We start from the raw sequence: 72,089 nt of genomic DNA, 5'->3' as shown, positions 1-72,089 counted from the left end.
TCATTGGATAAGCTCGTGTAGCACCTGCCAACAATTCAATGTGAGACCCACTCTGAAGCCTGCACCAGGTAAGTTCCCTGTGGACCCGGTAGCAGGTAAGGAAATCATCATAGACTACACAGACATGACTGAGAGAGTGAATGGGTTCAGATATCTTTTGGTGTGTGTGGATGCGTTCACCGGTTGGCCAGAGGCCTGGCCAACAAAAAAGGAAGTCAGCAAAACAGTGGTGAAGTGTCTGATTAATCACTACATCCCCAGGTACGGGTTTCCTGCGAAAATCAGGTCAGATAACGGCACACACTTCAAAAATGAAGAACTTAGAGAGGTTGAAAAGTTCCTGGGACTGAGACATTCCTTTGGAACAGTGTACCACCCCCAATCTCAAGGGAAGGTGGAAAGGATGAACCAGACAATCAAAACCAAAATGGCTAAAATCTGTACACAGACCAAAATGAATTGGGTCACAGCATTACCTTTAGCTTTGATGTCAGAAGAAGCTCAGTGAGCCAGAGACATGGGTTGATGCCCCATGAACTGCAGACTGGAAGACCTTTTCCAGGCCCAAAAACCAGGTTACATTTTTTGACTGAATGTGAACAATCTGTCTCACCGTGATTACTATAGATCTCTCCACAGCTTGGTTGCAGCATTCTCAAAACAGGTGGCCGCCCAACCATCCGAGGTTCAAGCCACCACCTCAGACGCGGGGTGGATCCTTCTGAAAGTCATCAAACGGAAGTGGTCAAAGCCCAGGTGGACGGGTCCATTCCAGGTCACAGAGAGAACCTCACATGCGGTGAGGGTCAAGGGCAAAGGAGACACGTGGTATCATTGGAGCCAGTGTGCAGCAGCAGAGGCACCACAGAGATCGCTGCCAGAGCAGAACCTGAGGGACAACACCAGCACACCAGAAGACCTTTCTCACCCAATTCAAGGGGCAGAATAATTCCCTAGGGTGCGAAAGCGTTCATTTACACCTAAAGGTTAGTCTACACCTTAGGTGCACCGTCAGATCAGTGGTCCCACCAATAGGGACAGAATAATCCCCTGGTGAGACCACTTAGCTCCAGGTCAGTCTACACCTGTGAGTGAAGACCAGGACATCACACAGAAGAGGCGGGTGTGATTGAGCTTTCCTCTCTTTCACTGGTGGTCGTAGCTGCTCTCCCACTGAAGAACTGAACTGAACACTCTGAACTTAAAAAAAAAAAAGAGGTATTTTGTGTTTCACCATATTGTTAATCCTTATCTTCCTTTGCAGGTACCTTTGAAAAGAATGGGAGGTAAAAATCTAGGACCCAGGCCCCTTAAAGGTTGGGTCACGGGAGGTATAGGTGTTTTATCATTTTTCATTGTCACATTGATTCTAGGTTTGTATTGTGAACTTCCATTCCAGACATGCTCTGACAGCCGCCAAACTGAGCAAATGTTCAAACGTGCACCAATAAGGGAAAAGCGGACCGGTGCCTGGCTAAATACGAGGGGATAGAGCTCAATTATGTTTGTGGGGCCACCACCACCTTTTCGTTTGACCTGTGTCTGGTAGTGAATTGCGGGAATGGCGAAACCGGGTGGGAAGGTTATGCCATTTATTTATGCATGGACGAAAGATGGTCTAAGCACTGTAAACAATGGGGGGACTCCTGGCCCATACCCCTATCATGTGGCTCTTGGAGAGGGGTGACTAGTTGGACGGGCTCGGGATGGACTCCTGATAAAAAGGCAGTACCCGGTAATTTGACAATTATCAGCATCCAGCGCGGCACGCCAGGTGGAGCCATTACCAACGGACGTAACCCCCTTATGCTCTCCATGAACGTTAACTGCACTCAACCCTCTGTAGAGTATTTTACTCTTGCAGTATGGCAGTCAGGAACAGACACATGGGGACCAATAAAAATTAATTTTCGAACACCGTCTGTGCTCCAGGACAACACAATTACCGTCCCACCGACAGTCAGGCCAAAAAATAAACCCCAGGTGATGGAACTTGATTACTCCAAATTGAAACCTATAGAGGTAATCCAAATGGCCACATGATATACTGAAGATAACCTTTGGCTTCAGTGGATAACACAAACAGCAAAAGAACAAAGTAGAGCTGAGTGTGTGGCCTGTGCCTCGGCCCGACCACATCTTACCACAGATCCCGCCCCTCTGTATCCAGAGGACACGTGGGGTTACAATTGTATGATACAACTAACTAAGGAGGCCACACCAGCTAACTGCGCCACACTAGCCAGCATTTTTCTTCCCATTCCCAATAACACCAAAACAGGTCCATTTACCCCTCAAAAAGGGAATGGTACTTATACTTGTTTTAATTTTACTGCTCAGAACCCTAAAATCAATGTGGGACAGATCCCCTTAGATTGGTGTAATAGGACCACTTCAGGCGCGGGCATTGGACTTTGGGCAAGATCAGGACTCTACTATTATTGCAGAGACCATAGACTGCTCACTAATATCCCACAAGAGACTGTAGGATTGTGTGACATGGTTAGGCTACAGGCACCACTGGTCCTGATAGGACCTAATATAACATCTGCCACTACAACTCAGGATAAGACCAGGGCGTTAACACGTAGAAGAAGAAGGCACGTCATGAAAAGGAGCGCAGGAACCTTTGACCTAAGTCAAGGCTCCCCCACTTACATTGATGCCATAGGAGTACCTCGGGGAGTGCCAAATGAATATAAAATCGCGGATCAAATCTCAGCAGGTTTTGAAAATATCCCAATAATTGCAGCCTTTTTTCCGGTGACCCCAAATAAAAACGTAGACCACATCAACTACATCCATTACAATGTTTTACGTCTAGCTAATTTAACAAGGGATGCAGTAGAAGGCCTGTCCGAACAATTGGCACCAACCTCCCTCATGGCTGTGCAAAACCGAATGGCATTAGATATGTTGTTAGCAGAAAAAGGGGGCGTCTGTTCGATGTTTGGGGATATGTGTTGCACTTTTATTCCCAACAACACTGCACCTGATGGTTCCGTCTCAAAAGCTTTAGAAGGGTTAAAAACACTTTCTGCGACCATGCATGAGCACTCAGGAATAGACAATCCGTTAGAAGACTGGATGAAGACGGGCATGTTTGGACACTGGAAAGGGTTGATTATGTCATTGTTTATTTCCATTGCTGTTTTTGTAGCTATTATGGTTACCTGTGGATGTTGCTGTGTACCATGTATAAGATCTTTGATTGTTCGCTTTATTACTACAACCATTGAAGGGAAAACCGCACCTCCTCCTTCCCATATGATGCCTTTGCTTGCGGTGGATGCTAACAAGGAGGAGGACGAAGAGTAACCCGTAAGAGTAAGTTACAGGGCGTCTGATATGTATTACTGTCTAGGGAGCAGAAGGATGGTAGAATATTATATTGGCATATTTGGACAGACTATGGAATAAAGCACGGATAGACACCCTCCAGTTAGAGGGGTCAATACTCCCTGTCAAGACTTAGAAGGTTGTAAGCATCCTTGGGACTACAAAGGCCGGACAGGCAATAGTCCCTGGGCACATGGCATGGCATTGGAGGCAGGGTCAAAAAGCATAATGACAAACATTTCCTTCTGCTCCACAGGTTGTAATGACTGTTCAAATCTTTTATGCAGTATCTCCAATTAGTGGTGAAGTCTTAGGAGACTTCAAAAGGGGGAAATTGTAGAGATATATTATGTGTGTGCATCATTATTATTATGTTCATAACCAGTGTGGGAAATAAAATGTATAACCTGTGTTAGTATAGGACATTGTGGCCTGCAGAATTGTTATTGCACAAACTTGGCCTTGAGTGTGATGAAGCAGAAAAATACTGAGAGCTGAAGGAGTGTGTGAAAAGTAGAGACTGACTTACTCCCTGCTTATATCAGTAGATACGAGTGCAGGTGCTGGAACAATAATTGTCTAAATATGGTAAGCCGAAAAAAATGTGTACGTGACTACATGTGAGAAAATATTGTAATCAAGGGCGCTGCCAGTTTTCATGTGTGTTTTAATAAACGCAATGTACCCAATGAGAAGCTCTGAAGTCGTCTTGGTGTGTGGCCTGATCACATGAGAGCTTCCCCTGGTCCAGGTATTTTAATTACATACAGCTGTCTCCGTGTGATTGATTTAAAATATGTTGTGAATTCTTCCAGGTTATGGTGAATAAACGAACGCGCAGAAGGCCTCTTTAAAGAGGTTCTTCAACACTTGGCAATAAAGCTGATTCTGATTCTGATTATGTTGCACAGCTGCTAAAACACACACAAGCAAAGAAATTCTGAAGTGAACATCAGTATTTGCAATGTAAATCCAGACATGGAAATACAAGGTCAGAGTGAGCCTGTGTTGGCGTCTCAAAATGATAAATGGCCTGCACTTGTATAGCGCTTTATCAAGTCCCAAGAGACCCCAAAGCGATTCACTCATTCGTCCACACATACACACTATGACAGTGGTAGACTACATTGTAAATCTGAACATGTCTGATAGTCTGGCATCTGACATCCTTCCCGGGAGACATCAGAGGTTGCATTTAGAGTTTAAATACGTTACGGTTTAATCAATAAGTCTAATAAACAATTTTCTACAAAAATATATTTTGCGAACAAAATAATGACATTTAAGTGAATTTGAGCATTGTCTAGGAAAGTAGGTCCTTTTAATAGCAAGTAACAATTAAATATAAATATGTTCACTTTTTAGATCTACATTTTAATAATATCAAGATATGTATTACATGTTATATTAAAACAATTTACAGGATATAATGTAGCACACTGTTAGTTTTAGGGATAGAAATACGTATTTCCAGTACTGTTGAAATGTCTACATTCAAGGCACATTCAACAGCTATCTGGAAGTCATTCTTTTTGTGGATGCACAAATGAGTTGACGGTACGAATCGTGCTTCCGGGACATATCGGGTTGTGACAGGGAGTTAGCATTTTTAGAAGCTACTTAGCTAGCGTCATTTCTGACTGTGTGCAAGCACACAGTTAGCTAAACAAGAAAACAAATGTCACTAGTCTCCCACAGCTTGACTGCATGGGGACCCAAATCCTCGAAATAATGTCCACTTTTCCGTTTATATGTATCTGAAAATTACAAATAATTTCCTTTTGGAAAATCTTATTTATTTAATCTCTAGAGATTAAATAAATAAAACTGTTAACTCACCTCAATCTTTCTATTTTTCCACAGCAATTTTGTTGCCTCTGTTTGCACTCTTTGCTCTTCACCTTGTTACTCCTCCCCTTGTACGCTCCTCATTAGACAGAGCCAATGAAGGCGGTGGAAATAAGATCGTGTTAAGGGATGGCCAATGAGAGCGAAAGACTGGTTTTATATTGGCAGGTTCTGTAGTTTTAGAAGTTGTCAGAGAACATACAAAGGTTTTTAGTCAGTGATGGAACGTATTTTGAATGTATAGTTTGAATGTAGTTTCTATAAACTAAATCAAATTAGTGTGGTGGGCTGTGAGATACCATTAAAGGTAGAAATAGGTAAGAATTAATTATTTGAAGCATGCCATGGACAACATAAGGTCAGCCACAATTGGCCCATATATGGCATGTACATATCTGGGCCATATAAACCAAACCACTATCATGTGCCATGGTATAATCGATGCCTTCATGGCCAGACCTGGCCCAGTTCTGGTTGAAATACCAGTTGCCATGCTAGCAACCAGCCAGCAATGACAGCTTGAAGCCAGATCTGGCCCAGACCTGTCTGCTTCTTGGAATCGAAAGGAGCCTGGCCTGCAGATGGAGGACTGGAAGAGTGTCCAGGAGTGTGATATGGACCTAAAGGTTGTAAGAAGGTATGTTGAGCAAGGGTCCCTACCCGAAGCACAAATCAGGAAATTCTTGTCAGTTACTATACGCAAAATATTAAAACAGTGGGACGAACTTGAAGTCTGGGTTATGCGTCCCGTTGGAGGACAGTGGACTCTAAAACAAATGAAACCTTTTTCCAAGTTTTGTGGCCAACAGACGAGCGGAGTGATATGTGGGAGAAGTACCATTGAGCTTCTGCCGGTACTGGAGCAGAGAAGACTGTCCAGAATGTGTTAGTTTTTCTACTGGATCAGTATGGAGAATGAGGTCCATCACTTACAGTCGGGATGTGTTGTCTGTAGCCTGCAAAATAGAGTTGAACCTAAGGCCCAGCTGCACCCCATAATGGTGTCCTATCCTTTTGAGGTCATCAGTCTAGATTTTCTTTCTATCTGGGAGACCTACAGATAGACCAAATATAAGGAAATAGTTTTTCATTTTTTCTGTGTTAACCTTCAAGAGGAACCAATGCGATGGAAGGTAGTTTTTCGATATGGTCTGAGAATAAATGGATGCTGCTTTAAAGATGTTCACAAATGTCTTTTTGTTAATGGCTAATGTTTTTAAATCATGATTTCCAGGAAGGTTTGCGGTTGTTACAAGTCCAAAATGCAGCTCATTGGGCTCAGTGGGACTAGCGGGAATGTATTTTACTTCTAACTTTGATTGCTTTAATTATACCACTTTGAGGCCTGGTTGAATGATAATAATAGGATGTGCTAATTAACTACAACTTGACTTACTCTATCCAGTAGTTGCATATAATTCCATTTATTAGAAGACCATCATGCAAAGCTGTCTTCTGCGTATGAGCTTACCAAGCAGCACATCACCAGGGCTTCTTCTCACAGCAAGAAGGCTTATGACAGGAACCCACAGGCACTGCCTTTGGCACCTGGGGAAAGGGTGTGGGTGAGATACAGAAATAGGAAGAAGCAGGGTAAGCTTCAAGTTGGAACCCAGGTTGGAAGGAACATAAATTAATGTGACCATATTGGCTACAAAAGTATTTACTTAGAGGGGCTGATGACAAATGGATGCCACAGTTTGCCAGATGTGTATTTGGAAAGTTTTTTTGAAAACCTTGGCTCATATTACTTCCACTTCAGAATTTTAAGTTGCTCTATCACATAAAATCCAAATAAATTTCAGTAAAATTTGCACTAGAAACTTGACCAAATGTAAAAGCGTACAAGTGGTATGAAAACTTTTCCTGTTACTGTAAATGCACGCTAGCCTTGCCTGTTGCATGCACAACGACAAACCAGCCAATGTGTTGAAGCTGTGTGGACAGATAGCAGCATGTTTAATTCTTTTTCTAATCTTCCTTCATTCTCTAAGTCTGTGCCATTGTTTGGCTGCAGACTATAGGTATAGCTGTGTCTGTAAAACAATTTGCGAAGAGAACAATGTCCTTAGTGAATTATGAACAGGACCTTTTGTATGACCATAAGTTTAAATGTTCTTAGCTCTTTAGCTTCTTGTGGTGTTTTTTTATTCCCTTACTTCTATTTGACATTGAAAGCTTAGCTAACAAAGTTTTGCCTGATTTTTCTGGATAGCTGTCTCCAATTAGACTACAAAGGTGAGTGTACACCATAGACAACTATACCTAATAGTAAAAAAATATACAATGTTTAAAAGAAAGACAGGAGAAACACTGTGTATTTAGTTTGTACTTTCCAATACGGTTATAAATACAGGTCCTTCTCAAAATATTAGCATGTTGTGATAAAGTTCATTATTTTCCATAATGTCATGATGAAAATTTAACATTCATATATTTTAGATTCATTGCACACTAACTGAAATATTTCAGGTCTTTTATTGTCTTAATACGGATGATTGTGGCATACAGCTCATGAAAACCCAAAATTCCTATCTCACAAAATTAGCATATTTCATCCGACCAATAAAAGAAACGTGTTTTTAATACAAAAAACGTCAACCTTCAAATAATCATGTACAGTTATGCACTCAATACTTGGTCGGGAATCCTTTTGCAGAAATGACTGCTTCAATGCGGCGTGGCATGGAGGCAATCAGCCTGTGGCACTGCTGAGGTCTTATGGAGGCCCAGGATGCTTCGATAGCAGCCTTTAGCTCATCCAGAGTGTTGGGTCTTGAGTCTCTCAACGTTCTCTTCACAATATCCCACAGATTCTCTATGGGGTTCAGGTCAGGAGAGTTGGCAGGCCAATTGAGCACAGTGATACCATGGTCAGTAAACCATTTACCAGTGGTTTTGGCACTGTGAGCAGGTGCCAGGTCGTGCTGAAAAATGAAATCTTCATCTCCATAAAGCTTTTCAGCAGATGGAAGCATGAAGTGCTCCAAAATCTCCTGATAGATAGCTGCATTGACCCTGCCCTTGATAAAACACAGTGGACCAACACCAGCAGCTGACACGGCACCCCAGACCATCACTGACTGTGGGTACTTGACACTGGACTTCTGGCATTTTGGCATATCCTTCTCCCCAGTCTTCCTCCAGACTCTGGTACCTTGATTTCCGAATGACATGCAGAATTTGCTTTCATCCGAAAAAAGTACTTTGGACCATTGAGCAACAGTCCAGTGCTGCTTCTCTGTATCCCAGGTCAGGCGCTTCTGCCGCTGTTTCTGGTTCAAAAGTGGCTTGACCTGGGGAATGCGGCACCTGTAGCCCATTTCCTGCACATGCCTGTGCACGGTGGCTCTGGATGTTTCTACTCCAGACTCAGTCCACTGTTTCCGCAGGTCCCCCAAGGTCTGGAATCGGCCCTTCTCCACAATCTTCCTCAGGGTCCGGTCACCTCTTCTCGTTGTGCACCGTTTTCTGCCACACTTTTTCCTTCCCACAGACTTCCCACCGAGGTGCCTTGATACAGCACTCTGGGAACAGCCTATTCGTTCAGAAATTTCTTTCTGTGTCTTACCCTCTTGCTTGAGGGTGTCAATAGTGGCCTTCTGGACAGCAGTCAGGTCGGCAGTCTTACCCATGATTGGGGTTTTGAGTGATGAACCAGGCTGGGAGTTTTAAAGGCCTCAGGAACCTTTTGCAGGTGTTTAGATTTAACTCGTTGATTCAGATGATTAGGTTCATAGCTCGTTTAGAGACCCTTTTAATGATATGCTAATTTTGTGAGATAGGAATTTTGGGTTTTCATGAGCTGTATGCCAAAATCATCCGTATTAAGACAATAAAAGACCTGAAATATTTCAGTTAGTGTGCAATGAATCTAAAATACATGAATGTTAAATTTTCATCATGACATTATGGAAAATAATGAACTTTATCACAATATGCTAATATTTTGAGAAGGACCTGTACTAAGTGTGTCATGATGGGAACTTAATTTATTTATTTTTTTAATTATAGCTACTTAAAATCAAAGCAACTCCCAGATGTGTACAAGAAGACTGTGACTGTGAAAACTGGTGTAAGCACACACTACTGGTTATATACTGTAAGTGCAGACAAGCAGCAGTCTAAAGGTACTATAGTGGATTTATGGCTACAATTTCTGTGGATAATGTCACAAACACTTTAGGGTATAAAAGGTTTAGAATTTGGCAAAAACTTAAACTGGAATGATTTCTGAAATAAGATGAAATGTTTTTATTGTCATAGTATTATAGAAAGTGAATTTCACTATCCTGACTACGCTGCTGCGGCTACCATTGTTTTTGTCATATTATTACATCACACTAGGTCTTTAAAAGCTTATTACCCCTTCAGTTCATAGTGCTTAGAGGTGTGTGATTACCTCTGTAGGTGGATCAGGGGCGCAATACTGCTGTGTCATCTTTAACAAAACCCATTTTGTAACAAGATCGCAAATAAAATTGCAATCCAAAAAGTGCTTCTGACTGGTGACAGCTTTGTGGAGTAATAGTTGGACACACAGGCTTTGTACACCATAACTATTCACTGTGACACCCTTACCTTTGCAGCTGTTGATTCTACTTCTGTGACAGTTCAAATGTCTATGGTCTCAATAGAGTGCTTATTAGGAAAATGCATATATACAGTTAGTATAGCCGAAAAAGATAAAAAGCCTCTGCTTTTTTTATGCTGAAGGGTACATTGCCCTGTCCTGTCTAATGCTGTCCTTCGCTCAGTCTTTATTCCTTCTGTGTTAAAGTAAAGGAGACACAGGGTGTTGTAGGGGCCAGGTGTTACTGCGTGTGGATTCTCAGTGTCACTGAGAAGAGCCAGAGGACAAAGACAGTATTGAAGAGGCAGGCATGGAGCAGGGAGCACAGGATACTCTTACAGACTGGCCCGTGTTTGTGCCAAATACTCCCTTCATACACACAACAGACACTGTGTTCAGTTTCTCCCCACTCCCAGCTTTGTCCTGTTTCCCTCTTTTTCTACATCTCCCGTTCCTTCTGCCTCCTCTTCTCTTTTTTTAATTTTGTTTCAAGCAGGTTGGCTTGCATTAGAGTTGGTAACTAGAGTGTAGATCAGAGGCCTAGATAGCAAATGCTTAAGCATTTGAGACTATTTTCCCAACTTGCAAAACACAAAGACACTCTCGTGGAAGGAAAGTGGATGGAACTCAAACAGGCTGACATGAGCCAATAAGGAAAAATTCAATTTTTGGAAGCAAGTTTTGGCTTAAACATTCATAAAAGGTGTCGATTTTGTATCATGTATCTAAAGTTCAAATTTGATAATAGAAACATTAGCAACATGCACTTGAATGCTCAAATTAATACAGAGGTAAAATGATAACCTGCATCCATTAAAGGACATTTGCACAAAAGCCATGAAAGCAGGAAGAAGCTTTATGCTGTCATGGTAACACATTCTTTGCAATCACTTAACAGTTGTGCTCTTAATTGCTTGCATTTTCTTAATAATCCATGTTAAATGACCATTTTGTCACTCCACCATTCAGGGTGACATGGCTTCTTGTTTGCCGCTTTATGTGTCCACTTTCTTTATCACAAGTCACAAGTGTAAGGCATGTGTCTCCAACACATTTATAGAATGGCCATGAGTATCATTTTAATAGTGGGACTGTAGTGGCTTTTCTGAGCCTCTTTTGTTTTCCAGAGCTCAGTGATGAGACAACCAAAAGCATTATTTATTTTTAAAAAAATTAGAAAATAATAATTTATTCTGAATCTACTTTAATCCACACAAGGTGAATTTTACACACACAGGTCTGAATACTTACTTCCACTTCCACCAGTAATTGGTTAAATGTCCCTTTGCATGTTGCAGGGAACCCACGTACTTATTTTTATCCATCAACAAGCTTCTAGCATTATTCCGACTGCATATTGGACAAATTCTCTTTGTAGAATTAATAGTTTATTCAAATTTGTTCCTTGACACAAACCCAGTTTTAGACATAGTCCACAAATAATCAGTAGGGTTGAGGTTTGAGCTATTCCACAAGCTTAATCCTAGCCTGTTTTAGGTTTGTTTCGGGTCAGTGTCTATTATGTCCACGTGTTAACTGACTAGTTATTGGTTAGGTTAGGAGTTAAAGGATTTGGTGGAAGTCCCCCTTCTTATTATTCCAACTCCCTCGGGGAATACCCTTTTACCAGTGGCAGCAAAACAGACTCACAGCATGATGCTGCCACTAAAGGGCAGAAAAAGTTGCATGCACTTGTTTCTGCAGACATAGGCACAAACTCCGTGCAGATTTAAAACGGACATCCGCTGAACATGTCTGCGCAAAGCTAAATTTTTACGACCACGCACCCAGTGTCACACAATAAACTGCTTGGCAGGAAAAAGTATCCACATTGAACTATTAAATATGTGACACACTGCTCCGAGCAGCCGGTCATGAGTACGCGCCGTATTATGGCTACTCTCTGCGCCGCACTGACAGGTGTATTCCTCTCCTTCGTCCCTAGTCTGGTTTAATGGGCTTTAAAGGCACTTTCTTTTCTTTTTGTTTTTCCAAAGTTACACAGTTACAAAGTTCACCATTTTGAACAGGTTGAACGATTTTAGAGCTTCCAGTGCCACTATTAAAGGATTCAGGTGAGCTTATGTATATATTTCTGTTTGTATGTATAATTTTGCCCCTATGTGGATTGAAGAAAACCCACAATAAACTTTAGCTTTTGATCCTAATTCTTGTTTTCAAAAGTGACTGAACTTGTGTCATCCATCCACAGTGGAAAAAAGATAAATATTTCTCTGATTTTCATGCCACTCAATGATTGATGGAAATCTTTTTACCAGAGCTGTAGCATGACAGATATTAGTCTCACCTGCAGATGCTCTAATTGCCTTCTCCTTTGTGATGAACTGTTGGTGAGTCCGTCACCAGGTATGAATTGGTGGTTACATCTAATATACAATATTTATTGGAAATCAGTCAATGAAAGTTGTGGAAGAAAGCAGGACATGATGCAGGCCTCTTGTGCTGCTTTACTGTTTATCCAATACATTATGGGCCACTGCCGAAAGAGGCTTTGCACAAGTGAAGATACATATGTGTGCATGAAAGAAAGATGACACAAATGTGATAATAAAAAATCTCATTCTGCAGTTCCTGAATAAGCAAAACACACAAACTATGACCTTGGTAAAGTGTGCTGTCATTACAAATTAAGCATAGCATATTAGTATATGGCTTTAAAAGACGGTGTTTAATTAGCCTGCCTGTCTGTCTGCAACACCTCTAAGTCTCACAGGCCCCTAACGAAAGCCCCCCCGCCACTAGTTGGCTTACTTCAGTTTTCTGTTTCTCTTTTGAAGCACAGGAACAGGAACTCCGGAAGAGAGATGGAATGATGCTTTCAGGTTGAAACATAAGATGCGTCAGTGTAGAAAGACATGCTTTTAAGCCCCATAATCTTTGATGATGTTACAGGAAGTAACATGATCAAACTTACCTCAGGATAAGATCTGATTTCAGCATGGTCCAACATGTTGGTTGTTGTTACAACCTTCCTGGATTCCATCTATTTTCTGTCACTGTCCCGTTTACTAGAGACTCACCACAATTTGAAATATGGTTAATATCTCAGGGTTCATTTCTAGTTTTGAATTTTCCTCTTGATAAAGGACGTCAATCCAAAGGAGGATATTCCAAAACAAACAAATCAGCCACTAATATAATATTGCAGTCTATTTTAGTTATGGTATAAGTACATAGGCACAACTGTTAAAATTTTATCTAGCAATATCTCAGCACATATGTTTGCACATAAACAGATTACTTCCAAGGAAAGTATGAAAACGAAATTTAGGGCCACATGATTTTAATAAAACCATAGTTCTAATATTGTTGTTGAATACTGCAATCCTATTGACTATGATTACCCACATTTTCCCACTCTTCTCTTTCGTTTCCATAAGGATGTTTCCACCAAATGAGACATGGCCAAATGCATTACTTGCATATGAAGTGTTAATGTTCGGCACCTGAAATATCTTACCAAATATTGCATGCAACTAGTTCTTCGCACATGAGTTAAGGCACAAAGTACAATGTGATGATGTAATAATGATAATGATTCACCATGTTAGGCAGCTCTATAATATAGCATTATATGTGAGTCTTTGCAGTAAACCTATAGCTGTACCTAAAACCCCCCCGTATTTTTTTACATTTATTATCAGATATGTCTCTCTGGAGTCATCATAAACACATATCTGGGTTTCGACGGGTCAAACCCATGGACCCAAGGACCCATTGCATTCTTTTTTTATTTTTTTGAAGAACTCTCAACTGAGAAAAATACAAATATATCATCAATTTTAAACATCATATTTTTAACTGTTTGTTTTTTTTACTTATAAATGTACTTTATTTTACTCTTGTTTTTTCTATATATTTTTTTTAGATTTTATGACTGTATGAAATGCAGTTATCTGATTGGAGATCCTTTGATGTAATGTAATTTACACAAGAAAAGCCCATAATCTGATTACTTTTATTTTAATCAGAAAACCCAAGAAATACTTCTACTGCTGGTAAAGCACAAAATCATATTGGTCATTGCAGTTGTAATATTCTTCAGTTACCAGCCAAGTGAAGTAAACATTTTCTCTAAAGACACTCAATGGGGCAGTTGTAAGCACTGTTGCCATACAGCAAGAAGGTCCTTAGTTCAAATCATGGTCATGTTCAGGTGTGGCCAAAATTTGAACTTAAATCATTGACTCATATCCTTTCCTGCATGCACAGGGGGTTTTCTCCCTGTGCATGCATGGCTTCTCTTTTAGGTACTCTGGCTTGTTCCAGCAGTCCAAATATATACATGTTCGGGAAACTGGTCTGTCTAAATTGTTGGTTTGCATGGTTGTCTGTCCTGTTTGTCTCAGTCCAGGGTGTCCAGGTTTTGCACTGCCTCTTGCCCAGCAACTCCTGGAGATGGCCACCAGCTCCCTGCAAGGCTGCATGGATTAAGTGACATCATTTTTGACACTGATCTGACCCACATACAGAAAGAACTCAAGTAGACATAATCTCACGGTGAAAAGAAGTTTATTATTTCCTAAAATCCTACAAGGAAGTGACAGGAGTCTGGTCTCTCCAACTGTGCGGGGAAAAGAGCAGGTAAGAAACAAAGACGGCAATATATATATATCATAAATAATGATTATTGCTCTTAATTGAGGGTGAACGGGATCCGCCAGCGGAGACGGCGTTAAGGAAACTGAAGTAGAGTTCACAGCACTCGTACTCTCCGTGGGAAGTGAGCGGAGGGTGAAGCTGGAGTTACGTTGGTGGGTGGAGCTGAAGTTACGTTGGAGGGTGGACAGTTCTGCAGGAGGAGTACGCTTGTCGTAGAGTAGCATAGGTCCAGTGAAAGATTGAAGATTGCTCGGTCCTGGAGGGTACGCAGAATCCAGACAGGTAATCCAAAAGCTCCAAGCGCTAGAGGAACAATTCGAGGGTCGTCGCACACACAGGTTACAGATACCTAAGGCGAAACACATGTGTCAGAAAAGACCGAAAACAGACCGATCAAAAATCAGAAAGCTGGCTTGAGCTGGTTACCACATAGGCTCAACACTCAGGCGACGAGTAGCAGGCAGCCACGGCTTAAGTAGCGTACACAGCAATCAGAAGATGGAAAGCACCTGTCCACGTTCCTCCTGTAGCTTCGACACCCTCTGCTGGACGAATAAGGTTAGCAGAAAGCAAAAAACAGACAGGCTCCCAGATCCCGACATTAAGTGGGTATAGATAATAGGAGTACTTTTAATTGAGGTTTTAGTAGAGTGTTTTGGATTGTTTTTATACTAATTGTCCAGTGATGAACGATCAGGGCTTTCAATTTATCCAAAGTAGGATCCTAAGCAGAAAATTATATATATATATATATATTATATATATATATATATATATATATATATATATATATATATATATAATTATTTAATTCTTTTTCATAAAGTCTTTGTGTAGCATAAGCTTGCTTAAGTGATTTTTGATGCTGAGCATTGCAGCAGTTTGTTATTAGAAAATACAGGGGTTGGACAATGAAACTGAAACACCTGGTTTTAGACCACAATAATTTATTAGTATGGTGTAGGGCCTCCTTTTGCAGCCAATACAGCGTCAATTTATCTTGGGAATGACATCTACAAGTCCTGCACAGTGGTCAGATGGATTTTAAGCCATTCTTCTTGGAGGATAGTGGCCAGGTCACTACGTGATACTGGTGGAGGAAAATGTTTCCTGACTCGCTCCTCCAAAACACCCCAAAGTGGCTCAATAATATTTAGATCTGGAGACTGTGCAGGCCATGGGAGATGTCCAACTTCACTTTCATGTTCATCAAACCAATCTTTCACCAGTCTTGCTGTGTGTATTGGTGCATTGTCATCCTGATACACGGCACCGCCTTCAGGATACAATGTTTGAACCATTGGATGCACATGGTCCTCAAGAATGATTCGGTAGTCCTTGGCAGTGACGCGCCCATCTAGCACAAGTATTGGGCCAAGGGAATGCCATGATATGGCAGCCCAAACCATCATCGATCCACCCCCATGCTTCACTCTGGGCATGCAACAGTCTGGGTGGTACGCTTCTTTGGGGCTTCTCCACACCGTAACTCTCCCGGATGTGGGGAAAACAGTAAAGGTGGACTCATCAGAGAACAATACATGTTTCACATTGTCCACAGCCCAAGATTTGCGCTCCTTGCACCATTGAAACCGACGTTTAGCATTGGCATGAGTGACCAAAGGTTTGGCTATAGCAGCCCGGCCGTGTATATTGACCCTGTGGAGCTCCTGACGGACAGTTCTGGTGGAAACAGGAGAGTTGAGGTGCACATTTAATTCTGTCGTGATTTGGGCAGCCGTGGTTTTATGTTTTTTGGATACAATCCGGGTTAGCACCCGAACATCCCTTTCAGACAGCTTCCTCTTCCATCCACAGTTAATCCTGTTGGATGTGGTTGGTCCTTCTTGGTGGTATGCTGACATTACCCTGGATACCGTGGCTCTTGATACATCACAAAGACTTGCTGTCTTGGTCACAGATGCGCCAGCAAGACGTGCACCAACAATTTCTCCTCTTTTGAACTCTGGTATGTCACCCATAATGTTGTGTGCATTTCAATATTTTGAGCAAAACTGTGCTCTTACCCTGCTAATTGAACCTTCACACTCTGCTCTTACTGGTGCAATGTGCAATCAATGAAGACTGGCTACCAGGCTGGTCCATTTTAGCCATGAAACCTCCCACACTAAAATGACAGGTGTTTCAGTTTCATTGTCCAACCCCATTAATTTGCCCATATTTTAGTTCAACTTGTGTTCTTGTTGGAATTCCCTGACCTAGCAAGTCAACAGCATGACTAGTAATAATATTTATATAATATTTGATTTGCTGCCAATGCGTATTATTTTCCCTGGTTCACAGAGTTGTAGACAAACTAGAGATTTACATAGTGACATATACATGTAGCTCTGGTCTGGGAAATTTTGCCACTCTAAGGCTGACAGTAGGTGGATATGAAATTTTCAGGGGATTAATATTGGTACCTTTTTTAAGACAACTGTGCAATATTAAGATGGATGCTGGTAAAATAAAGTTGTATTTTCCTCAACCTAAGATCTGTTGCCATTGTAGGTTAGCAACAAAAACGTTCTTCTTGTAATAAAATATTTGGGTAGAATCCCTGCTGTGATGGACCCAAGACTCCACCTAGTTGAATCTTGGCACCTCTGTTATATTTTTTAGGCTTTTTCCCTGAATTGTCTTGTTGTTGGTTTACAAGATAACTGTACATTACAAATGTTAGGAATCTCTAGGCTTTTACACAAATTCAAAATTTCTTTCCTTTTTTTTCTTTCAGGGATTTCTCCTTGTATAAGGCTGATCACTGAATTTTGGGTTTTCATTATCCAAAAGCAATAATCGTCAAAATTTTAGTAAAGGCTTGAAACATTTCACTCTAATGAATTTATATAATAAATTAGTATTAGTGTCTTAAATGAGTGACAAAAATTATAAAAAATGTTCCCAATTGTCTAATTTTAGTAGCTGTATCTATAGTATTAGGCTGTACTGGAATGGTGTCACAATATTTTGGCCTGTAATGAACTTTAACCACTGACTTCATTCTAACAATGCAGTAGACAAGCCCTGTTAAGAAGTTAGAATCAGTCTGAAAAAGTTTTTTATGAATTTATAAAACCCAAAGGCATTTTTGCACAGATAAGCATATGTCTGCAAAGAATTAGAACATCAAGAGAAGAACATTCCTGTGGAAATCTGAGAATTTGAGGGTCACTAATATTATAGCATACATGTGTATCCTTATGCTTAATCAGAAGTTATTTTTTTATTAATTCTGTCCAATATGGACACAAGATTTGGCCTGTTTGGCTCAAAAGTTTCTAATGTGAGATGCAATGTGTGCAGCATGAATGGGTAAATAATTAATGCTTGGAGCAAATATTGCAGACATGGAGTTTAGGCACATTAAGCCAGTTTGGGGGGAAAATGACTGAAACAAGACAGACAAAGTGTGAAGAGATTTCTGTGTATGTGGGCATGCACAGACTTTATGAATGCACAATGAGATGTATTGATATGTCCTTCTTCCTTTATTCTTATGGTTAATGCATGCATTGTGTGTGTGGAATTGAGTGTCAATGTGCATGTGTGTCTAAGATAATTAACCATCCACAGAAGCGTGTCATTCCGCCATTGTGTGTCAGGGCGAACTGCAGGGGGGCTGAGGAGGATCGGAAATGCTGATTTAGTCTCACAATTGGCTCCTTTTGTTTCCTTGCTTTTACTTTTGATTAGAACCAGCATCCTCCACTGTTGTTATGTGGCTGAGTTTTTAACTCTCTCCCAAATGTTACTTTACCTCATGCCAGGAGAGCTAGGTGACATGCATCTAGCTCTCCATGCAAACACATACAACCTATGCTTGCCTAATCCCCCACCCATTAACTCTACCACCAGCAGAACACTTACAGTTGAAGCAAGGTGGCCTTTTCCAGAGGAATTCTATGGCGTTTATTTTTTTTTTTCCATGTAGATATTCCATGCTGCTTTGTGCCCCCGGATTTCACGCTGCAACATTAACACGAGCTGACACAGTGGATTAAAGGCAGACAGCTGGAATGCCCGGACCCTTTGTGCAGCGTGGACCTCAGCCAAAAGCCTTTGCTCTAAAGCCAAGAGAGACCTGGGAAAGAGAGGCTTCCTTGGAAATAAACATGAAACTGGGCAAGAGGGTGGAATGTACCTGATGAAGTAAATCCTTTTCAGCTTAGTCTGGCCTGGGCTGTTCGAGCTCAGTCAGGTGTATTTGAGAGAGGTCACCCACTATGGATAAAGGGCAAAAACGAAGAAGTTAAGAGAAGAGCAGGTAACAAGGCAATTTCAAAATCTTAAAGGTTTCTCACAAATTATTGAAAAGCCTTCTTTCTGAGAATTTAATTTTAGGTAGCCAGTTTTCCTGCATCTATTATTAAAATAAAACACCTGTTTTACACCTGTTTATTTGCTTGTTAATAAAAATTGTCAATTAGCCAATCACAAAGCAGCGCTCAAAGCATTTAGACATCTAGACGTGGTGGAGACAACTTGCTGAAGTTCAGACGGAGCATCAGAACAGTGAAGAAAGTGGACTAAGTGTCTTTGAACATGGCCTGGTTGTTTGTGTTTCATAGATAGCCTAAATATTTCAGAAACTACTGATCTGCTGGAATTTTCACACACAACCATCTCTCACGCTTGCAAAAAATGGACCAAAACAGAGAAAATATCCAGTGAGCAACAGTTGTTTCAACACATATGCCTTGTTGATGACACAGGAATGGACAGACTGGTTTGAGATCACTGACAGGCAACAGCAGATCATCCACAACTTTTTTCAACCAAGGTATGCAGAATACCACCTCTGAAAACACAACACTTTAACCTTGGACCAGTTGACCTACAGCACTCCTGCCAGCTAAAAACAGGATACTGAGGCTACAGTTTGTTCAGCCTCAACAAAACTGGACAATAACAAAGTGGATAATGTTTCCTCATCAGATGAATCTATGGCAAGATTAGAATTTGATTTGAAAATAAAAGCATGGCTCCATCCTGCCTTGTGTCAAAGGTTAAGGTCGGTGGTGGGGGTGTAATGATGTGGGTGGATACTTTCTTGGCACACTTTGGACCTTTTAATACCAACTGATCATTGTTTAAATGCCACACCCTACCTGAGTATTGTCGGTGATGTGCAGTGAGAGCTGACGTCAGAATATTTATAAAGGTCAGGTGTATCTGAGAGAGGTCACTCTAGAGGTCATACAGAAAATATTATTGTTTGCTCATATTAATAAACACACTGGGGCAGACTGGTAATCTGTCCATCATGGAGAAATACAAAATGGCCATGCAGCCCAGGGCTTGGCTCATAAACTAAAAAGAGCGACAGCAGCCAGGGAACAACCCCTTGAAGAGGACAGATGGAGCGAGCAAGTGCAATCTTAGTGGAAGAACGATTGGAATTATAGCAATGCAATCTAGGCTGAGAAATTCAGCGTAAAAAAAAAAAAACTGACCTCACTGAATGTAATGGAATTATTTATTACAGTAAATGCTTCTGCCACTTAATTGGTATGTTTTGATTACGTAGAATTGGTAGTTAATGTATATATCATGGAGAAAATATGCAATGAGTGGGAGCTTTTGTCCAAGAAAACCTAACCTTCAGTATCTATCAGTCAGTGTTGCTGTGGGTTTTTGACTGTGCTCTTTAGAGGGCAAAAGAAGAAACGTCATTCAACATCCCGTCTGGGCTGACTTGATGGTAATAAGAGGGTTAACAGTGAGCCAAAATTCCAGTTTCCTTTTTTTTAAGGAAGGTATTAAAATATGTGAACATTATAAAATACAGTTTACGTGAACAAAGACAAGCAACAATAAAACTGATGCTAGGCAATGGGATAATCCATATCCTCATTTCCGAATGAGGTCATGCCTATTTTTTATGAACTTACGACAAATTATGATAAATGAAGCTAGTTTAAGTTGGAGCTGTGAACTCAGTTTGTTTAGGCGGTGAACTATGAACATCAATCAATTCATTTTAACCCGGCTGAACTGAATTTAGAACTAGTTCTTGTTAAGGATGAACTGACACAACATTAACAGTGGAAAAGGTAGAAATGACAACATTTATTGGCTGGATTTATTGCACAGGTGGCATCCTATCATAGTACAACATTGGAATTCACTGAGCTCCTAATAGGGACCTTGCAGTCTGCATGCCTAGGTGCTAGATTTTTTACATATGGACATGGAAATGATTGGAACACTGGATTTAGTGATTTAAAGGGGCAAGTGAATAGTTTTGAATAACTTCATTTCAGGCTTTGAGCAAAGTCGGCGGTAGAGGTCCTATTTGGGAGAAAGTAAATGCTGCTTTATAGGCCCCAGTAGGCACTGCTTGCTAGCAAACCTGCTTTTAAACTGAACTTAAAAAACTGATTTGGCATTAAAATTGGTTCTACAGGCTAAATATCATCTGTTTATTTAGCAATATGTAGTTTTCTGCACAAAGTTACGGAAATTGGGGAATGGTGCATTTATTGGTTTGAAAATACCGGATTTTTCAGTTTCTTTGTTGGCTAGTCAGAGCCAATCAAAGCCAAAGCTGTCCAACCACAGCTGATTTATCAGTGTATTTTTATTCTAAATTGTGGGGACTAATAATTTATAAATGATTATATGATTCTGAAAGATATTTAACCATGTAAACCACTGACATTGCCAGTCTGCCATCTAACATGTGGTGTTAAACCATAGTGAGATATCTCCATAGTAGGGCAAACATGGCTAACCTCATAAACGTCAGTAAATATTTTTACAGTATGTGGCATTAAGGACAGAATAAATTTAGATAAGTAGAAGGAAACAAGGACATTTTGAAAAATGAATGACCAAGAGATGGCTATTGCTAAAATATGGTAAATATCAAAACCTTCTTTAAACATCTAACATTTCAAATGAAAAACCTACTGTTGGCTTCCTGATTTATGTTAGTTGGGCACTTTGTTTCAAACATGTCAGAACAAAAATTGACAAAATAAAATGAAACAATATTGTTGTGATTTACGTATTTAAAAAGGAGTGGGATGTACAAATTTATTTAACACCTCTCCAAAACTTAGCAATAATAATTTATTCAGTGTTGGGAGTATGATTATTGATTGAATAATCTTGATCAATAATTATAATTACAAATCATAATCTGACAAAATCAATTTCTTAACCATAAATCCTCATTTACGAATCGAGACCAGAGAGGTTTCTGGTGTTGTAATTGTGGCTCAACGCCTCTGACAATTACAACCGTTAAATACTCCGTAATAGTTAATAACTATTGCCGGAGATGTCACTGTTTAATCGACCGTTTCTGCCGAAACGTGTGGAACTTTAACCTTATTTTGACTGACACATCACTTTTTGCACACAATGAAACACCGAACGCTCTCTCTTTATCTATGTGAATATTTATTAATTGTCACCTACTCAACATGCAAAATTCTACACACACAGGGGTAAACACATCTGAATAAGGAAAATCAACAAACGGTAGTGGGTATGTATTGAGTCAACCAGCAGTTTATGGCACAACAGAGGAAAGGAGAGGATATGAAAGGGGGGTGTGGTGATGACTGGTGGGGGGTTGGAGCGCAGCTTAGAGTGTCTTTTATGATCTTCTGATCATAAAACTTCCCCCTTTACTCCTGAACACAAAGGATTAATAACTTTTGGCGGCAAGCTAGCACAGTGAGATTGAAGACAAAGGTAAAATGGAGAATTTTACCATGAGGTCGTTTTAACAGTCCAGTTTTGCAACGCACCCGTGTTCAGATCGGAAACACAGACAGCTCTGGGGGACACGGCGGGTCCCGATATTACATAACACATCAAAGTTTCAACAAGCAAGGTTAAATGCACATATTATTCAGAACACATGAGATCCTAACCAGCGATTCTGATCGCTTCTACAACCTCTGACCCTGCCCAGGCCTTCTAATAAAAAAGAAAAAAAAGAAATGGGTTTTACTTGTGTCGTCTTCTTCCTGAGCGAGGGAATTCGAGCGAGGAAACGTGGGGTTGAGTTAATTGTGCGTCCACAATTAACTTCAGGGGAACGGTCAGTCTTTGTCCTTCGGTCTTCTTGACAAAAAGGAAAAATATGATCTGACCATCAAAGTCGACTTGAAAATGAAACACGGTAGCGGTTCGTCTCTCCGAAACTCCGTGTCTCCAGTTACGTGTTAACTCACGTCTTCGATCGGCAAAAGTGAAACCTGCGGCCTTCTTAGTCCACAGACTTCAGTTATGAATAGTTCGTTGTCCAACGAGAGAGAATGAATGAAACTCTTCACAGAGTTCTTCTCTTAAAGTGACGCTCTTCAATCACCAGGTCGTTTCCAGCGGAAGGCGACTTTTCAAACATGAGCGCCTCCTATATAGCATCCTGTGACGTCAGACTGGGGACGCCCAGTCATATCAGTCGCAATGCTCGATGGGATATGTAGGAGCGGGCTGTCCTGGGTACAAAATGGCCGATGCCATTGGAGGGGCACAGTGACGTCCAACAACGTGCAGATAATCCAATACTCAGCAAACAAATGGTCCAACATCAGTTTCCTTGTATAAATAATTTAACAATTACAAAATAGGGTTACACTCATATATTACCATTACAAAAATGCTAGATATTTCTTTTGGTTGGTAGGATCCATCCATCCATTCATCCGTCCGTCTGTCCCTCCGTCCGTCCATCAGTCCATCTTTCCTACCATATCTTTTTTCAGTATTACTAATATAATTCAAATGTTGTTAATCAACTCTAGAAAGTACTGAGCCAACACAACGGAAATATTTAAATCCATTAAATTATTCTATTACGGCATGGTATGCCATATGGTATTCCATATGTGTTCCATGTGTGTGTAAGAGCACGGGGCAAGCCACACATTGTTTGAAAACAGGCAAAAACATGAAAATCACTTCTTAAGATCATATGTTGTTAGGCTTTAAATTAAATTAATAACATTAGGATTTTATGAAACATCTTTACTCAGAGACATATGATCAAAAAGACAAAAATAAAAGATTATGTTTTTCAGCTAAAGCGTTTATTTCCCCTTCATAAAGTTGTTAATAACAATCTTTATTTTAGCCTGAATAATTCATCCAAATACTGTATGTGTTTTGAGAATGAGAAACAAGAGGAGAGAAACACGGAGAGTGCCACTGGGTTGTTGAGGGTATCCATGGCAACAGAGCAGTCTAGTCACACCTCATTACTGCGAGCCGAGTGTTTGTATTGACCAGCAAGTTCCGGAATGCATTCTCCCCATGCTAATAGTCCCCAAATGCCACTGGCTCACTGGGCTCAGCAGTGTCACCCAACTTGCTCAGACAAACACACACACACACACACACACACACACACACACACACACACACACACAAACCTTGCAACACACAGTTGCTATACGGACGCACAGACACAAACAGACAAGAACAGAGTGCAGACAACTGGCAGTTTTATGGCTTCAAATATTTGCCCCTGGAGATCTGTCTGAATAGATAGCATAATTAATCTGCTGGCTGGCACAACTGGCTATGTGGCTGTTTGTGTGTCAATATGCCCTAACTCAATTGTGCACGTTCTGTGCTTTTCCTCAGCATACACACATTATGTCTTTCACATAATTTCATGATTTTCCATGTGGTCTTTAGCTCAGAATACATCAGGTTTCAAAATAGTATAAAAAAAGGTTCAGTGAGTTATGCGAGTCTTGTTGAAAAAATAACCTAGGGTTGGAAACCACTGCTGGATGACCATGACCTTTGATTCCACTGGTGGCCTTGATTGAGAACATCATATTTACAAGCTCTGGACCACCTTGCAAAATCATATTCAGTAATTTAGGAAGGATAGATTTTACTATTACAGGTACTTCAAAACTCAGCTGCAAGAATGTTAAAAAGAACCATAAAGAGAACACTCATCACACACATTTTTTAATTTTCACATTGGCTTTCTGTTTGAGGCTGTATAAAGCTGTTAGTCTTAGTCCATCTTATTAGTCAAAGATGAATTTATTTTAAGACAGCCTCCAAAATGTGCACATCTCCTAGTAACATGTTTTTTAATATTTCAGTAAAACATATGGTCAGGCCCCCCAAATTTCCCTTATGGTCCTCATCTCAGGAATACACTGAGAGGGCTCCAAACGTCAAGAATGCGGCACACAATGAACACAATGTGCTCATCAATCACCTGGGTGGGTAGAAGGTGCTCGGCTGGAGGGCACAGAAGGCTGCACGGTGGTGCAGTTGGTAGCACTGTTGCCTTGCAGCAAGAAGGTCCTGGGTTCGATTCCCGGCCTGGGGTCTTTCTGCATGGAGTTTGCATGTTCTCCCCGTGCATGCGTGGGTTCTCACCGGGTACTCTGGCTTCCTCCCACAGTCCAAAGACATGCCTGTTAGGTTAATTGGTCACTCTAAATTGACCTTAGGTGTATGAATGAGTGTGTGTGCATGGTTGTTTGTGTGTTGCCCTGCGATGGACTGGCGATCTGTCCTAGGTGTACCCTGCCTCTCGCCCATAGACTGCTGGAGATAGGCACCAGCTCCCCCGCGACCCACTATGGAATAAGCAGTAGAAAATGACAGACTGACTGACTGACATTGGCTTTCTGTTTGAGGCTGTTAGTCTTAGTCCATCTTATTAGTCAAATATGAATTTATTTTAAGACAGCCTCCAAAATATGCACATCTCCTAGTAACATGTTTTTTAATATTTCAGTAAAACATATGGTCAGGCCCCCCAAATTTCCCTTATGGTTCTCATCTCAGGAATACACTGAGAGGGCTCCAAACGTCAAGAATGCGGCACACAATGAACACAATGTGCTCATCGATCACCTGGGTGGGTAGAAGGTGCTCGGCTGGAGGGCACAGAAGGCTGGAAAGGATGGGTTTGATCATTAAGGGTACAATCAACATGGAGGTGAGATAGTAGTTTAAGGCAAACTGCAGGTGAACTGAAAACAGATTCTATTTCAAATGAACCCTGGGGTTGGGAGACAGTTTCTTGAAGCAAGATTTGAATGGGAAGTCTATGGAAGAGAGAGAAACCTATTGACTGGGTGAATATTGGGGTGTAGGGTTGCTTTTGATTCAGCATTTTTTTATTTTGTTCAGCGGTTCTTTGAAAGGAGGCTTTGGTTTGATTTCGTATGCAGATACAATGGTTAAATTGGGGATAAACTGTTGGAAGAACTGTTTCAGGCATAAAAGATGGAAGAAAGGGTGGCGGATATCCAACTGCTGTTAAGATGTGCGGTTTGTGGTAGGACCAAAGTGCAGAGAAGGTTCCAGGAGCCAGCAGAATGAAGGTTTGAAGAATTTGAATTATCCTTATTCACTAGACTTGACAGGAAAACAGGAGTATGACATGCTCCAACCAGACTAGAGTACACAATTCCAGACATCAGGGTATGGTACAGTTATGAACCAGACACGACCGAAAGACATGGAAGACAACACACAAGGAACCAGCGGGGAACAAAGGCAACTAAGGACCTCATAAACAGGCTGAACAGCAGGGGGAACCAATGAACAGAGGGACAGAATAATCACAGGGAACAAGAAACAGGTGTGGGTCAGACTACAGAGAGTGAAATCAATTAACAAGACAAAAAACACAGAACTAAGGATAAACTAAGGACCAGACCAGGAGAAATAAACAAAAACACAAACTCAAAACACAGACACTGGCTGGTTATGACAACTGCGGCTTCGAAGAGAGATTGCCAAGTGATGGCGGAGATGTGTGACTTATGGCCATGCACTGTCCAAGGTAAATAAAGACTCCAGGTAGGGGCATTTGACGAACAGATGCAGCGCAGTGACTGTTTGAGGGTAATATCTGGATGTGAATTGTGGTTTGACTCCAATGGCTGAGCAGAAATCCTAGACTTGTGAGATGCATCTTGGATCACGATCTTAGACTATTTTAAGAGGGATGCCAGGGAAACCAAAGGGTGTGCGAGATTATTAGTCTGGCACTGACTAAGAATGAGATGCGTTTATTTAAGGAGACAAGATGGCAAGCTTTAGAAAAGTGTTCAATAACAGTTAAGATCACAGTCTTACCCTTGGATGGGGGGAAAGAAGGTGGAACAATGGTTTCAGGTGAATCCTTATTGTCAAGAGAAAACAGTCTGGAGAGGACGTCAGGTTTGATATTGCGGGATCCGGGCCTAAATTATGGTAATGTGGAATCTTGTGAAGAAAGGATCATCGAGATTTCTGGGAATTAAATGTTGTGGCTGAAAATACAATTTAATGTATTTTATTAAGATATAAAATAGAGTTTAGCTTATCAATAAATCAAGTCCACCTGTTTTCAATTTAAATATTAATACAGCTGCTCTGTGAGGTTCTAATTTTTTTTAAGAGAACATTGGTGAACAAACAGTATCAATAAAAGCAAGGCACAAATGCAAACAGATCAGAAAGAAAGTTGTGGAGAAGCTCAAAGCAGCAATTGGTTTTTAAACAATACCCTAAAGTTTGAATATCTCATAGAGCTCCATTTAAGCCAGTATTATAGTAGTAGTATTATATACCCGGTGGTAAAGTATTATAACAATTAAAGAAGAAACGGGAGAGCAGGAAGAACTTAAAAGAGGCTATGTTGCTAAGCAGTTGGTAGTACAGAGATATCAATGCTATGTACAGTACCTATCCTGGGTATCCTGTATCCTCGCCTACGGTCCTTGCTTCCTCATCTGCAAATGGTTCAAAACACTGCTGCACGTCTCTTAACTGGTACTCCAAAAACAAAACACACACCATGTTCTCGCTTTACCCCAGTGGTTGCCTTTTCATTTGAAAGTTAATTTGAAAATTCTTACTTACATTTTTAAATATCTGAATTACCTTGCCCCACTGTACCTCTCTTCATCCCTACTTACCGTTTTGCCTCTCAGGTCGGTCGAACAGCAGCTCCTGCAGGTACCATGGTCTAGGAGGAAGCTCAGAGGGGGCCGGGGCTTCTCTATTGCTGCTCAATTGTAACATATTAAAGCAGCTCCTTCATGAGTTTAAAACTCATCTTTAAACCCATTTTTATTCTTTGGCTTTCAACATTTGCAAGTCTTAGTTTTGACCTAGTTTGTTTTGGTTTGTTTTATTGTGTTTAATAATTTTTCATTCTTATGCCATATTTTAAAATGCCTTTTCTTTTAATGTATATCTATAGTTTGTAGTTACGTGCAGCACTTTGTTTCAGCTGTGTTTTTAAAACGCTTTATAAATAAAGTTGGTATGGTATGGTATGGTACAGTGTCACTAAGAGGACACACTTGAATAGTCAATACATTGCATATCCCTCCCTCTTTATTTTAAATGTCCCCATTAACAAAATTAAATCATTTTACTAGCTCTGTATTTCACTTAATGTCTCATTTGAATGAACCATGCTATAATTACTTTTTTTTAAATGAACATGTCATGGCTATAACATTTTATGAACTATGGGGAGAGGGTATACTACCTAACGCTGGACAGAACCCTTAGACATTATTTGGCCCTAATGTGATGGATTAGCCTATAAACTATAATGTCATCTTGTGTTTCTTCAGGGGGGACCACAACCTGCGGAAAAGTTAGTCACATTTGCCCTGATCTTCAAAGATCCCAAATAGGGGGCGCTAAACTCCTTGCGCAAAAAAAAAACTGCACATGCAATAAGTGGGCGTGTTGAATGCGATTTTCAAAGATTTGTCGTGCAATAGGTAACAGGTGCAAAACAGGTGTAGACTGTCCTTTTTAATTGAGGAAATTGCATGTGCTACTGGGTGGCTGCTACTGCTGCGTTGCTTGAAACATACAGGGGTTGTTGTGCTGCATCATTGTGAATAATACGGTTGCTGATTTTTTCCCTTCTATTCTGTTCTGCTGTTTCTGTTTCTGTTTCTGGACTGTTACAGTGAGTTAACTTTTGTCGTTGCTATTCACAGCAGCAGGTTTGTCATCGCAACCTCTGCCCTGACTAGATGCTTTCCCTCTCTGTTCATTTGCACAGGGTGCCTCTGAGTGCATAATTGTGCATGCAAAAGGCTGAGTTTGAAGTTGTTCTGTAAGCAGACGCTTTATGTTTGTTGTCCGAACAGACCTAGTGAGGCAAAGACTACATCCTGCTTCACCTTTTATCAAAATATTGGTTTACAGGTGGGAGGTGACAGAGCAAGAGGGCAGAGCTGTGTCCAGAGTAGCGCATGCCCGCTGCACACAGGGACAGCTGTGTCTGGGCTGACAACACCATAAATGGTAAACGTTTTATCAATTCCCCAAAGACCCCAAAGCGCTTTACACTACAATCAGTCATCCACGCATTCATACAAACTGATAGTGGCGAGCTACATTGTGGCTTCTGACAGAAGTGAGGCTTCTATTGTTTTCTCTGAAGATGTGCTTTTCATTATAGCAACTTCTGGCTATTTGCTATGTGTGTCCACAACCACTAAGAACATATGGCTCTCCAGTGGTCCAGCACAGTCTATGTGGACTCTGCTATGGTTCTTTCAGTCAGTCCCATAGATGTAGCGGTGAAAGCTGTGGTACATTTTTGAGCTTTTGGCAGTCATGAGGACTTTGCTTTTCATCTATAGCTGTATCTAAGCCTGTCTTCCAGAAATAGCTGTGTGCAATTTCTTTTATTTGTACCACACCACAATGGCCAATATGAAGCTCAGCAAGCACTTTGCGTTTTAGGAGCAGAGGAATGATGACCTCTTTGAATGCCTGTCGCTGCTTCATCACCTCTGCTGAGAAGTCAGGGAAGATGTGAATTGACCTGCCTTTATAGCTCAAAGGGAACCATTGATGAGCCAGCTGCATAATTTTTTTTCTTTGGTCTGGAATTGATGGATCTGAGGGTTCATAACGTGCGGCAGTGCGTTCTCTTCCGATGGCTGAATTCCAAGGCGATGAGTTTGGTCAACCTCGATTGGCTTTAGGAAACTGCCAAGCCACAGCAGCTCGGGTAGAAACTCCATCAGGAACTGAGTTGGGCATCTGCCCCATCTTTTCAGGCAGGCCCACAATTCTGATGTTATCAAGTCTTGAGCGGGCTTCAAGGTCGGTCACTTTAGAGCATAACGCTTTGTTCTATGCACACATTTTTATACATGCCTGCTCGAGATTTGTGAGACGGTGGTTGAGGCCAGCATTGGCATCCTCACCTTCAGTCATCTGATTTCCCAGGCCTATGTAGGTCCCAATGTTGCCTCTAGCATGTCATCATTTTGTTCATTTGCCGGATTGCCAGGAGGATGTTCAATGGTTCATCAGCATTGTCGACCATGTCGGGCAATGTCTTGAACTCTGTTTGCTTTGCTAGCTGCACCGCCGCCTCTAGTAGGTCCTTCTTTGGCTGTTTTCCACATTCTACCTTAGTTCTGATGGTGGTTTTTGGTGGTTTCAGAAGCTTGAAACTGTCAGAAGATGAGAAGAAGGCACTAGAGTCCATTGACCAAGTTATTGACCAAATAATTAAATGTAGGGAGGGGAGCTCAGAGAAAACACATCTATTCCATTTGGTACTCACTAGCAACTCAACCCCCATATTTTTCCATTTTACAGACAAAAGACCCTCTCTGGATCTGTCCACATTCCTCTGCTCATGATGCTTATTGTGCCACCTCCTAATGAGTCAGAGTCCTCCAGGATTCATATAAGTTCCATGTGTGTGTTTCATGGGAAGTGCGGGTTTTGCAGGACCAAACTGCAAGCAGGAGGACGGGAAATGCATGGTGAGTTGAAAGGTCTTTAATAATGAAACAAAGTGAACCTTGCAAAATGGAACTCAGGCAGGCAGGTAAGTAGGAACGCAAGGACAAGGATCAAGGAACTTGGCAGTACAAACCCGTGATCATACCATAAAACCAGAGAGCATGAATACAAAGGCAAGCAGGTGAATGGACCAATGAACTAAGAAAGGAACTAATCAGAAAGGATATGAAACAGCTGGTGACTAGAGATGCAGGCGAACTGAGGGAGAGCGACTAATTAACACAGATGAGTATGGAGAGCAAGGAGGTGACCAGAACACAAGTAAGCAATGACCAGACTTAAGAACATAAACAGGAAGGAACCAGATCTATAAGAAAATATATAAACACAGGAATCCAGAAAGTAGGCTAAACACAAGAATAAATCATGAACCTAAATCATGAAGTGTGTAGGAACCAGCAAAGAACAAAACTTTTCTGGATGGCTGTTCATGTGCCCCCTCTGTCATGATGTCACACCTCCTTAGGAGTCACGCTGGGTAATCAGAGAAGCAGCCAAGATGCCCATAGTATCTCTGGAGGAGTTGTGGCATTTCAGCTCAGGTGGGCATATACTTTGGCATGTCAGCTATTAGTCATGCAGTCCAAAATTTACAATAAGAAAGCGGGAAGCCAAAAGAAGTCCTGTTTGAAACTTGGCTTACACATACCATATCTTCCATAGAACATGGTGGGGGCATCATCATGGTGGTCAGAATTGGTAGGATGATGGATGAAGGTAACTGTAGGGTAATCCTAAAAGAAAACCTGTTAGTATATAAAAGACTAGAGACATGCAATGGTAAAGCTATACCATGAAAGACTTACAATGATAAATGCAGTAAAAGATGGTCCTACCAAGTATCCACTTGTGTTAAGTATTGAAAACCATGTTTCATTTACCTTCCACTTCCTAATTATGCACCTCTGTGTGTAAGGTTATCGCTCAAGATCTCAGTAAAATACAGTATTGTGGCAATAGTACATAGTTGCAATATGACAAAATGTGAAAAGGTTCAACAAGTATGAAGATTTTTGCAAGGCACTGTAAGCACAATAGACTTTGAGCTCATTCTAAGGGTATATAACAGTCTATAATATAGCAATAGAAAAACACCACATGCAGAAATTTCTAAGCTTTGCTTGTTACTGTGGTTTTATAAAGTGAAAAAACATAAAGAATACATAATGAAAATAATTATGCAAATTATTTTGTCATGTTTTTAACTGTTGACTCAAGGACTATGTAGGGAGAGTATAAGGACGTTGTGTGAGAACCTGACACCATGTGCAATGATGCCTGACTTGATGTTCCTCTGGGACTTCACAGGGATTTAGTTTTCCTTGGCAACTCCAAAGGCCAGCCCAGATCCACTAATCTGCTCTGTGTAAGGTTTCTTCTGTGAAGAAAATATCTGTGAGCTTTCAAGTTAAAAAAGATAGCAGGCTCAGCTCAGTGTGGCATACATGGGGAGATATGGGGATGAGAGCTGGGGAGGTGAGCAAAAATAAAAGAATAAAGGAGGTAGAGCTTATAAAGGCCAGTAAAAGAGAATGGAGAGGTGAAACAAGAAGGAGGGTGTGTATGAATGGCAGGAGAGGAAAAAGAAGTGGACTCTTTGAGTTATTAAGGGGCCAAAGCCAGGGAAGCTGCAGTTGGCAGGGGGTGGAGGGAGGGCTTAGTTCTACTAGACAGCATTACTGCTGAACAATCACACCAAATTATAATTAGGTGTATTAATCTTTCTTGCCTGAGCTGTTTGGCTGATTAAAATGTGCTCAGTGAGTAAATATAATACATTTAGCTGCATCAGCTTGTATAAAAACTGCTAAATGAGGGTAATTAAAGAGATGGTATATTTTTGTGCAGCAGTTGTACATGAAGTGCCATCTACTGCAGGCCATCCATTAAATACACATCAGGCTATTCTCTTTCTGTAGAAAGCCCATCTTGATCAACACTCTTCATGGAGAAAAATGATTTCCACTCACTTTGAACTCATCAGAGAGAATAGCTTGTTGAATCCAATGTGTCATTATCACTGTGAGCAAATCAGTCAAAAAAAAAAAAAAAATTAAAACAGCCTCTTTTCACTTTCCTTTTTTTTTTTTTTTTTTTTACAATGAAAGTTGAAGCCCACTGGCAAAACCGACTGATATGTGGAATATATGGCAATGCCAGCAAACCACTGATCGTAAATCCACATATGACGTGCATGTGGTGCACAAACTCTGAAAATTCACAAGATTCAACCATCTTTCAGAGAAGATGACCACATTCAGTTTTTGTTTTTTTGTCACAAAAGTAGGGTCATCAGATCTTTCTTCGAGCTGGAAAAGACCTATAAGTTAAACTAGTTCCTAAAAAGTGCATTTGTCTTGCAAAAGTATTACCTTGAACCTTTGTATGTTTGTTGACATTACAATTACAAACATCTATGCATTTTATTAGGATTTACTAGGATGCAGTAAATGACATGCAAAAGTCCAGAAAGAAAGAAAGAAAAAAAGAAAGAAAGAAAGAAAAAGAAAGGAAGAAAAGAGATAAAGATTGAAAAGAGATAAATATTGAAATTTGAAAAGAGACAAAAATAGATAAAATATGTGATAAAGAGAAAGACAGGAAGGTGGATAAATAAGAAAGATGAAGAGACAGTTAAAAAATAAGGAAAAAAGATAGAGATTATATATAAATACAGCAATTAGAAGATAAACTAAGAACATTTAAGAGTTTTTGTTTCCTTATGAATGTTCTATCGAATAAGTATCGACTCACCATTATGCTCTGTGTCTTGCAGGGATCCACTGCATCTGCTGACCTTCACTTGCTCTTCTGACCGACGGTCAGACACTATACAGGTCCTTCTCAAAATATTAGCATATTGTGATAAAGTTCATTATTTTCCATAATGTCATGATGAAAATTTAACATTCATATATTTTAGATTCATTGCACACTAACTGAAATATTTCAGGTCTTTTATTGTCTTAATATGGATGATTTTGGCATACAGCTCATGAAAACCAAAAATTCCTATCTTACAAAATTAGCATATCATTAAAAGGGTCTCTAAATGGTTTACTGACCATGGTATCACTGTGCTCAATTGGCCTGCCAACTCTCCTGACCTGAACCCCATAGAGAATCTGTGGGATATTGTGAAGAGAACGTTGAGAGACTCAAGACCCAACACTCTGGATGAGCTAAAGGCCGCTATCGAAGCATCCTGGGCCTCCATAAGACCTCAGCAGTGCCACAGGCTGATTGCCTCCATGCTACGCCGCTTTGAAGCAGTCATTTCTGCAAAAGGATTCCCGACCAAGTATTGAGTGCATAACTGTACATGATTATTTGAAGGTTGATGTTTTTTGTATTAAAAACACTTTTCTTTTATTGGTCAGATGAAATATGCTAATTTTGTGAGATAGGAATTTTGGGTTTTCATGAGCTGTATGCCAAAATAATCCGTATTAAGACAATAAAAGACCTGAAATATTTCAGTTAGTGTGCAATGAATCTAAAATATATGAATGTTAAATTTTCATCATGACATTATGGAAAATAATGAACTTTATCACAATATGCTAATATTTTGAGAAGGACCTGTACAACTTCACAGCTAGGGTGACCAGATGTCCCGTATTTTTAACTCTTGTCCCGGTGTCCCTCAAACAACAATGTCCCTCATTTGACTAGGTCAAAAAACTATTCGACTGGAGCTTTTCTGAATTGTAAAGAAAGCAGAGCTGCAGTCATTATCACAGAGCCACAGCAGCTGTCAATCAGAACACGCATCAGCGTCCCACATCATGACCAACCTGCACGCCACGATGCTAGCAAAATAAAACAGAACAAGAAAAGGATTTTTTCTATAGCTTTAATCAGTAGACTATACAGAATATAGGTACAACAAAGACTGGGAAACGTTTTATAACTGGGTGAGGCCAGTGAAAGGTGATCTCTGATGGATTTTTGTGAAATGTGCCAAAGTTATTTTTAAATTTCTCACGAAGGGAGCACGATGTGAAGCAACACTGCAAAAGTGAATTGCACAAGAAAGGCACAGCTGAAAAATCCGCCTGCTGATCTATGGACTAATTTTTACTCAAACCCAGAGATAACTGCCAGACAGACGAGGTAACAGCAGCCACGATTAAGTGTTAAAGTTTAAAAGCTTCTAAAGTTGTTTTTCATACTTGTGCTAATCCATTGTTTTTGCCCTAACAGTTAAAGCAGAGATTGATGAATGTATTGTGAGATCTTTGTTAACTAAAAATGTATGACACCATCACAGTGTTAGTAATGTGTCCCACAATATCCCTCATAACCATCCCAGTCCTGCATTAGGTTTTTTGATATCTGGTCACATTAATCACAGCACCACCTCCACCTGCTGCCTGCTCTGGACATGCCAAGACAAGGCTTTACATGATAAAAAAGTATACTGCAGTAAGAAAAAACACAAAAGAAGTGCATTGCAGTGGCATGATAAAAGAAAGTAAAGACAAGTAAAGTCAGCTCAAATCGTTTCTATACCATCCATCACAAGTCTGCGTGTGCACTATATTAAATCTAACCTAGAGCATTTTTTTCTGGGTGCTTTACTGCTGTAAACATTATAGGATTACACAATAAAGACAAATAGCAAAGTGCAAAGTAGTTCAATCTTTAAGAGCCTAAATGCTCATTTGATTACTTGGATTACATTTTTTAAATTATTTTAGGATTTCTTCAGAAAAGAATAAATGCTGCAGAATTTAAAATACATGATGCAATCAGTAGGATTAACACAGTAAAAAACAAAGTGTAATTTTTACACCTAGAGAGTTAAAGGGAACATATCATGCTTTTAAATCCTTCCTTGGACAGGCGTGGTAAGGCGTATTTGTCACTTCCTGTTTTCGCTGTTGCACTCGGTGGATTGTTTGGTGTGTGAAGGCTCTCTCGTTGATCTGATTTCTCTCTACTGTGATATCTCTTACCTCCATTTTGCCCTGTAACACTGTAGATGAGCTGGTAGATAACTTTCATTCTAAAATCTCGGACATCAATGATTCAATTGCTCCAATTAAAGTGGAAGTTGTTTCTGGAAGAAAATGTCTCCGTGGAGAAGTGCTCCACCAGTCAGAAGAGAAACTGGACTGGACTCAAGGTTCACTATAATATCTGTAAAAGGAGACTATACAGTTGTAACATACAACTGAAAAATGCAAGGGGAGCTTTTTTTCTGGGATCATCAGCAAAAACATTAACAATGCTCGTGCATTATTTCCCATGGTCGAAAGGTTAACAAACCCTCCTGTAATCGTAGCATCTGAACTCCACTCTACCAGGGCCTGCAATGAATTTGCTAACTTCTAATTCACCTCAACTGGCTCCTCTCGATGTGGAGAAGCAGCGGCTCTACTCCGAGCCCCTCCCGGATGGCTGAGCTCCCTACCCTATCTTTAAGGGAGTGCCCAGCCACCCTACGGAGGAAGCTCATTTCAGCCGCTTGTATCCGGGATCTCGTTCTTTCGGTCATGACCCAAAGTTCATGGCCATAGGTGAGGGTAGGAGCGTGGACCGACGGGTAAATCGAGAGCTTCGCTTTTCGGATCAGCTCTCTCGTCACCACAACGGACCAGCACAGTGCCCCTCATTACTGCGGCAGCCACACCGTTCCGTCTGTCGAGCTCCATTCTTCCCTCACTCGTGAACAAGACCCCGAGATACTTAAACTCCTCCACTTGAGGCAGGAACTCCCCTCCAACCCGAAGAGGACAAGCCACCCTTTTCCAGTCGAGAACCATGGCCTCGGACTTGGAGGAGCTGATCTTCATCACAGCCACTTCGCACTCGGCTCCGAACCGCCCCAGTGCATGCTGTAAGTCTTGGCTAGAGGGGGCAAGCAGGACCACGTTCTGCAAAAAAAAGAGACGAAATCCTCTGGTCCCCAAACCAGACCCCTCCGGCCCTTGGCTGCGCCAAGAAATCCTGTCCATAGAAGTTATGAACAGGACCGGTGACAAGTCCAACATGCACCGGGAACAGGTTGGACTTAGTGCTGGCAATGCGGACCAAACTCCTGCTCCGCTTCTACAGAGACTGGATGGCCCCTAATAAAGGGCCCCCGATTCCATACTCCTGGAGCACCCCCCACAGGGCATCACGAGGGACACAGTGGAATGCTTTCTCTAGGTCCAAAAAACATATGTGGACTGGTTGGGCAAACTCCCATGAACCCTTGAGTACCCTGTAGAGGGTATAGAGCTGGTCCAGTGTTCCATGGCCGGGACAAAAACCACACTACTCCTGAAGCCAAGGTTCGACTATCGGCCGGACTCTCCTCTCCAATACCCCGGCGTAGGCCTTACCAGAGAGGCTGTGGAGTGTGATCCCACTGTAGTTGGAACACACCCTCCGATCACACTTCTTATGAAGGGGGACCACCACCCCAGTCTGCCAGTCCAGAGGCACTGTCCCCGACCGCCACGCAATGTTGAAGAGGCGTGTCAACCATGACAGCCCCACAACATCCAGAGACTTGAGGTACTCAGGGCGGATCTCATCCACCCCTGAAGCCCTGCCACCACGGAGCTGTTTAACCACCTCGGTGACTTCAGCCTGGGTGATGAAAGAGTCTAAACCCGTGTCCCCAGCCTCTGCTTCCACCAGGGAATGCATGATGGCAGGATTGAGGAGATCCTCGAAGTACTCCTTCCACTGCCGGATAATGTCCCCAGTTGTGGTCAGCAGCTTCCCACCCCCACTGTAAACAATGTTGGCGAAGCACTACTTCCCCCTCCTGAGTCGCCGGATGGCCAGAATCGCTTCGAGGCCAACCGGTAGTCCTTCTCCATGGCCTCACCGAACTCCTCCCAGGCCCGAGTGTTTGGCTCTGCCACAACCCGCAGCACACTTGGCCTCACGGTACCCGTCAGCCGCGTCAGGAGTCCCACAAGCCAACTACAGCCGATAGGATTCCTTCCTCAGCTGACAAAGTCCCTTACTGCCGGGGTCCACCATTGGGTTCGGGGACTGCCGCCGCGACAGGCACCGCAGATCTTACGGCCGCAGCTACGGGCAGCAACATCGACAATCGATGCGGAGAACATGGTCCACTTGGACCATGTTCTCCGCATGTCTCCGCATGTTTCCAACATCCTCCGGAATCTGGTCAAAGCTCTCCCGGATGTGGGAGTTAAATACATCCCTGGCCGAGGGCTCCGGCAGACGTTCCAAGCAGACCCTCACTATGTGCTTGGGCCTGCCAAGTCTGTCCGGCTTTCTCCTCCTCCAGCGGATCTACCTCAACACCAGGTGGTGATCAGTGGACAGCTCAGCCCCTCTCTTCACCTGAATGTCCAAAACATGGGGTCTGATGATACGACAACAAAGTTGATCATTGACCTCCGGCCTGGGGTGTTTTTGTGCCAAGTGCATTGATGGACACCCTTATGTTTGAACATGGTGTTCATTATGGACAACCCGTGACTAGCACATAAGTCCAATAACAAAGCACCACTCGGATTCAGATCGGGGAGGCCATTCCTCCCGATCACGCCTCTCCAGGTGTCGCTTTCGTTTCCCACGTGAGCGTTGAAGACCCCCAGCAGAATAATGGAGTCCCCAGGAGGGGCACTATCCAGCACCCCTAACTGGGTCGCCAAGAAGGCCGAGTACGCCGCAGTACCGCTCGGCCCGTAGGCCAAAATGACAGTCAGAGACCTGTCCCCAACCCGAAGGCGTAGGGATGCGACCCTCTCATCCACTGGGGTAAACCCCAACACGAGACGGCTAAGCTGGGGGGCAACAAGCAAACCCACCCCAGCCCGCCGCCTCTCCCGAGGGCCACTCTAGAGTACAAGAGAGTCCAGCCCCTCTCGAGGAGATGGGTTCCAGAGGCCACGCTGTGCGTGGAGGCGAGCCCGACTCTTTCTGGTCGATACCTCTCGACCTCCCACACAAGCTCAGGCTCCTTATACCCCAGCGAGGTGACATTCCACGTCTCTAGAGCCAGCCTAAGCATCCAGGGATCGGGCCGCTGAGGTCTCCACCTTCGTCTGCCGCCCGATCTTTTTTGCACTGGTCCCTCACGGTTCCCCCTGCAGGTGGTGGGGGATGGCCTCGCATCTCTCATTGGGGCTTGGCCCGGCCGGGTCCCATGAGGAGCAACCTGGCCACCAGCTGCTCTCCGACGAGTTCCGACCCCAAGCCTGGCTCCAGGGTGGGACCCCGGCTCCTCCGAACCGGGCGACGTCATGTGCCTTGATTTAGTAGTCCTCATGAAGGTGTCTTGAACCGCTCTTTGTCTGACCCGTCACCTAGAGCCTGTTTGCCATGGGAAACCCTACCAGGGGAATTTAAGCCCCAGACAACATAGCCTCTAGGATCAATCGAGCACTCAAACCCCTCCACCACGTTAAGGTGGCAGTTCAAGGAGAACCCATCTTAGTGCTAGCAGATTATCTGCTCAGCACATGTGCTCAGTTTGTGTTTTTTAAGACAAACTTTATTTAAAGGGTGATTTTAAACACAGAAGATCAACCATAACACGACGTCCACGCTTATGCATTTTAACCCTTTCATTAATTGTATTTTAAAGGAATGTGTTTGATCCTGATGATAAGCTATAAGCTTCTTTTGTTAGCTCCAACCGCTAACAGCTAAGAACACGTGCTTGCCTGCTAAGATCATTTACCCAAAAAGGTTGTTAGTTTTCAATCTAGTAAAATAATATTTCCTTAAATATTGTTTTATTAAACTTGATAACTAAAGTAATATAACTAAAGAAGCACAATTAAGCCCGTTTCTCAAAGATTTGGTTCTTATTCAAAATGTCTTTAAATATTTTTTTTATAAATAAAGGCAGCTAATTAAACATCGTTGAGAATTGGTCATCCAGAAGGTTGGTTTTATTCAGCAAATCATTCTTTAAAATATTATTTTATTAAGATAATATTTTATCTGATCTTGCATTGTGAATGATTGTCTAAAGGTATGCCAATTATTGCCTCGGTTAGTTCCAAGACTAACTTAACTTCACTTCCAGATTCTTCAAGATAATCCTTGATTCTTAAACATAAATAATACTGCATGGTAATGTTGCATCACTCTTTCGGTCATGGTTTTCAACCATCTTTGATCAACTTGTTTATATTGTACATAGCCCATTAGTCTTCCTTATTCTTTCATTCTTCTTGGTAGTTTAGTTGGATTTTAGCATAGTAAAGAGTTTGTTGATTGAAATATGTTTGACTTGAGTTGACTTATTTTTGTTAAGAAATCCTTTTATTTTAAGAAATTGTGTGAATTCATTCCATGTGTGTGCAGAGTTTTGCTGTTCAATAATGTCAGAGCTTGGCTCATCCCTTTCAATTTTGTCCTAATGCCACCGCCTTATTGGGCTGGTATTCACAGGACAACCCTTAACAGACCGAAATATTATTTAATAAAATATTAAAGTATTAATATTAAATATAAAATTATATATCTATATTCATAATCACAACAGAATGATGGATAAGAAAACGAAAGGAAAATTGTACTGAAAACATAAGTAATAATGTTTAGAAAACACATTCAAAGGCCACTCTAGACAAATAAATTCTTAATCTTGCAATTTAGGGTTTGGGCGCTTTTACAGTTTTCTGGGACTTTATTCCAGATTAGTGGAATGCTCACCCTCTACCGAAGATCCACATGGCTCTGTTTTTCAGTGTTTAACCCTTTCTCTCTCCTAGACATGGCAATTGACTGCGCTTTTACTGTGACTAACTCTATGTGCTCTCTTTCAGACTCCAACCTTGAAAACTGGCTCAGAGTTTATCTGTTCTCTCTTTCTAGGTGAAATGATTAAAGGAGCTACATCCATTAACATTTACTTTTCCTTCCCATAGAAAATACTCCTGGATCAGTGCTTCTGTATTCTTTGTGTGTCTCTGCTCTGTTCTCTCAAACACCCAGTTGGTCATAGCAGATGGCCGCTCAAACTGAGCCTGGTTCTGCTGAAGGTTTCTTCCTGTTAAAAGGGAGTTTTTCCTCTCCACTGTCGCTACATGAATGCTCAGTATGAGGGATTGCTGGAAAGTCAACGCCAGTGTCTGTCCACTGTCTCTACAAGCTCATCCGGGAGGAGGGAATGCTGCAAGTCACTGATTGTATGCAATCTCCTGGGGTTTCCTTAGACAGAAAAACTTTTTATCCAATTTGAATAAATAACTGAATCTGACTGCACTGTTCAATGATTAGGATTAACTGGAATGTTTGTACCTGACTTTTGTGAAGTGCCTTGAGACGATATGTGTTGTGAACTCTATGCGTTACATTAACGCTCAGCGTGGACTCCTGCTTTACTTGCACTGCCATACTTGCACACTGATCATCTGCACTGTTGTATTGCTCTTGCATCTTATACTGCTCTATACTTACTCTAACTCACTTAAAACTGTGCACATATATTTATATTATATTGTAGATATGTTTATACTGTTTAATTTGTATTGTATTGCACTGACTACGCCAAAACAAATTCCTTGTATGTCCAAAAACGTACTTGGCAATAAAGCTTTTCTGATTCTGATTCTGAATTGGCGCTATATAAATAAACTGAATTGAAATTGAATTGAATTGGAGCATAAGAACTAAAAGCTGCTTCTCCATGTTTGGATCCTGAGAGGTCTGGGTTGTTGATACACTGACAACAAGTCTGTGCTAAGCCATTCAGTAACTTATAGACTAACAGAAGTATTTTAAAGTCTATTCTCTGAGATACAGGGAGCCACTGTAAGGAATTTAGAACCGGGGTGATGTGCTCCACTTTCTTAGTTCTAGTGAGGATGCGGGCAGCAGCGTTCTGGATCAACTGCAGCTGTCTGATCGACTTTTTAGGCAGACCTTTGAAGACACTGTTGCAGTAATCAATTCTACTAAAGAAGAATGCATGAATTAGTTTTTCAAGGTCCTGCTGAGACATTAGTCCTTTAATCCTGGAGATGTTCCTTAGGTGAAAGAAGGCCGACCTTGTTACTGTCTTTATGTGCCTCTGAAGGCTCAGGTCTGAGTCCATCACTTCACCTAGGTTTCGAGCCTGACTGGTAGTTTCTAGCTGTATTAACTGAAGCTGTGTGCTACCATTTAAATGGTCTTCCTTTTGTCCAAAGATTATTACTTCAGTTTTGTTTTGATTCAGCTGAAGAAGATTTTGGCACATCCAAGCATTGATGTCTTCTATGCATTTACCAAGTGCTCGAATGGGTTCATAGTCACCTGGTAACATCATAACATATAGCTGTGTGTCGTCTGCATAGTTATGATAACTTACTTTGTTGTTTATTAAAATCTGAGTTAGGGGGAGCATGTAGATATTGAATAGGAGGGCCCCTAAGATGGACCCTTGGGGAATGCCACATTATTTTTGTGGTCTCAGATGTAAAGTTACCTACTGACACAAAAAAGTCCCTGTCCTTCAAGTATGATTTAAACTAATCGAGTGCTGTTCCAGAAAGGCCGACCCAGTTTTCCAGGCGCTCTAATAAAATGGAGTGATAAACAGTGTCGAATGCTGCACTAAGTTCCAATAATATTCCAATAATAATATGATTCCCTTGCTTTTTCAGGGGGGGGGGGGGGGGGGGGGGGGGGGGGTTTGGTGTCCACTTCTCTTGTGGATTGCGACAGGGAGAGCTTTTGTGATGACCTCTCTTTCTCAGGCAACTGGCCAGTTGTCTCTGCTGGAGCTGTTGGAGACATCGATATCTTTGTTGTTGATACTCCATGCTCTCTGCTGAAGGTCGAAGCTACTGGCGATTTATTTATTGAATAGAAGAGATTAGATGTGAGACGTCTGGCTCCCGGCTTGTTCAAACAGAAACCATCTTGCTTGAGGAGATGAAGTTCATAGATGTAGTAGCACATGATTTTTCAACCACCTATTAATCATAAGTCTCGAAAAAATCTCCTCTCCACAAAAAATTGGTGCAAAGGGTCCCCTGAGAAACACCTTGATATTGAGACCTCCAACAATATTCAGAAGACGAGTGAAATCCTCCTTCAATTTTTTCTTAGCCACGTCATCCATTATATAATAAGGTTTTCTAGAGATGGGTGCTTTACTGTGATTGCAAGAAAATTCTCTGAGATATCGGACACCACGTTACTGGTACCAATCATAACTTCTGTGTCTTTCTTGTTGCAGAAGTTTTTAATCCCATCCACTATTAGGGTTCTTTTTCTCTGGCAATTTAGGAGAAGACTGTTTAGAGTGAAGATTGTTCTCAAACCTTTTATTGTTCTCAGAAGATGGATAATTGTCCTGGTTTTCATTCTGTAGTGGGGCAAATCTGCTTTGGAGGGGGATTACATTATTTCCAGCTGTCTCACTCCTATCAGTATCACGGTCTGAGGTTGTTTTTGGACCAAAATGCAAACAGTCGCTTGGGCTCAGAATATTGAAAACAGATCTGCTTTAATTAAGGCTCAGAGATTAGCACTTACAAGGTCGTAGAGAAGAGAATTCACAAGAAGCATAATCCACAGAGTTCGGGGAAAGACGTGACAAACATGGTATACATGAAATGAGGAACCAGCGAAGAATAATTAGAGGAACCGGGTATATAAGCAGGGAGAGAAAGAGAGTGGACCAATGAGGGAGAAGCTAGGTTAATCAGAAGAGAAGTGGAAGCAGGACCGGGAACTGGATGTGGAGACTGAGAGAATGAATGGTTACTATGGCGACAAGAACTAGGAAACACAGGGACACGAGGGAACTAAACTATAAGAAATCTCATCATGCGTCCATGAATTCACACTCTGAGTCCTCATCCACACAAAGTTAAATCATAACCTGAAAAAGATACAGAAACATCAAAATGTAATGTAAAATATAAAATGTCTGCCAAACGGTGTCTTCTGGGGTGGGAGGGAAGCTCCACCACTCCCAATGAGAGAAACTCAATCATTCCGCCTCTTCTTCTGTCTTTGGGTTCAGTGTGGTGTCAACATTTACACACAGTATTTAAAGAGTATGTGGGTGTTATCTCAACTTAAAAGAGTTTGGGCTTTACGGCCCTGAATCGTTCTCAGGTCAAGGGTAACTACGTTATTTATGAGCAGACCCATCTGCTCCTGGTTCTTATAGCTTCCTCCTCTAAAACAGATGTTCTGAAGAAAGAGAGGTAACCTAAAGGTCATACACTTTGGAACACCTTAGAGCACTTAATACAAGAATTTACATTACAACTCCTTTCTTCTGGTACTGAAAACAAATTATAACAACGGCGGAAATGAACACATTTCAAATTAGTACCATAATGATAGATATCAAGCAATAAACATGAAAGTTAGATAAAAGCATCCGAGATTTCCTTCTCAGAGTCAGTTTCGCTGTCAAAGTGGGAGAAAAGAATTTGGCTGACCCTTGCTGTCCAGGCAAAGGAGCCTAGTTGCCACCAAATGTTAAGAAATCAAGGAGAATAAACATCATGGCGCATGTTTGACTGTCTCTCTGTTGCAGACGTCGCCAGTCCATCATCCAGATAAAGGTTATGTGCAATGTGTAGAGGTCTTCCCTGTATGTTTCCTATGTGTCTCTCACTGTGGTGTGTGCAGTGAGGCAAATGACCTTATAATTTCTAACTTTCAGGGAATGCGATGGCCTTAAGTAGATTCTGAAATAACGTTACACTGCCCAAGAGATTATTGTGCCCTTGTAAGAGCAGTGTTCTTTAACCACCTGTTCAATCACTCGCCAGTGATCAGCTTACAGTTCTTTGCCTTGTGGTGGTCCGCTGTCCTCACACCTTTCAGGCCGTGGATGATCTAGTTGGAAGATGACTTGTGTCCTGGAAGCCAGATGAAGCTGGGGAAGCTGGGGATGCTGGAGCTTTCCTGCAGCTTTCCTGGGTGTCTAGTAGGATCTGATATGGGCCTTTCCAGCGCTTCCAGTGTTTTCTCCTAGACTCTCTGACCAGAATCCAGTCGCCATGAATAAAGGACTGGAGGGTGGAAGTGGCTGTTTCTGGTAATACAGCCTTCACCTCTGTGAAATTTGAGAAAACACAGTGGACAGGTTTTGACAGTAAAACAACATCCTATCTTCCCACAAAGATGTGGAAAAAAATAGATCTTGGCAATAACTCCATGTTACTTTATTCTGACACTCCCCCCCCTTTTGGCGCAGGGTCCAACCCATGCGACAATCCAGCAAAAGGTTTAAACAAGAATGTTCTAGTAACCAAGATCACATTACATAGAACCAAATAAATGAATTCTGACATAACTATGTGTCTCTATGAATTTAACGAAAACAACATAAATAAAATCCAGATGCTTTTAACTGCAACTCAGTTCCATTAACAACAAAACACAAACTTCAGTCGTTATACAGTTCATCAATATTTCACTTAGAAATAAGTCACACATCTTCCTGATTTGTCTTGTATGAAGATAAGTTTTAGATTAATGTAAATCTAATGTAATTCTGATGCATACACATTCAAATTAAATCTAATAAATAATTCCTGTCAAGTATGAAATCATAACTCTGATTCTTTATCAAAAATATATTCCTTACTTTTGGCATGTCTTTAACTGTCAGTTAGCTTAATGGCAACAGGGAAAACTTTCAATCTAATAAATCACCAATGATTCTGTATGCAAAACTAATTCTTCAAACCAGTTTAAACTATTTCATTAACCTTTTATTAGTAAAATACATAAATCTAAATATCATGCTACATCCTTAATTATTATACAAAAAAAAACATGTTTTTAAGGCAACAATCACTACAAGCATTTTGATTCTATTGTCTCTTAAACAGTGTTAAAACTCAGGAAGGGAGGTGCTGAGTGTTACCATGAAAACAAAGGCATGAACCAACCTGGTAGGTGGGCGGAGTCAGGCAGAACCAACCTCTGATTGACAGCCTATGGGCGGGACCCACAGTTTCTTCATTCCAACCCATCTTAGTGTACCTTAAACTGCAAAACTGTTAACATGCAAATACCTCAGAAACAAGCTGCTTCTTAACTCTCCTGAAAACTCAAAGTTTTAATCAATCTGGGATTTAGAAACATTATTCTAAACATGGATTATTGTGTCATGCAACATATAAACAAACATTCATTCCAACAAAACAAACACAAACATCAAAGACAAACAAATGGCCAAATTTGAAGCTTCAAGAATTCAAATACATTTTTAACAATCTCTTTTCAGAATATGTTTTCTCAGCCATATCTCTTAATGCTGTAATTGATCAATTTTGTTATGACAATCTTCAGGATTCTTTTTTAAGATGAGTGCACATAATCCAAAGAGATCTCAAACTATTTAGAAGCACAGCAACAGTTTTCTCTTAAATGAATCCAAATTCACTGATGCTGAAACCTTTTGCCAATTCTTTGTACTGTAACTCTGTAATAATAATAACTACAATCCTGAGAGTTATTGTTATAATTCTTTTTTTGTTTTGCTCAATTTGATCGCAGCTGCATTCAAGAATTTCTCTGCTCAGGTTAAAAGCAAAGAAGTATTTTAAGCCGGCGTTGACATTTTTATGGTATACCCAAACAAAACAAAAACTGCAGTGTTTAACTTAATCAGAAATTAAGATAAGAAGCTTGACTCCAAACTGGACTTTTTTCCACATAGTGTGTCAAAGGGAAGACATAATTTTCCTTAATTTGGCTGTTTGAATTTTGAGAGTTGGGGAGAAAATTATTACTAGAACCCCTCTTTAATAATTCAAATGCTGATAAATGTTCCAATATTTTATGATTTAATAATCTGAAATTACCTTGTATACCTTTGTATTCCTAGTTATTCTTTTAATCTTTAAACCCTAAGAAATCAAACAATGAGACTGGAGTTTGAGCCGACCATCCTCTTTAGTATTGAGAGAGCCTTTATTTATTTTCTTTTCCTAAAATGAAGGATTTTACTTGTCTTTATTCCGTTATAAAAATCCTAACCTTGGTTCCAAAACAAAACTCTTCAACCCCAATCTGTGTTCCCAAGAGTAGAAATTTTGAGTATTATTGCATTTCAAAGCCACCAAATGACTGGAACCCATCATTGGCTTAGATCTGTTTTAATAGTTAATCGGTTTACCTTTAATTAAGTATTATAATTTTATGGACCCAAAATCTATGGCTCACGGACTTCAGGAGTCCAGAAACCACAGGTTGAGTACTACTGCATTGAACAATGATTGAAGAGAGGATTTGCTAAATATCCCCAGACCTGTTAGTGTATTATTTCTGCTTGGACAATAATCAGATTTAAAAATCACTAGTTCACAGCTCCTAATTTACCTCAGATCATATTTGCTCCTAACCCAGTTCATAAGCAGCTTCAGACAAACATTATGCTAAAAAGCCAAAAACAAAACAAAAATACAGATCTGTTTTAAAATAAAGAAAAAGCATGCTTTAAAAAAAAACTTGGTACTGTGGTGGAAAATAACTCCACGGTTCTGAAGACCTTTTCTATGCAGTCTTTTAGGGAACATGAGATTAGTTAAATTTTTGTGTGGTACCACTGTCCAATCAGATTATTTCTTACCTTCAAAAATAACCCAATTTTTCCCATTCTCATTTTAAAGGTTTGTTTTACCAAGGAAAATGTGTTTAACAAAACCAATTACTCTCAAAGTTTTAAAAGTTTTAGCTGGTGATATCTTAGAAAACAACAAGTGTTTTAATATTTCTGTGCAGCACAGAACTGATTAGGTTTCCTTTCCTTCCCCAAAGGGAAAGAAACTGCAGAACCAAGCCTTTCATAGTTTTTGTCAGGACCTGATATAAGGTACAGTGTAAATCAACACGCTGCATGAATCAGAAGAGGGAAGGAAAAAATTAATATAACCTCTTCCCAGCCGCTGCTGTGAAAAACAATGAATTTGTACTTTCCACAAGCGTCAGTTAGCACTTGCAGACATAAACTGCACCAAACTGTAAGTACTGTGTCAGCGACTGTATGAAGACCATCTGCAGGAGAACTAAGCCTGTTTTAATGAGGTCTCTACCCATTAGATTTATGGGATACAAACTCTGACAACAGAACATAATGCCTGAAGGAGAAGCCCATCAGGTTTTACGCATGCAATGGGTTTTAAAAATGCTCCTTCATGAGATCTGTCCTGAGAATAACATAGAAACACTTGGTTACTGCTGAGTTTTGGAGATGTAACTTCGTCTGCTTTTTAATAACTTTTAATAACTATAATAATTGACCCTGAATATTCCACGACGAAAGAGAACTTGTTTCTCTAAAATAATTAACTGGAAAGTATCAAATGAGTTAAGTTATCACCCTTTTGAAGATACTTTTCTAACCCTAAAATATTATTTTAACCCACTATATCTGTCCACGTCAAGCAAGCGTGTCACATGAGCAGCGGTTAATAAGCGTTCTTCGTTGCAGAAAATAGGAAAAGATTTATGCAAATGTGTGTGTGTTTGTACGTTACCCCCCTCAGTTTCTTAATCGCTCCAGAGTCAGACTGTCATGGCACACAGTCCTCTATTTAGTCCAAAACAAAAACAACCCAGGCCCTTCCCGGGTGTGTTGGTGGGACATTCACTCCCCGCATAAGATGTGCTTTCAATATAAATCCAGTGGATCGCTCTTCTGGCTCTGCAGCAGCATGGATCGTTGTCCATCTCAGTGGGGCCAGACTACTTCTGAGTTTCGTTCTGGTGGAAACTCACACTGTGATTTACAACAGGCAGGCAGGCAGGAAGGCTCTCTCTTTCAGGCCGTGCTGAAGAAGCGTCGAGTAGCCATGGGAAGGGCAGGTTTCTAAAGTCCAGACTCAAAAATGCAGATGTTGCACTCAAATCCCATACATGTGTGTATGTGTGTTTGTGAGAGGCAGATGAGAAGTTTTATATAGGTTCAGATTTTGCACACAGAAATATGATCAGTCAGTCAGTCAGTTGTCCACCATAACATGCACTATACTTCTTTCTTTTCCGACTGATCGCAATATTTAAGACAAACGAAACTTCCTGCAGGAAAGTTTTAACTCTTTAACACCTTAATTGATGCACTCTGTGCTTTTTCATCTTTTTCTTATGTTTCTTATTTTTCTCATCTCCATCCATCAACTGTTTTACTTGAAACTCTTGAAACTATTTAACTTATTTACCCTAAAACTTCCACTCTGTGAAAAACCAAACTTATCTTCCCAAATTAAAGCATATTTAACACAATCGCAGAGGGCCTTAAACCCTTCCACTCAGCGGGACTTTTTCGATCTCTCCTGGTCCGACCGCTGTGATGCCAAACCCGGTTTGACACCTAGTAATCAACCCTCCGTTGACTCCCTGGAATTCCTTTTCCTTAATCTTATTATTACAGTTTCACCATTTAAGTATCTCAAATGTCTTCCCTCACCTGCCAGTTCAGGGTCTCGGGGTCCTATCCCTGGCCACTTTGAGGCGTCCCAATCCCTCGGGGAGGCTCTTATTAACCCCAGCCTAAATACCCCAGTCCTCGTCAGGACTGAGTTTGGATTGCCAAATCCGGAACTTATTTACTTCAACACCGTCACCATTTAAGTATCTTCGGGGAAAAGTATGTTACAGCCTCAACATTCAAGTATCTCGGCTAAAATTGATCTTGTCTCAATCAACAAATATTTTTACGCACTTTATCATTTCTTTACCGTAATCCGTTATTTCAACCAACAAATATTTTACCCAAAACTGATCGAGACTGTAAATTTAAGAGAAAACAGATATCTATTCCACAACACCACCTACACTATTAGCAGGCAAAAGGAGAATAAATATAGATCTCCTTACCTTTTATTTTGGGTCGACCCTGTGGTGTTGTAGAATGACATCCGCCTCATAGTCAATTAATTATCCTTTAGTTAGTGCCAAATCCGGGTCACGGCACCAATTGTTGAGGTAGGAAAACTTTACTGGCCGTCAGTTAACTCTTACATTACTCCTCACCTCTCCCCGACTCTTTTTATTTGGCACCCAAAGGACAATCCTCAGTCAGAGATCAGTTGTACGTTTCCACAAGTTTATTAAAACCAATCTGAATTCAGAGAGGGGACACACACTTACACTGGTACCTGGAAACGTCTGTGTGTTGTCCGTTTTGGAGGGGCCACAATACCTTTATATACCCTTCGCTGCTATGCAGTACACATACACAATCATCCTGTCTGTAAATATCTCCCCTGCAACAATTTAACCTCATATCCAAATAAGGAGTACTTCTGGTTCTTATCCTGTCTGGCTCCAGCCTTGTCTCCTTCCCCAATTTATAACCTTGCCCTCTCTGTGCGCTGTTCTCCACTGTCTTCTTCTCCCCCGTCGGTGATTCCTTGTCCTTCACTAATTTATGACTTTGGACTCTCTACTTCCCTCCCTAAGGACCTTGCACTTTCTATGCTTCACTCCCTAAGCTTGACCCCCCTATGCTCTATTTACACATGCCAGTTACACACATAGATAGTTAATATTACACACATAAATAGTTTATATTCTACAGAAGGAACTTAAACAGTAGAGACTAATACGGAGAACTATACTAGAAATAAGGCTGGGGAGAATTACTAATATAAAAGGGAAATGGACACTGAGTAAATAATAACAGAAGGGGATCTAAGGACAGGAGGAGGAACTACTAGAGGAACAGCAAAGAGGAAAGGCAGAACAAAGTAAACAGAAGGGATCAATAAACACAGCTATTAAACCAATAGAAACATTAAACATAAGCTAAATATAAATAGTACCTCTAGAAGGAACTGAATCTAAGGACATGTAAACAAGCACAAGAATCTAAGCAAATATAAACTAAACCAAGTAAGCTACTAATCAAAGAACCAGGGAAAATCTTTAACGGCAAAGTAAACAAAAACAAAGAACAAAATAGCAGATCCTGACAATCAGTTGTTGTGACCTCAGCTCGCTGTCGAAGTCTCCTTTTCCCAGGGGAAACGGGGGCATTTCTCTGTAATTCTGGGCATTCTAATTTATTTAATTGCAGAGATCTTCCAGTGAGTCGTCCACCTTGATTTTTTGGGCATGCGCCTAAAACCTGCCAGGGGGTTCTGCTGGTAGGTTTATTCTCAGTGTTCTAATTGCCGGCTGTGTTGTTGAGCTGGCAGTCACGGTTTGGGATCACCGGCAGAGTTGACTCATCGCTGTACCCCATATTCACCTCCAAATTCAGTTCTAGTCAATGGATTTTCATCTCCAAAACAGCCAATTTCTGTAAAGGTTTGTCGAAGTCCTCTGTAGTGAAGGGAGGCATTTTGTGCTGATTAGCTGGTGTCAATTTGTCCTTCTTTCGAGTTTGATTATAAAAACATCATAATCCTTTAGAAAAAAAATAAAAATAATAATAATCCTTGGAAGTCGCTGGTAAGAAGTAGTTTTAGTCCAATATTTCCGTAATTTTGGCTAAGACATAAAAAGTTAGGAGTAAAAACAACAGGAGAAAAGCATCTGAGCAGGCGGAGAGGCGGAATATACTGCAGAATTACAGGCTTATCTCAAACCTCCCCTTCATCGGTAAGAAATATATAAAAAAAGCTGTGTTTTAGCAGTTAAACAACTTCTTAACAATGACCAGTTGCTGCGATGTCTTCCAGTCAGGCTTCCGTGCTCACCACAGTACAGAGACTGTGCAATGACATCCATATAAAGGCAGACTGTGGAAGAACCACAGTGCAGGTATTAGTGCAGCATTCGACACTGTTGATCACTCCATTTTATTAGAGTGCCTGGAAAACTGGGTTGGCCTTTTTGGTACAGCACTTAATTGGTTTAAATCATACAGGTCCTTCTCAAAATATTAGCATATTGTGATAAAGTTCATTATTTTCCATAATGTAATGATGAAAATTTAACATTCATATATTTTAGATTCATTGCACACTAACTGAAATATTTCAGGTCTTTTATTGTCTTAATACGGATGATTGTGGCATACAGCTCATGAAAACCCAAAATTCCTATCTCACAAAATTAGCATATCATTAAAAGGGTCTCTAAACGAGCTATGAACTTAATCATCTGAATCAACGAGTTAACTCTAAACACCTGCAAAAGATTCCTGAGGCCTTTAAAACTCCCAGCCTGGTTCATCACTCAAAACCCCAATCATGGGTAAGACTGCCAACCTGACTGCTGTCTAGAAGGCCACTATTGACACCCTCAAGCAAGAGGGTAAGACACAGAAAGAAATTTCTGAACGAATAGGCTGTTCCCAGAGTGCTGTATCAAGGCAGCTCAGTGGGAAGTCTGTGGGAAGGAAAAAGTGTGGCAGAAAACGCTGCACAACGAGAAGAGGTGACCGGACCCTGAGGAAGATTGTAGAGAAGGGCCAATTCCAGACCTTGGGGGACCTGCGGAAGCAGTGGACTGAGTTTGGAGTAGAAACATCCAGAGCCACCGTGCACAGGCGTGTGCAGGAAATGGGCTACAGGTGCCGCATTCCCCAGGTCAAGCCACTTTTGAACCAGAAACAGCGGCAGAAGCGCCTGACCTGGGCTACAGAGAAGCAGCACTGGACTGTTGCTCAGTGGTCCAAAGTACTTTTTTCGGATGAAAGCAAATTCTGCATGTCATTCGGAAATCAAGGTGCCAGAGTCTGGAGGAAGACTGGGGAGAAGGAAATGCCAAAATGCCAGAAGTCCAGTGTCAAGTACCCACAGTCAGTGATGGTCTGGGGTGCCGTGTCAGCTGCTGGTGTTGGTCCACTGTGTTTTATCAAGGGCAGGGTCAATGCAGCTAGCTATCAGGAGATTTTGGAGCACTTCATGCTTCCATCTGCTGAAAAGCTTTATGGAGATGAAGATTTCATTTTTCAGCACGACCTGGCACCTGCTCACAGTGCCAAAACCACTAGTAAATGGTTTACTGACCATGGTATCACTGTGCTCAATTGGCCTGCCAACTCTCCTGACCTGAACCCCATAGAGAATCTGTGGGATATTGTGAAGAGAACGTTGAGAGACTCAAGACCCAACACTCTGGATGAGCTAAAGGCCGCTATTGAAGCATCCTGGGCCTCCATAAGATCTCACCAGTGCCACAGGCTGATTGCCTCCATGCCACGCCGCATTGAAGCAGTCATTTCTGCCAAAGGATTCCCGACCAAGTATTGAGTGCATAACTGTACATAATTATTTGAAGGTTGACGTTTTTTGTATTAAAAACACTTTTCTTTTATTGGTCGGATGAAATATGCTAATTTTGTGAGAAAGGAATTTTGGGTTTTCATGAGCTGTATGCCACAATCATCCGTATTAAGACAATAAAAGACCTGAAATATTTCAGTTAGTGTGCAATGAATCTAAAATATATGAATGTTAAATTTTAATCATGACATTATGGAAAATAATAAACTTTATCACAATAAGCTAATATTTTGAGAAGGACCTGTACTTGAAGGACAGGGACTTTTTTGTGTCAGTAGGTAACTTTACATCTGAGACCACAAAAATCACGTAGCATTCCCCAAGGGTCCCTCTTAGGGCCCTTCCTATTCAATATCTACATGCTCCCCCTAACTCAGATTTTAATAAACAACAACATAAGTTATCATAATTATGCAGACGACACACATACGACACGCTATATGTTACAATGTCACCAGGTGACTATGAACCCATTCAAGCGCTTGGTAAATGCATAGATGAAATCAATGCTTGGATGCGCCAAAATCTTCTTCAGCTGAATCAAAACAAAACCGAAGTAATAATCTTTGGACAAAAGGAAGAGCATTTAAAACGTAGCACACAGCTTTAGTTAATACAGCTAGAATCCACCAATTAGGTTTGAAACCTGGGTGTAGTGATGGACTCAGACCTGAATTTCATCATCCTATAAACACATAAATTTGTCACAATTACCTAGAGGACTACCATACCATTCTCAACTTCAGCTGCCAACACTGCATTTCGCAATACATCCAAGAGTTCAGTGGTGGGTACCATGGGTCCATGACTTTCCTTTGTTTTGAGACTGGTGGCCACCTCTCCAGAAATGTGTTCGCAGTGATCTTGCCAACTAGGAGTCTGGAAATTGTTTTTATATAAAATGCAGAAAAGTGCATTTTCAGTGAAGAGACACTTAGTGATATACTGGATATTTCAGCAATTTAACAAATTAAGATGTTTTTCCAGTCCTGGTGTGTCCAGAAACCGTGGAAAGACAGCACATACATCAGCTGCTTTCTTTTCATCAATGACCATTGAATGACGTTAATGGTACGTAGCCTTCATCTTCTCTCGGACAGTGTGATAATCGACTGAGGGTTTCAAAACAGCAATAGCTGCTTCCACTTAATCAGACAGCCCTTTATCTACAATAAAAGGCCTGGATTGAACATGGCTGGCCTGGACCCACCAGCTTAAAAAGGAAAATCAAAAAACATGTTTTTGACTCATGGCCACACATTTTAGGTTACGTCAACATCATATTGAAACTAATGCGAAAACTTACTTCTGGGAGATTTAACTAACTGAGGCACTTCTTTCCTATCCAGTTTTTCTTCTTTTTTCTGAATGGTCTTTAAATTCAAGACATCCTGAACCACTCTCTGTATAATAGTAATTAAATACAAACAGATTGACTATTCCATATATATTACTGAAGACAATTACAAAAGCTTAATGCTGCAAGGAGTGTTTCACTTACATATCCTTGTTTTAAAAATACGTCTAGATGTATAGGAGTTCCATTAGTGCTGAAAACATGTTTACGTGTCTATGTGTCTGTGTATGGTGTATATGTAGTCTGCATATGTATTGTAATCTGTCTATGTACTGTGTTGTGTGCAGATCTATAGCAATTTTAAATAAAGACCCACGCTCTAAACATTTTTGCCTTTCAATGTCAAGACTTTGTTATGATTAGGGTCTGTTTGTCTGCTCCACCCCTATCTGCCTCTAATCCTGTGTGCAGAATCAATCTAGAACTTTGTTTCTCCCCTGCCAGCACCCTAATCATGCCTCACTCACTCACTCACCTGTTGTCCTGGCTTTATATGCTGTGCACTGGCTGACAAACTTCGCCAAATCATCGAAAGCCTTGTGTGAGTAAATGTCCAGCGTACTTTCCCTGCCTGCCTAACTCATCTCGATCTCGTTTCTGCCTCCTGGATTTCCCTGTTCTGCCCTGCCCTTATCGGATATCTCCCTGGCTTCTCATCTCTGGACATTGGCCTTGTTTCTGCCTCCTAACTGCTGCCTCCTGCCTAACCCCTGGACCTGTCTGCCTGTATCTGCCTCTCTGTGTCTGAATGCGTTTCTGTGACTCGTCTACTGATTCAAGCCAAGTCCCCTCATCCTGTCGCCTGTTACCACTTCACTGGCTTTGACCCTGTTTCTGTCCCCTGACCACTGGATTCCTCTAACCTACTGGGTTACGTTGAACCAAGGAGTATCATTCAGTCTCTCAGATCCTCTGTGACATCATCCCACTGTCACCAGCCTACAGCCATGAGGAGCCAAAAATCAGGATCCTTACACTCAGACTGAAAAAGATTTGTGGCATTTCTTTGAGCTTCACCTTGCCCACAGTTCTCTGCTCAGCTACTAACCTATCTGTCTGCCAACAGAGGTTCCTGGTCTCGCCGCTGGTGGTTTCCTGAGCTATGTCTACAGATCTCAAAACCCTATAAACTTTAATCTGTTGTGTCCTGCTGAAATTCTGTACCCTTTTCAGTTCGTTAGAGACTTAAAATGAAGTTCAAATGGAACCCCTCATGTCTTTACAGCTGGAAACGTTTTGTTTGCTTGTTTGTTTGTTTGTTTGTTTGTTTGTTTGGTGAAAAACAACTCAGTTCAGCTCTTGATAATATGAAAACAGAGAACTCAGAAATCAGTACTGGCTTTATTTTCCAAAATCTGTAATTTGGAAAATACAAAATACATAAAAAAACAGAAATGAAATGTCAGGGTACTGATCTCCTATTAATAAGGATAAACTTTGTTGAACTATTCAATACAGTTTAGTAAAATGAAAAATGAAAATAAAATTTTTTCAAGAAATTATACTGGAAAGAAATTTCAAAGCCGATGATGACTTCCTCTATGATTGTATTTTATCCCAGTGTTCACTATGTGCTAGGTATTGTACACAGGTAATATTTTTTCTAGGTGAGTGTTACTTAATAGTTAATATTTATTATATAATAAATATTGCATTATGTTATACAATGGTGTTTTGGAATTTTGAGCTGAACCAAGTTTTTCACCACACAAACAAATGTTTCCAGCTGTAAAGACATGAGGGGATTCATTGAATACCTTAAGTCTTGACATAGAAGGACCAAAACATTTAGAGCACTATGCACAGGTCTTTATGTGAAATGGCTTTATGTCTGGATAAAACATTAGGTGCAGCACCTAGATGCAACGCCATACACAGACACGTTACAATATATGCACTTTACATAGACACATTAGCACACTACATATACGCCTTACATAGATGCATAGACACATTACATTAGATAAGGACACTCCATATACACTTTACATAGACATGTAAACATGTTTTTGACATTAATGGAACCCCAAATAACATGCACAAATTGGGACCAGAATGCACAGCCATTTTTACCATTACAGTTGATGAGAGTTATAAATTTTTACCTCAGCCATCTTCAGCAAATATGTAGCTGATATGTTGACAGACACAGACGAGATGTGGGGAATATATCATCTCTTGCCCTTAAACTGCAGCATTCACTTGTTTTTGTTACTAATGCAAGTATAGTGGACCATGTACTTTTTTTCCTCCAAAGTGTAGCTTTAAATTAAAATGATTTTAATTTAAAGTCCATGCCAATTGTTGTGTCGTTGGGCAAGACACATCAGCCCCCTTGCTTGCTGATGTTGGTCAGAGTCCAGTTGTACATTTTGTATGGCAGCCTCACTTCTGTCAGTCTGGCCTAGGGCAGCTGTAGCTACAGTGTACCTTACAACTGTCAGTGTGTAAATGTGTCTTTGAATGGGTGGATGACTGACTGTGGCTTTGGAATCCTCGGACTTGTTAAAGCGCTATACAAATGCAGACCATTTACCATTAAATTCATAAAATAAGACTAATTAAAATATTTATGACATTATTTTGCTTTCAAAGTAAAATATATGCAGTCCGTATTGAAAAGCACATGTTGTGGTAATTTAGAAACATTTAGTGTGTATTAAAACATACAATAAACACCTAAAGATAGTTAATGAGACTTGGAAAATAAACATAAAATAGGACATTTCTGCTGTTTTCTGTAACAATATTGGATCTTTTTTAAACAAGCAAGAAGGGATTTTGAATACCATGGTAAGATGTTACAAATCCATAAGAGACTTTCTTCCTATAGAATTTGATAAATTTTAATCGAATTCTATACAACTGGAAATGAATTAGACCTGTTTGTAAACAATTTTGAGCACATTTATTGTAATTTGGTGCTATATAAATAAACTGGGTAAATAAATTATTTGTTGAATCATAAAAAAATACTTTAAATTGGATTTCTTCTGAATTGCCTTGCACTGAGAGGGAGAGGGAGACATTTTCTCTTTTTACACTTTTTCCATTACAGTAGTTGATATAATTAATTGTCGACACACACACAGGCCTCCCTCTTGCTCTTCTCTTACTCACAAGAGTAAATTTCCCTGTGGGCAGTGGCAAACTCGTTCCAAAACTGGTAGGAGCCACAGGTAGGCTGTGGTGTGAAAGCTTGTTGCTAGGGAGACTGCTCAGCAGTCATGTGAACACAGGGCTATGTATGTCTGTGAGTGAGCCCCATGTCTAAGGAACAGCAGAGTGAGCCTGCTTTCATGTGAATGAAATTAACATAACTGACGATGATATAGTATTTTAGTACAGTATTAGGATTTTTATTTTATTTGGGAAAAATTTAAATCAGAAAATCTGAGAGATAATAAGTTTTTTAATGCATCGTTTTGAGAATAAACAAAATCCTATTGGATAGCACTCATTAACTTTCACTCATGCAAAGAAGGTGGGTTGTCTGAAAATTGTACTTGGATTACCTGTTTAGCAGCTATTGCTCCATGTTTAATGATTGTGGTTGTCTGGTCGTTGTGTCTCCGATTGGCTATAGCTATGTGGAGGCTGACCCATTATCCATCTTCCTGAGCATTGGTTGTATCACAAGGTTTAATGTGGGATTTCTCTGTTTGTTTCATTTTCTGAGGAAAAAGAAGGAAATCGGTTTGTGTGTCTCACATGCAGGGATGTGATCGCTCCATGCATTTGGTGTTGAGACTTTCAGTACTACAATCACAGCAGCTTTTCTTTATTTTTTTATCTTTATCACAGTTTGCAAATGTATTACAAAACATACATAGATTGAAAAACACTGCAGATTAAAAGAGAAAAAAACACGCAAAAACTCAAATATACTGTCAATTGTAGTCTGATTATAGACCATTACACATCTTGTTTTCCATAATTTAATGCAGGCAGTAGAATGTTCTTTTTTTTGACTGGCACATCTTTTTTATTTAAGAGATGATAAACCACAGGGTTGTGGGTAACATTAAACAAGATATGGCAACTCATTTGTTTGGCCCAAACTACTTTTGGGTTTTCCATAGCCTCAAAGCAACTTCATATAAAGTTGAGATAACTTGCAATGAAGTGAGAATTAATGTGAGATTATAAAGAATCAGTATCTTACCCGAGGTAGATAACTCTTTCAGACTCTTAAAGAGATTTAATTTTCTGCTGTTGGCTTCTTGGAGAAGACAAAATCAGACTTCTGCCATGTTGAAACAACTTTCATTTAAAAATGTAATACCCGTTCTCTTTCACAACCTTTGCACTTCCACCACCTTTGCATTAGATTAGATGAAGTCTATGTCTGAATCTCTTCTCACCTGTTGTCCCTCGTTTTTAGACCTAACCCTATGTTTCCAAGGGGTAGTGTGTCCCTATAGTTTCTGTGTTATAGGACTAATTTTTAAGTGACACGTTTGGAAATGAAGGTGTAGGAGCTTCCACAGTTCAGGTGGACTAATCTGTTTACATGCTAAATATTAGTTGTGCACTCCACAAAACTGCCCTTTATAAAAGAGTGGCATGAAGAAAGCCTGTTTCCCACAAACCAGGCACAACAGATATGTGGAAGAATGCCGTCTGGTTAGATGACACCACACCTGAACAGATGGCATTTTACATGTAGACAAAATGCCATGTGTGGCAGAAAACTAACACAGCACATCACTCTGAACACACCATTCCATGGTGGTGGCAGGATCATGCTGTGGGGATGGTTTTCTCTTGCAGGAACAGAGAGGCTGGTCAAAGTTGATAGAAGGATGAGAGGAAGTAATTAGAGAACAATCCTGGAAGAAAACCTGTTACAGGCTGTGGAACACTCCGGACAGAGCATTTGGGGAGCATTTGTATATGCGTATTAACACATGCTAAATGTACTATCTTTCTGTTGGTCTCTGACAGGAATTCCAATAAATTACATTAAAATGTGTGGTGGTGAAGTGACAAAATCTGAAAAAGCTCAATGGGTGTGAATCCATCTGCAAAATGCTAACAAGTCCGTTAAAGGCTTATTTTATTCACCTGTCAGTGATTTTAATCCATTGGCAGATAATTATTTAATGCCATATCAAATTATTAAATCTGCAAACTTATGTTCAACTGTAATCTTACCACCTAAATTTGATACTAAACTGTCAACTAGTGATACAGTAACTTTTGTATTTGGTATAATTGTCCATGTGTAACTGTAAAAATCCTTTTAGTGCTTTAAGTGGGCAGGACAGGTGGCTGTGATTGTATTTATCTTTATGTGGGTTGGTAAAAAAGGCACATTCAGCAGAGAAGATTACACTGAGAAGGAAAAAAGGACTACAAACACCTACAGCAAAGACTGTTTATATAGTTCCACCAATTGAACATAAATAGTGTGTAATGTGATGCCTTTTATGGTTTGGCTGTGGTGGAATTACCCTGCTCGTGGCACACTCCCTGAACTGTATCAGGCAAGTTTGGCTCATTTAAGCTTTTAACAACTCCATCACTTCTCTGTAGGAAAAATAAACTGTGTTCAACCAAACACAGGCGGTTGCTGCATGTTGGATGCAAGTTGTCAGGCTGAAGGGAAAGGCTTGCATTTGGAACTACGCACCACCTTCGAAAAAGATTAGTAGAAAGAGCTGTGATAAACATACATCCAATCCAATCTATCAATCCACACCAACACTGATCAATAGAATGAATTAAAAAAAAAAACAGCTAACCGCCTTTTCTATATCTAGTTGCTACGCTAATACATGTTTAACCTGCTTCAATGCTTGAGAGGCTTAAAATAACTTTTGTTTTTAAAATTTGGACAGTTTTCAGCATAATGCTATATAGCTGGTAACCAGCTGGTCAGAAATCTAAAAGTCCAGTCTTTTTCTGATCAAAGTGTGCATCATATGTTACCAGGTCATGTTAAAAACACTCTTCAGTGTGGAAGCTGTTACTGAGAGCTAGAAGGCTCAAAGGTAGCTATTTTAAGCAACAGTGGGTCATTTAATAATGTCAGAGGAAGCAGGGGGGCTGCACGATTTGCATGTTCTCCACTATACATGGGTTGTCTCTGGGTATTCCCACAGTCCAAAAACATGACAGTTAGGTTATCTGGTCACTCTTACATTGCCCTTAGGTTGCAATGTTGTTTGTCCATTGCACCCTGCAAGGGTAAGCAGGTATAGAGAATGGATGGATGGATGGATGGATGATGTAAGAAGTTATTTAAAAGGAATCTGTAATATCTAATCATTAGTGTGGTTAGATAATCAAGATGCTAAAGATAATTTAAAATGTCAACTCCGTAATTATTTTCTTTTTTATGATAGTAAAATTATATCTTACAGTGACTCCTCCCACACATATTTGTATGTAACTTGTAAGTTATGATGTTGTATCTGCTTCTTATATAAAGAGTTAAAAAGTGAATAACTCACAGAAGGCTAGGAAAATAATTTCTAAACACTTTTAGTTGTAGTTTTTGAAGATAAATTAGAACTCGCTAAAATTATTATAGGCATATAAAAATACGCAGATAAGCCACAAATCTCTGACTGGTGCAACTAAGCAAGTTCAAGTTTCTGTCACAAATTTCTGAGCCATTGGTTGAACAATTAAATTGAGCAGTGAGGATTTTCAGTTTTATTGAAGTCTAATTAATAAATTAGGTTCTATTACAGAAAATTGGCACTAAGGAAACTAACAAAAGCGGCACCTATCAAAATGAAGTATGTATTATTGTATAGAATGAATATTTATAGTGTGATATGTAGTATTTAGTCCTAAATTAAAAATAATAACAGTAATTCTGAGAAAGAAACTTGCCACGCCACTCAGACAGAGGATAATTATCTCGAAGCCTCAGCTCTGCACATGGATAACCTTGAGATTTCAGCTACAATATCTGTAATAGGATTTAGTCATTCCTCATGTCAGCCTTAACTCTTTTAGCAGCAGATTTCAAGTTTCAGCAGGCAAAAAAAATCCTACTGGAGCCAACAGGAAATTCTAGCGGAAATTCTAATTGGCACCATTCATTCATGCTTATAGCTGTTTGTGATCATGTGGCAGGGCTGAGTTTCATCCAAGCTTCAATATGTGGCTCTCCCTCAACTTAAAACAGATAAAAATGGGTGACAAATTAAATTACCCACCTTGTTCAAGTTAATCTTGCTTGCCATCGTACCAACTCAGTCTACGCCAAACCACACACACATACACTCACGCAAAAGGCACATCCACCCTTATTGGCTAAAGCACATGCCCTTGGGCTGAACAAAATTTGCCCCATTGAGAAGCAAATCAAGGTAGTGTGGTAGGACACCTGTCAATCACTCAGTACCTTTAAAGACATTAAATCTAACAAGGCTGTTTGGGCTGTGAAAAGGTAGGCCTTTTGAAAAGATTCATTGGTTTTTGCATGGCTGCTTGGCACCAGCTTTGTTGTAAGTTTCACAAAATGTGATAATAATTTTCAATTTGTGTTTATTAGGTGTGTTAAAATGTTTATGGTAAACACCAGGGAGGGCTTAGCCCTACTAAGCTACTTATACCAGTTGTCCCTGACCTTCTTTGAATTGCCTGGCCAAACACTCCCTCAGCTGGTCTGCATTTCCCTAATTGTACAATTGTACTCACCTGGTTCCCATGTTACTATTAACATCTCCTTTGTGTTTAAGCTGGTTTCTCTTGTCTTTGTTCCGCAGCTGAATTCTTCACTGCGCTCACCCCCAGCTCCTGGGGGTGTCCTTTTCTCCTCATGTCTTAACTGTAAGTCTTCCTTGTTTTATTATTCTGAAACTTTGCTCATCACCACCACCATCTTTTCTGCATTTGAATTCAGCTTCAACCACTGGCATTACCGAAATATCCAGCCACCAGAACCCAGCAGAAGCCTTGACCACTGACGAGTTTGACAAACTGAAATTAGGGTTGAGAGAATATATGAATACAGTGGCCCAGCCCTTCACTTCATGGAGGAGATTAAGTGTTGTGGTAGCTTGCATTAATATGTTGAGGAAGTTAAGTTCCCTGCTTCCTTTTCAGGGCTTTGTTGAGTTGTAGGAGTAGGCCGAGAGCAGGGGTCATGTTAACAGAATATTTTCCGTTTTTGGCCGTTTCTTTCCAACTGTGAAGGAAACAAATGAAGCCCATCTGTCATTTTGACAGATTGTAATTCACAACCCTGACCACATGGTGGCGAGTTAGCATATTAATAAGCTATTCTATAATTTGATGCATGACTTTGTTGGCTTCACTTAGAAAAATGTCACGGCAGCTGAGTGTCCGAGATATCCTCAAAATGCCTAATAATAATGACGGTGTTGATAGACGAGGTGTAAAAAGAGGGACTGATGCAGTGAAAGATAAGGAACAAACAAGTAATAAGCCCTTGGCAACTACAGAGCAAGCAAGCGGCAGCAAGGAGGTTAGGCGAGATTACAAAGTTCAGTGGGAGCAGAAGTTCTTCTGACTGAGGAGGGAGGATGGAAAAATGTTCTGCTACAACTCTAAAAAGCCAACATGAATTCTTATCACTTTCAAAAGTAAGGTAATGGGATAAAATAATGGTAGGATTTTTTTGACCCTGTCAGTCAAAATGACAACAAAAAAGTCTAGGCCGAGAGGGTCCATTAGGCTGCTTTAGAGGACATTTTACAAAAGCCCCCTCAGCCACAGCTTCAACCCTCTCCTGTTGCACCCTTCTCAACTCCTCCCTTCGCACAGGTCTTCTCACTGTAGAAGTTGAAATAGTTGAGATGCTCCCACTCCTGTTGTGGGGAGTCTGTCCAACATCTCCACTCTGGTTTTAGGGAGGCTGGTCAACACAAATGTATTGGCCTCTTCTGCACTGAACCCAGGGACATTTGCTCTGCCTCTAGAAAATTGCATTCAATTTCCTGTTCTTGACAAGGGAGTCCATGTTGGCTCGGCTCTGTCTCAAGTTTCCCTTACTGAGTTCACCTCACTCTGAAGCTTGTCAAAGAGGAACGCTCTCCTTTTTCTCAAGTACCTGCTTCAGAGGAAACGACTCTCTTCAATCTCAAGTTCCCGCTTCCAAGCCCCCCAAGGTTACCCTGTCTCAACAACACAAGCCTTATTTCAGACCTCCACAGGCCCAGCCTTGTATTAGGTCTGCTACCCACTGTTCGTTGGTTCCAGCCATGACCATCATGGCATCCTTGGAGGGTTCTTCTCAGCCTTCAGTGCCTTTCTTAGGAGAGTCGTTTGCACATAGTGTGGTAGTTTCTGTTTCCTGTTACCTCTTAGTTTGGTTCAAATCATTCTTGGCTTAGTGGGAAATTTAGGTTGTCACTGCAGAACACCACACAAACTGTGCAGATGTATGTATACATATATACACACCGACCAGTGGCGATTGCTCTAAGACTGCAAGGGAAGCTCAGCTTCCCCTAAAATGTCAAAAAATAAGTGATCAAATACAGGGGTTGGACAATGAAACTGAAACACCTGGTTTTAGACCACAATAATTTATTAGTATGCGTCGATTCGTCTTGGGAATGACATATACAAGTCCTGCACAGTGGTCAGAGGGATTTTAAGCCATTCTTCTTGCAGGATTGTGGCCAGGTCACTACGTGATACTGGTTGAGGAAAACGTTTCCTTACTCGCTCCTCCAAAACACCCCAAAGTGACTCAATAATATTTAGATCTGGTGACTGTGCAGGCCATGGGAGATGTTCAACTTCACTTTCATGTTCATCAAACAAATCTTTCACCAGTCTTGCTGTGTGTATTGGTGCATTGTCATCCTGATACACGGCACCGCCTTCAGGATACAATGTTTGAACCATTGGATGCACATGGTCCTCAAGAATGATTCGGTAGTCCTTGGCAGTGACACGCCCATCTAGCACAAGTATTGGGCCAAGGGAATGCAATGATATGGCAGCCCAAACCATCACTGATCCACTCCCATGCTTCACTCTGGGCATGCAACAGTCTGGGTGGTACACTTCTTTGGGGCTTCTCCACACCGTAACTCTCCCGGATGTGGGGAAAACAGTAAAGGTGGACTCATCAGAGAACAATACATGTTTCACATTGTCCACAGCCCAAGATTTGCGGTCCTTGCACCATTGAAACCGACGTTTGGCATTGGCATGAGTGACCAAAGGTTTGGCTATAGCAGCCCGGCCGTGTATATTGACCCTGCGGAGCTCCCGACGTACAGTTCTGGTGGAAACAGGAGAGTTGAGGTGCACATTTAATTCTGCCTTGATTTGGGCAGCCGTGGTTTTATGTTTTTTGGATACAATCCGGGTTAACATCCCTTTCAGACAGCTTCCTCTTGTGTCCACAGTTAATCCTGTTGGATGTGATTCGTCCTTCTTGGTGGTATGCTGACATTACCCTGGATACCGTGGCTCTTGATACATCACAAAGACTTGCTGTCTTGGTCACAGATGCGCCAGCATGACGTGCAACAACGTCCTCTTTTGAACTCTGGTATGTCACCTATAATGTTGTGTGCATTTCAATATTTTGAGCAAAACTGTGCTCTTACCCTGCAAATTGAACCTTCACACTCTGCTCTTACTGGTACAATGTGCAATCAATGAAGACTGGCTACCGGACTGGTCCTATTTAGCCATGAAACCTCCCACACTAAAATAACAGGTGTTTCAGTTTCATTGTCCAAACCCTGTATATACTGTTGTGTGTACATGTCATTGACTAAATATGCTCTATAACGCGCTCAACGTTTGTTCAGAATCAGCTTCTTATCACTGGTAGCGACGCGGCTTTCCTCTCACTCATTCCCGCAGCTTCACAGTGCTTTAAACAGTGAGTTCAATAGCGAAGCAAAAATGCAGGGCTCTGTCCCGCTCATCGGACGCTCAGCGTTTCTGGGGGGTCTATGGGGCAGCCTCGGCTGCAGCGAAATGAGACGAGTCATTGGATAAATGCTGGGCTTTGTCCCGCCCATCGGACGTTCAGCGTCTCAGGGGGTCTATGGGGCAGTGGGCTGGCCTCAGCTGGCCGGGACGCTCAGCTTCTTCATGATGATTGGATGATCTGTCTGAGGCTGAATCCCTTTTTGATTGACAGCGAAATGAGCAAATCAGCGAATCGGCGATCTTGAAATTGAGCTTCCCCTCCTTGAAAGGCCAGCATCCGCCATTGATACACACACATATATATAAATAGTCAGTCATTTTCTACCGCTTATTCCATAGTGGGTCACGGGGGAGCTGGTGCCTATCTCCAGCAGTCTATGGGCGAGAGGCGGCGTACACCCTGGACAGATAGCTATATATATATATATATATATATATATATATATATATATATACAACCCTAACACACACAAAACAAATCATATATACATACCTAAATATATGCACATACATGTGTACATGTAAACATAAAATGCACACAAAAAAATATTATACTTCAACAAAAATTTACCATGTTTGCAGTATATGTGTTTTTTAGTAAGCATTTTGAGTTTTCAGTTGGAAGGGCTTTGTTATAGAGTCTGACAGCAGTTGGAAGGAAAGACCTGAATATTTTATTCCCACAACATCGATGCAGCAGCCTGCCATGGAGCTGCTGAGGGCCGTCAGGTCCCTGCATGGGGTGGGAGATGTTGTCTAACAGGGATGACAGTTTTGACATTATTCTTCAGTCACTCACCACATCCACTGGGCCCAGAGGGCACCCTAGCACAGAGCCGGCTCTGCGGATCAGCCTGTTCAGTCTCTTCCTGTCCCCAGCAGAGATACTGCTGCCCCAGCAGACTACACCATAAAATGGCTGATGCCACAACAGAGTGATAGAATGTCCTCAGGAGCAGCCCCTGCGTTCCAACAGACCTGAGCCTCTGTAGCAGGTACAGCATGCTCTGCACTTTTTTGTAAAGTGCTTTTGAGATATGAGTCCAGTCCAATTCATTGTTCAGATGAACCCCAATGTACTCTTAGTTCTCCTCAGTCTCAATGTCTGTACCTTGGATGTTCAGTTGTTGCAGTGGAGGGTGTTTGTGCCTGTGGAATTCTACCACCAGCTCCTTGTTTTTTCCAGAATTTAACTGGGGATGGTTCTGTCTGCACCAGTCCACAAAGTCCATAGTCAGTTCTCTTTTCTCCTTTTCATCCCTATTTGTGATAAGACCAACTACTGCGGAGTCATCAGATAACTTCTATAGTAAGCAGTTGGTGGAGTCATACAACAGCAGGGTCTTGCTACTGTTCATATAAGTGTACATATCTGCACAATCAGAATGAGACAGCGTGGGTTTGATCTTTATGGCAGATGTAAACTACTGGCCAAAAGTTTTAGATACACTTTCTCACTTTATGGGTCTGTTAATTTTCATGATTATTTACATTGTAGATTCTCACCAAAGGCAACAAAACTGTGAATGAGCAAACATGGAATTATGTAGTAAACAAAAAGTGTGAAAAAAACTAAACATTTTTATATTATAGATTCTTCCAAAGAGCCACCCTTTGCTTTGATGACTGCTTTGCTCTCTTGTACGGTGGCCGGGGGGTGCAAAACACTTTTAAGAGTACCGAAACAAATTTACATTTCAGAAAACAAATTTACATTTCAGAAAACACTTTTACATTTCAGAAAACAAATTTACATTTCAGAAAACACTTTTACATTTCAGAAAACAAATTTACATTTCAGAAAACAAATTTACATTTCAGAAAATCAACTGGAAAGGGAATGTACCAATGCTATGGTCCGCCATGGCTTCCCCTGCTTGACCAATCCGCTTCGACCCGCAATGAATGATGGGAAATGATGGGCTGCGAAGGATACTCACAACGCATCCTTCAAATCGGGCAAAATAAGGACACATTTGTCGGCAGCATTTGCTCGGAATGATTCATGAATTGGGACAGCCTTCGTCGCCGCGCTGTAACGTAATCGGCCTACAAATACGGCCTTCGAAGGATGCAGCCCCTGGCGTTGGTACATTCCCTTTCCGGTTGATTTTCTGAAATGTAAATTTGTTTTCTGAAATGTAAATTTGTTTTCCGAAATGTAAATTTGTTTTCTGAAATGTAAATTTGTTTCGCATCTTGTTAAATTGTTTTCTGAAATGTAAATTTGTTTTCTGAAATGTAAATTTGTTTTCTGAAATGTAAAAGTGTTTTCTGAAATGTAAAAGTGTTTTCTGAAATGTAAATTTGTTTTCTGAAATGTAAATTTGTTTTCTGAAATGTAAATTTGTTTCGCATCTTGTTAAATTGTTTTCTGAAATGTAAATTTGTTTTCTGAAATGTAAATTTGTTTCGGTACTTGTAAAAGTGTTTTGCACCCCCCGGCCACTGTACTCTTGGCGTTTCTTGGCGTTTTTCAAAGAGTCTTGAAAGAACTTTGCACAGGTTCATTGAGAAATGGCTAAAGGTTAATATTTCAGTAAAGGACGGCTACTTTAAGAAAAATAAAATATGATTAAACTTTCACAATTTTTCGTTTGCTACATAATTCCATATGTGTTCATTCACAGTTTTGATGCTGTGAGTGAGTATCTACGTACAAAGTAAATGGTAATGGAAAAAAGAAAATCCTTTAATGAGAAAGTGTTTCTAAAACTTTTGACTGGTAGTGTACAAGGAGAAATCTTTGCTCTAAGAAAAACACAAACTCCAGATTAAACTTTGACCGAGAGAAAGTAGACAGAGAGCAGGACACCTGGGATATTGTAATTTGGCAAGATAAGTCTAAAAATGTTATTATTTGGATACCAGAAAAAATACCTGTTTGGCATAAACCAAAAACATTCCTGGAGAAGAATACCAACTTTGAGGCATGAAGGTGGAAGTATCATAGTTTGGGCATGCTTTGCTATAGCAGGACCTGGCCACCTTGCCATCATAGAATCCATGATGAAATCCATCGTGTATCAGAGGGAGTTTGAGGTTAATGTAAGACCTCCTGTAAAATAAGTGAAGCTGAAGCAAAACTGGGCCCTGCAACATGACATTGACCCAAAACATACCAGTAAATAAATCAAGAAAATGGTCTGTACATGGAGTAAACTACTCAAATATCTTAATGAAGTTGTAACCTTTCTTTGACTAAAGTAAGAGACTTGTAGATGGCTACAAGACAATTATAGAATGAGAGAACATATACTTACCGTCCACTTTATTAGCTACACCTGTCCAACTGCTTGTTAATGCAATTTTCTAATCAGCTAAACACATGGCAGCAACTCAATGAATTTAGGCATGTAGACATGGTCAAGATGATAAGGTGATTTAAGTGACTTTGAATGTGGCATGGTTGTTGGTGCCAGACGGGCTGGTCTGAGTATTTCAGAAACTGCTGATCTACTGGGATTTTCATGCACTACCATCTCTAGGATTTACAGAGAATGGTCCGAAAAAGAAAAAATATCCAGTGAGCGGCAGTTCTGTGGGCCAAATGCCTTGTTGATGCCAGAGGAGAATGGCCAGACTGGGTTGAGCTGATAGAAAGGCAATAGTAACTCAAATAACCACTCGTTACAACGAAGGCATGCAGAAGAGCATCTCTGAACGCACAACACGTCGAACCTTGAGGTGGATGGGCTACAGCAGGAGAAGACCACATCAGGTGCCACTCCTGTCAGCTAAGAACAGGAAACTGAGGCTACAATTTGCACAGGTTCACCAAAATTGGACAATAGAAGATTGGAAAAATGTCACCTGGTCTGATGAGTCTCGATTTCTGCAGCAACATTTGGATGGTAGTCAGAATTTGGCGTCAACAACATGAAAGCATGGATCTATCCTGCCTTGTATCAACGGTTCAGGCTGGTGGTGGTGGTGTAATGGTGTGGGGGATATTTTCTTGGCACACTTTGGGCCCCTTAGTAGTAATCGAGCATCGTGTCAATGCCACAGGCGACCTGAGTATTGTTGCTGACCATGTTCATCCCTTTATGACCACAGTTTACTCCATCTTCTGATGGTCACTTCCAGCAGGATAATGCGCCATGTCATGAAGCACAAATCATATCAGACTGGTTTTTTGAACATGACAATGAGTTCACTGTACTCAAATGGCTTCCACTGTCACCAGATCTCAATCCAATAGAGCACCTCTGGCATGTGGTGGAATGGGAGATTCGCATCATGGATGTGTGGCCGACAAATCTGCAGCATCTGTGTGATGCTATCATGTCAATATGGACCAAACTCTGAGGAATGTTTCCAGTACCTTGTTGAATCCATGCGACGAAGGATTAAGACAGTCCTGAAGGCAAAAGGTTGTCCAACCTGATACTAGCAAGGTGTACCTAATAAAGTGGCCGGTGAGTGTAGGCACACAGAAAAAAAAAAAAATCTGAAAATGAAATACTTTGCCTTTGCTGTGTGCTGGTGAACTCATTCAATCAGATTTTTGCAAGGCTCCAGATTGTACCAGACCATCTCAGTTGAACTATTATATATTTTTATTGTTGCAAGTAACACTTAATTTGACAAAAACAAACAAACCCTGACTAATTATGGAACTGCGGCATAGCACACAAAAGCATTACACACTGTGTGAGGCAGAATAGCATTGAAATATGAAGCCACAGGAAGCAGAGGCTTCAAGCTTAAAATGTAGGTGGTGATGGGATGTTGTGTTCAAATCCCATCAACAGTGGGGCTGACTTGAAAGACAGACCCCCTCCTGTCTGTTGTGAATGTAGAGCTGTGTACCTTGCTGGCTGCCGTTTGTGCACCAACTCATTGAAGAAGAAAGAGTAAAGATAAAGAATCAGAGAAGGGGTGGGTTATAGAGGGCAGGGTGGGCAGAGATAAAAAGAGTAGTGGGGTGAAAATTATCCTGTTCTTGAACTTGACTGATTGGATCTCTAATTTCCTTCTTCACAGTCCCTCCATATGCATTGGTTGTTGCCACATTACTAGCTGGCACTAACTCACTTTGGATCTGGCTGTTGTGAGTGGGAAAATAAGAATGAGATGGCTGAAATTGCATTTCTTCACATAGGTCTTTCTGTGAGACTGAAATACACCATCATGCCCTCATTAGGCCTTCTGCCTGGAGCCACTAGACATCCTTTATTCCTCACTTCAAAACCCCGACTATTTGACTGTATGGAAGTAAATATGTGCCATCAGGATTTGAATTAAAAAATGCCTCTGAAATTTGAATGTTGTATATTAGTGCTTACGTTTTCAGTGTTAAAATAAATTCAGAATATATTTTTAACATAAAAAAAAAATTCAGTGTCATTATTTGTACATGAAAGAAAATTTCAGCATTATCATTTGTACATGATTGCAATTTTCATTTGTTAAAAAAATTCACATTACTATTTCAAAGTGATCAAATTTTCAATATACCTATTTTTTCAGTTTAATTTTTCAGTGTCTCAAATTCAGCGTCTAAAAATTCGCTGTAAAAATGGCTAGGTTACTTCAGGTCACAGACATTAGCAATGGATGTCATATTCCAACACCCAGCCAATCAAATGACGCAACCGTCAAATTGAAGAAATACCAGCATCACCGAGGCTGGCGACCATGGAGGCGAACGCAAACCCTTCGGTGAGTTTAAAGCTTTCATATTTCTGTAGTATATTTTATTTTGCGCATGAAGTTTGATACATTATCTTAAAGCTTGATTTAAAACACGGGTTTGGGCCGTTGTTAATCTTACACCATGTAGTGCTGGCATATTACTTGCTATCTCCTAGCAGCCCTCTCCCCGCTGTCCCACATCCAATTTCTTACGTTTTATTTCAAAAATAAATACCACTTGCGCCAAGTCTAGAATCTTTAAAGAGAACTGATGTGTGGCGACTTTCTGGGTTGTTTGTAAGTTGTCTTAGGTGATACTGAGACGGGCAGTCTAAAGTTGTAATTTTTCAGCCGATACTACCGTTAATGTAGTAAGCTAATATGGCTGCCTTGTATGCTTCAAGGAGGGGCTGTGAACACTTCCGACTAGGGTTGCCAACTCCTTGATAAATAAATAAGGGACACCTCCTGGTAGGGCTATCCAACCCCACTGTCTGCACTAGAGGGTGACACGGGAGTGGATTTTCTCTCCTGTCCCATCCCGCTCCCACAGAAAAATGTCTTGTCCCATCCCAATCCCAGGCCAGCATAACGAAAAAAATCCTGTCCCATCCCACTCCTGGTAAATTGACTCCCACTCCCATCCCGCTCCCATTCAGAAAGACTCCCACTCCTGTGCCACTCCCATTTTTGTTTTCTTCATTTAGTCTTTTGGCAATTTCTTTCTTTGAAGGACCAGTTAGGTCCCTGTTTTTAGCTGTAGTAAAGGCCAGTTAAAGTAAAAAGAATAATAATGAAGAAATAATAAAATATTAAACAAGGAAACAGACCATGCCTATCTTAGTTGAATAAACAAAATGTACATAGTTGTATTTTACTTATTTATTAAGTGACTGTTTCCTTTGAACAATGACATTACTTTTATGTTTCAAGTTGCTGAAACGAAAGAAAAATGCACCTAGTAAGAGAACTGTACTTGTTGAACAAAAGGCCCAAAAGGCATTACCTTCACAATTTAGAAACTGTACCTCAATGGTTCACACCCCTGGTCCTCAGGGACCCCTTCTCTGCAAGTTTTAGATGTGTGTTTCCTCCAGAACACCTGATTTAAATTCTGACATGACCTCCTATACAGGCATCAAGAATGGAGGGTCAAACTGGACAAAATTAATACAATAAAATCATCATAAAATAAATAAATGTTGTGAATGTCCCATAAGTGAAGTACATGTAACATGAAAGAAATGTAACATTAAATGTGCCATTAAATTAAAGGTACCATTTATTTATTTAATACATCATTAGAAACAATAAATGTACCATTATATCATGAAATGGACTATAATGCAATTAAATATGCCACTGAATAATTAAGTATAATTTTAAAGACGACATGACGTAATTAGTGGTACACTTAATATTTAATGATGTATTAAATAAATTGTACATTTAATGGTACATTCAATTTTTTTCTATTTCACAACATATTTATTTAATATCTTCCCTTGATGAAGCCTTTCTACGAGGTCCGCGATGGAACATGGGGAATTTGTTCTCTTTTGTGTCCCCACGCAATAGTTTGTGGGATAGTTTCCAAACCAGATAACTGCAAAATTGAAACAAACACTACACCCGTTTTGAGATTTATTGAGTTTTATTTTGAAATCAGCATTAAATAAAATTATCTTCAATCAGACTAAAAGACAGTTTTTATCCACAAGCTGTCAAACAAACTACTGAACTCTGGACCATAAAACTGCACGAAACCACATCTGTGACACTTTATTTCCTTATTACTGCTGCATGATGTGTACTTTTTTTTTGTACGCCATTAGTGTTTTTGTTTTTATCGTGATTTGAACGGTTCTTCTTATCCTAAGCATTTTATCGCATTGTTTACTGC

Source organism: Girardinichthys multiradiatus, chromosome 18 (genome assembly GCF_021462225.1).
Source record: "Girardinichthys multiradiatus isolate DD_20200921_A chromosome 18, DD_fGirMul_XY1, whole genome shotgun sequence".
Lineage (NCBI taxonomy): Eukaryota > Metazoa > Chordata > Actinopteri > Cyprinodontiformes > Goodeidae > Girardinichthys > Girardinichthys multiradiatus.
Note: the sequence above shows the minus strand (reverse complement) of the source record.